The sequence below is a fragment of the Peromyscus maniculatus genome, chromosome 18 (genome assembly GCF_049852395.1).
Source record: "Peromyscus maniculatus bairdii isolate BWxNUB_F1_BW_parent chromosome 18, HU_Pman_BW_mat_3.1, whole genome shotgun sequence".
Taxonomy (NCBI): Eukaryota; Metazoa; Chordata; class Mammalia; order Rodentia; family Cricetidae; genus Peromyscus; species Peromyscus maniculatus.
Window position 1 is genome coordinate 44664485 of NC_134869.1, and position 72089 is coordinate 44736573.

Here is a 72089-nt window from a genome sequence, read left to right on the forward strand (position 1 = left end):
GTCCGCAGTGACTCAGTGACCTTGTACTGGGCCCCACCTTTTACAGACTCGCCACCTCTTATTGTACTCAAGACCAAGCTTGCAACACACAGGCCCTTGGGGACAATACCAGATCCCACCCTTATCACTTTCACTTATTTGCTTTGCTTGAAATCACCTTATTGGCATACAGGTGCTTAGTACTTGTCATGCATCCCAGATGGCTTCAAGGACAGCTACTTCCTGTGGTTCCTCACGGTGGCTCAGGAGCAAGAGGGGAGAAAGGCCTACATGCTTGTGATAAAACCACAGGCTCGGCCCTGGAGAGGCCTGCCAGGTGAGTGAGGAGGAACAACAATTGGGGAGATAATTATTTGTGTCCAACCTAGGAATTCGAGGGAATATTTATTTTAAGAATAAATATTTAGCCGGGCAGCGGTGGTGGCACACACCTTTAATCCCAGCACTCGGGAGGATCTCGAGCCAGGCGGATCTCTGTGAGTTCGAGGCCAGCCCGGTCTACAGAGCGAGATCCAGGACAGGCTCCAAAACTACACAGAGAAACCCTGTCTCAAAACAAAACAAAACAAAAATAAATAAAAAGAATAAGTATTTATTTTAGAATAAATATTACGGGGCTGATGAAATGACTTTGCAGGGAAAGGCGTCAACAGAAAGACAGTGAGTGGACACTGCTGAGGCTGGTAAAAACTACAGCGTCGGAAGACGGAGAGTGCTCTGGGGAGGGGGGGACATGGGTGAAATGATAGCGTCGGGATCACCTAGTTATTCTGTAACTAGGATTTAAAGTTAACCACCCGAGGGTTTTGACAGACACTTATCCATTCAGATCCACTTTAGAAAGCTATTTCTGGTAATAGCGAAGATAAGGGACTGAATAAAGTAAGGAATGAGACCTGCTACGTCACCGCTACCAGAGACAGGTAAGAGCCGGAGCTCCAGGCACCTCCATGGGATCCCAGGAGACCTTGAGAAAACTCAGGTGCAAAATCAACAGGAACGGTGATGACGGACAATGATTAAACGAGGCAGAACCTGAGCTGGGACTGCGCTGGGCAGGTGGATACCCAGATCCAACAGCCTCAGCCACCCCGCTGCTCCAAAGTCATGTGACACTCCAGTTTGTTTGGTGAGAACGCAAACGTTTTAGATACAAATCCAGTGCCAGCCACAGAGGCTCACTGGGCAAGAAAGAGTAGCGTGTGACCATGCCAGTTACATAATTGAGAAACTCCTTCTGTCCACTGATTAACCTGGGAAAAATACAGAACTATGTACATAAAGTTGGGCAAATGAGTGGGCTGCCAAATTTCAGCTCTGATCTGAAGACAGACCAAAAAGGCCATGTGTAGAAAAAAGGTACCGATTACTAATGGGGCCTAGGGATGTAGCTCCCTGGGAAAGCACTCACAGTGCTTTCAGTATTTCAAAACACACACACACACACACACACACACCACACACACACACACACACACACACACACACACACACACACACCCCTAACCAAACAAGCAAATAAATAAAAAATAAACAAACAAAACTACTCTGCAAAAACATGAAAAACAATAAAAAGTAAATAAACCAACTTCATGAAAACCATGGTAATAACCTCATCATGATGTTAGGTGCTGTCTTCAAACCGGACCTAAGACATTAAGCTAAATAAAACAAAGTCAGCCATGAAAGCCCAACAAAGATGCATGAAAAGGAGAAAAGAATCGTAGACAAAAATCTAAGAACTAGCTTGTAACAGTTGTGGATGACTTTCATTCTTAAGAATCTTTAATAAAGTAAACACAATAAAAAGCTGCATGAGTATCAGTTAAACTTTTTCTTCATTCGTGGATAGATGATATGGAATTTAAGATCAAGCATCAGATCCCTGGTATTAAGTGAAGTGAGTAGGAAAAAAAGTGAACCTGAAATTTTTACAGTAAGGATGGATTTGATCAATTATATTAAAAAAACATCAAAATATCAAAATCAATTATCAGAAAATGAAACTTTTTGCCAAAGATACTCTGTCCACTATCAAATTTCTTAAAGAATAAAAGAAAGACAAGTGACTCCAGATATTGGGATGATTCTGTAAATGCATGTGTACACACCCTCTAGTGAATCTATTAAAAGATTGTACCGATGGTTTTTAGGTCACATTTGAAATCTCCCGGAGCACGTTGCCATATCCTTGTGTGACGCAGATTTAATGAATGCCTTGTTAAGAAAGAGAAGTTCTGGTAACTAGATATTTTTGGAGTCATTCATGAAGGAGTGGTCCTCTCTTTGAAGACTGATTTTGTTTGGGAGGAACCGGGCACTGTGTTCTTCAGTGTGTTAAAAATTACAAGTTCCAAATTATCCTATTGCACAAGTCTCATCATTTCGGATCCTGAGATCAGGGGAGACAGAGGGCATATGCTGCCGTGACATTCAGTTCTCAGATTCCAAGACATCACATCACAGCACATCTGTGATACTGGCTTCCAGTCATTTCTCTCCCATTACCGAGCGGGTGTGGAGACCAAGCCGCTTTCCATTTTGTACCAATATTCGAAAGGTACTGACCAGCCCTGCTCTGAGAAATCATTTGTGCCTTTCTTCTGTAGGAAGACAATGAAAACCATACATCTAATTGTGGATGCTGTTGAGAGCTATCCCAAGATCTTACACAGGTCAAGATCACACATAATAAATCTCTTTAGCATCAAGAGTGGGATGGACAAAGAAACCGAAGTTCTGTGAACATCTATGAAGATATGTTTGTATGAGGTGTGATCTTCTACCAGAAAACAAGAAAAAAGCTATGCTGAAAGTTTAAGAATTCTACTTAGAAGTTAACCAAACCTTAGGATGGCGGTTCAGTTCAGTGATAAGGCACTTGATGGAGGCCCTAGGTTCAACCCCAGCATCACAAAAATAAAATGGGCAGACCAAGGGATTTAATATTCACCCTTACCTTTATATTACTTTAGAACTTAATATCTACATATTTGTTCATCCGATGGGAGGTATCAACACAGTGTACACTCTTCTTGCTGATGTCAGAGGAACTGGGTTCTCCTTTTTCTAGACAGGTAAGATTCATATCTGATCCACAAGTTTGGCCAACCAGCATAGTAAAATTACGTTGAGGAACCCAGTTTCATCTTGTGTTAAGAAAGACTTCTTTTTATTTCATGTGTGAATTTGCCTACAAGCACGTCTGTGCACCGTGTATGTCTGGTGTTTGTAACACCAGCAGAGGGCATCAGACACCCCTGGAACTAGAGTTATAGATAGTCGTGAACCGCCATGAGGGTGCTGGGAACTGAACCTGGGCCCTCTGTGAAATCAACAAGGGTTCTATTCTGCTAGTCGTCTGTTTTATCCAATAATCCAGCATTTCAGCTTAAGGTCTTGACTTAAACTTTTCTACCAAATTTTGAAAAAAAAAAAAAAACTCCTTCAAAAGAAGTTCATAATTAAGAAGCCCATGTTCGGAGCATGTCGGGTTAACTATGTGGACAAATTCACAGTAAGGGTTCAAAATTTATCTGAGTTTGATGAAGACAAAGCACAGGAAATCAATTCTTCCACTGGTTGCTGGTTGTCCAGGGAGGGATGCACTTCCTGTCTTTGATTCCCAGGTCTAAATGAAAGGGGAAGCTTTCTGTGATCTAGGTTTGGGCTCCTGACTCTCAATAGAGAAGGACACCCAGCAGGAAGACCTTACCTCCACTGTGTCCTCGCAGAAGATCCTGCTTTCCCAAGTACTATTTTTAGTTTACTTTAAAAAAAAATGCAAATGGCTGAAACCCACACATCTTCAAGTTTTGATTATTTTAAATTCGGTACTGCTACACTAACTCCCATCATGGCATCTTATCTTGGGCCGGAGTGTTTTCTTTAAATGGCACGCACTAACTAGAGTCTCCTAAGAATAAATGTCCAGTTTTATCCCCAGAGACGTCAAGTGTAGTAAGTTTTATCTGTTCTGTTGCTCGCAGTGAGGGTAGTGTTGAAAATCTCCCCTTCCTTCCTTCCTTCCTTCCTTCCTTCCTTCCTTCCTTCCTTCCTTCCTTCCTTCCTTCCTTCCTTCCTTCCTTCCTTCCTTCCTTCCTTCCTTCCTTCCTTCGTGATTGAGCTTGGGATGTAGCGTTCTCCCTTCATACTGCTTGAGACAAACACCTTAAAAGACTATAAGTGTTGAGGTGACAGGTTCAATATCTTAAATTTCAACGAAGTAGAGTTGGCAATGACAAAATCAGTAAAATATGTTCATTAAAAAAAATAAAAATGCTTCAAAATACTTTAGAAGCACTGTGCACAGCCTGACCACGGCACTGTGTATACACCAACCACAATCCCTTAGAGACTAGTAAGGGCAGGAAAGAGTGGGATGACATCCCACAATAACTGTGGGTGAAAGCTCACCTTCCCTGTGGCCCTTTCCACAGCAGAGACAGGAGATAAAGAGCCTTCTGGCTATAACACAAGCCATGGTGGGTGGGAACTCCTGCGATAGACATTAGGTACTGGGCCACAAGGCATTAGAATTATTCAGGAAACATGGATTGTGGAGTCATTTGAGCGACAGTTGTGACCGGACGGCTGCATCCTCTTCTGTTTGTGACGTTAGGAATATGCTCCTGATGGCTGCAACTCCTTCTCCTGGAGCGTGCGTGGCTGCAAATCGCGTGACGTCCATCTCGTAACCATCACGGGGTGGGGTGGGCTGAATGGGTCCTCTGGCTGTACTTTAATACGTTAACTTTTAATTCATTTGACATGTGATAATACAAATGAAATAGGTCCAAAACGCATTGAAAACGGTAAAATCTATTATTGTATAAATGGGGCTTGGCACCAAATGATACATTTTATTAAATGTAATGTGCAAAATAGAATGAAGTGGCCTCTATCCAAAAAAAAAAGGGGGGGTGGGGGTAAGGCAGGATTATTTAAAAGGCTTCAGTACTCATTCTCAATAAAAAGAAATCTGGCTTTATAAAAATACATAAAATAGTCATGGACTTACGCCATTAATTTACATAAGATATTTTTCATATAAAACGAAGTTATAAAATACTTTTTAAAAACGCATTTTTATATGAAAGTTATTCCCAGTATAAAATTTTTATAACTTTTTGTAATTTTGGTTCATCTGTATAAATAAAGCTTTTTTTTTTTCCTTTTTTTAAACTTTGTAAGTCCATTTTAAAAACATAGGATTCGATTCTGTGTCTCTTAAATAGAAGCCCAGATGAGGTAGTGTGTCGACTCCCCTTGTTCCCGTCCAGTCTAGGTGCCCGAGTCACAAGGCTGGCAGTCTGGAGTCCTGTAAGTGTCTGATATCTGTGGATAAGTACACCTGTGAGTCTCCTCCCGAAAATCTGTCCTGTCTTTCTCGTCCTCCTCTGACTCAGAGTCCAGCTCGGGAGAGGAAATTGCTTTCACATGAAAGGGCCTCGGCTGACCGTCCGGTGGCTTCACAAAGCTCGAAAATGCATCCAGGTGAGGTCTCCTCAGAGGTTTTCCAAAGGTACCTGCAAGGGGAGAAATTCCCATGAGCACGTGGGGCCTTTTGCCAGCACAGATATGAACACACCGAAAAAAGAGCGAGCACGCTTCCACAAATGTGAATAAGTTTCTTTTCCCAGAGTCCTATGCAGGTGTAGGTGTTGCTGTAGATACACTATTTACAGAATATTAGACTATCACAGAACACTATGCACAGAACACCTGCACACCTGCTTATTCAAAACCACCACATAAATCAATCCATTTTAATGTTTTCTCATGACCCTTAGTAACATTAGTCACTGAACACTGAAGTTCCTGAAGTCTCTCAATTGAAAAATGGTCCCGGAGCCCTGGCTTGAGGATCTGTGAGCCCATGGATCTCCAGGAAGGGCGATTGCACAATACTCAGCCAGTGTCTTTCCACAGACTCTTGTCTTACCCTTTTTTCAACTGTAGCAAAACATCAACAAATGAACTAAAACTTCTACCCTAGTTCTACAAAACGTGCTTTCATTTTTTCCCCCTCCCCTTCGGGAAGGTATATACGTAATCATACTGGAACAAGGGGTAAAATTTCTTAAACGCTGAAGGAAAATGGTTTGGAATTTTCCTTTTAAAAACAAGCCAAGGACACCAGAGCACACCGGGGCATGTGGAGGCCTGTTTTCTGATTGCTTTGCTCAGTAAAAAGAGCATTCACTCTCGGTTCTTCCCTCCAACTGTTCCCACACACGAGACGGGGAGGGGGGGGGCGGAATCACAGTCTACCTGAGGTGCTAGTTGTTGTTTAATGGCCCTGGCTTTCTCTGTGAGCGTTGCGGGCCTCTCCCCAAGATTATCTCAACTGTGTGAAGCCAGGCGAGGTAGGGTGCCGCGTTCCCGGCTTCCACTGTGAGTTCAGTTAGAAGCCACCAGACGTACGAAACCACAACCATGCAGAGAATACAGCTCCACCCCTCAGGCTGCCGGGACCCAAAACCACTTTTTCCACATGGCTGACAGGCTCAGCTCCTCAGTCATTCCCCCAACTCTTGTCTCCTCCATGCCACACACAGCATAACCCAGAAAGCTCCCGGGGCTTAGGTACAGATTAAATACATAACCACACACAATTCCCAGCCCCGAATGCACTTCAGAAACATCTGCAATCCAGAGGATACCACAGTAACATTAGAAATGAAACCCTTGTCCAAAGCAGGATGGAGTTTTGAGTCAGAGAAGCAAGGCGTTTCCCAGCTTGATAAACTTACCCATGAAAGAGTTACTTGAAGTAACTGATCCCGGTTCCTGACTTGCACTAAAATCCAAGGAGGACTTGTTTAAACACAGGGTCTGAATGGTAGGTCCCTCATTCTGAGAGTACATGGAGTTCATGAGCTTTCTTGAGTGTGGCCACGGGATGCTATTGAGGCTCCGATCACAGGGCTCCTCTGAGGGATGAGCGCACGGGAAGCAGTCCTTCTTCATGTAGCTGGGCTCACAGTGGTCCATCAAGGCTATCCTGGGGTCAGAACTGCAACCTTTTCGAGTTGGGACCCACAACAGAAGGAGATACAGTTAGCATGCCTCCAAGTCTTTTCAGAGAACAGAACTCCAGTCAATCAAGAAAGTCATACCTGGAAGATAAACTTCAAATGGATCTGGGCCATAGACACTCCCCTTCAAGTACACAGGGCCTGTGGAGCCCACAAAGGGGCAGAGGAACGGATCGGGGGCAGCTTCCACATCGGCCTCACTGCTGTTGTCAATATGGCATGTCCCTTTAAGACACAAATCTCAGTCACTAAACTGTATTAAATGCCATTCAACCTTCTCTCTGGTTCTGATTTCCCAGATTTACAGAAGAAAACTTGGCTAGAATGTGATAAGAAAGAAAAAGTACACACATACATAAGATTTTCTTTCTTTCTTTCTTTCTTTCTTTCTTTCTTTCTTTCTTTCTTTCTTTCTTTCTTTCTTTCTTTCTTTCTTTCTTTCTTTCTTCCTTCCTTCCTTCCTTCCTTCCTTCCTTCCTTCCTTCCTTCCTTCCTTCCTTCCTTCCTTTCTTTCCTTTTTTTTTTTTTTGCTAATTTCTTAAGGCCCGTGCAGCTGGGCTCAAAACGGTCCATTTAAGCTATCCTGGGGTCCAGATGGTAAATGTTTCAAATTGGGATCCACCCATCAGGGCTGTGAAAGTAAGTCCTGATAAGCCTTTGAGCTAGGTACGCCAATGCTAGCCCATTTGGATTCTAAGGGAAAAGGATCTATGTGTAGAGCCATAGTTTGAATGCTCAGCACTGCCGCCTTCCTGTAAAATGTTCCAGATGACCAGACTCAGGGACTGACATTTGACTAGTAATCTCTCAGTGTCCCACCTCAAAGCTGAGTCAAAAAAAACCAAGCTGAACCAAAACATCTCCTGGTGGTTCAATTAAACCACACGCCTTTAATCCCAGCACTCAGGAGGCAAAGCCAGGCGGATCTCTGTGAATTTGAGGCCAGCCTGGTCTATAGAGCAAAATCCAGGATAGGCACCAAAACTACAGAGAAACCTTGTCTGGAAAAACCAAACCAAACCAAAAACATCATGGAACCATACAACAGTTAGCAGTGGACATAGCAGTCGGAGGATTACAGACAGGGTCTCCTTCCAGTTGCCGTGGAGGCAGAGGATGGACGCCCTGTGGTCTAGGAGAGAAGTGCCCTGTGGCCCCTGGAGCTGCTCTGGGAGGGTGCCACCTTCCCAGGCCAGCTTGTCACTTTTATACCTCAGCCCTGTCCCTTAAGGAGTTCTCAGTTAGCCTCACTAGACCTGACTGAGGTTGGGTCTCTGTTCTTGGCCAACCCTGACACTCACTCTGTGCTTGGGTCTGCTGCCTCTGCTCTGACTGTCTTTCCTAGAATATCTTCACAGTTGGCTTGTCTTTCTTTCTTTTATGTTCTTTGGGTTGAGTATCCATCTCACCAAGGACTAAATTCTGAAGCTGAAAAACACGTATGCTTCCTTTCCAACTACGCAGTCTGGTACAGAGCAAATATAGACGCTCCATAAAGGACGGTGGTAAAAGATAAAATGCTGAGAAAAGCCCCAGGAGCTTTTGCCATGCAGAATCTGTGGCATGTGCCAAGCACTGTGTATGTAGTTTTTTTCCCTTTAAACCACCTGTCTGGGAAGTGCTGCACCTGCCTGTGAACACAGGGAATGGGTCTGGGCTGGGATGCTCCTGCATCCGGCTTCCTCCATCTTTAGTCTCAAATACATAAGGCACCATGTATGACATCGGCTTCCCCCAGTAGACTTGAAGTCACCTGGCCTCTGACACTATGTAAGAAACTCCCAACACAGGACATTCCAATGTAAAGAAAATATGACATCCTCAGGGAAATTAAATTTGACCTAATTTGCCTACTCTTCTTTTACCATTTAAAAAAAGTGTTTTTCAAGAATTTAACAAAAGGCTATAGAATGGGCGTGTATGTGTGCATGTGCGCGTGCAGAGGAGCTTGCACATAAGAGAGCAGATTTCCCTGGAGCTGAAATTACAGGTAGTTGCGAGCCACTGGGAATCAAAGCTAAGTTCTCTGGAGGAGCAGTAAGTGCTCTCAACAGCTGAGCCATCTCTCCGGGGCCCTGACACTCGGATTTTCTGGGGCTACCATGCATCTGTAGATAGCTTCTCACAGTAGAGCAATTTTCCTCAATATTGATTCTTCCAACCCATGAGCACGGGAGGTATTTCCGTTTCCTACTATTTTCCTCGCTTTCTTTCTTCTGTGTTTTAACGCTTTGCTTGTATTGGTCTCACATTCCCTGAGCAGCTATAAAAGGACTCTGTTCCTACTCAGAGGGGGCGATTCTCTTGCTCTGAGAATTCACTCATGCGTGTCTTTCCACAGTATCTAGTCTTTAATAAAACCTTAATATCCACTCTGGAAAAGCAGAAAGTGGGGAGGAGGAGGGGGAAGAGAAGAAAAAGAGAAGAAGAGAAGGGGGAGGGGGAGAGAGAAGAGAAAAGAAAGAGAGGGAGGGGAGCGGGGGATGGGGAGAGAACTAATAGTTTTGCTAGTAATCTTGATCTAGGCCCTCATCACTGTTATCAGTTTCTTCTGAAATTACTATTACATCTATGACATATCCCCCACCCCCCCCACACCCCCACCCCCCCCACACCTCCACACCCCCACCCCCCCCACCCCCGACTTCAAAACAACTGTCCACGGACATCTCAGACACTCACCAGCACCGTCATGTTGCGGTAGGAAAAATCCACCTCCTGAAGACGTCACGAATTGGTGGTGACTTCCGCTCTCTGAGGAGATGTACCCATCCTGTCTGTCAGCTAATGTTCCCTGAGATGACAGATAACTGGGGATATCGGCCGGCAAATTGGTCTCATCTGTGATCAAACAACAGCACTCGCATCAACAGCCTTGCCCCACAGCTTCCGACGCTGGCAGGATGGAGACTACAGACTGCTCTGGTTTCCATATCATCCATAAAGGAAGATCTACTCCTGGAAAAACCAGGGATGGCCCACGACTGCTTCTCAGCTCTGGGCCATGAGTTAATTTCGACTTTACTTCCCACGAAACACACCCCTGCCCAAATTTGAAAACCACATGTCCAAAAGGTGATGCCTCAAACACACAAACCCAGCTCTTGGATCATCTTCCATTTCATCAGTGGCAGAGTTTGCCGCCAACCCTCATTGCAAAATCCACTGCACGTGCATGTGTACACAGGCCATAAGGAACTTCCACCGAGGGTGAGCCAGCCCCCTGGGGGCTCCTGCCTCCCTGTGACCATCCTGGAGGAGGGCTATTTCACTCTGTGCTTCGGATTTTTCCCTCTCAGCCATCAGGATTTCCTGATGAGGTTTTAATAAAAAGACTGATCTCTGTGCATCAGCGTTATTCCAGGCTGGGTCTAGTTTTTAGCTACCCGTATCCCTGCAGCTTGTAGCCCATGAGTCACCCTTCTGAGACAGGCTCAGACTGGGACACAGCCGGGAAGGGAATGCTTACGAAGCCACAAACACACATGACGGCCGCACCCCGGGCCAAGCTTGTGTTTACACACCTGTGTTGGTAATACTGCAGTCCTCATTCCTGCGCCTTGTGTGGTAGATGATGACCACCCACACGAGGGATGTGCCTACCACACAGCAAACCACGGCTATGATCACGACGCCCACGGTGGCCCATCCGTCATCGTCTAAGGATGGGGCGGTCATGTGAGGGGAGTCGCAGGTCGGAGTAGGAATCACGCTGAGGCGCATGTGGCCTCTCTCGGTGCCCAGGGTATTGGACATTTCACACGTGTACTTTCCCGCATCGCTGACGTCTGAGTCCACGATAATCAGCAGCTGGTTGCCCGCTGCAAAAAAGTGCCTCTCGGTCACCACCAATGGGCTGTCATCTTTTGTCCAGTTCAGCCTCGGGGGTGGGCTCCCACCGGCGATACACTGCAGGACCGCTGTTTCTCCCTTGGTGACAGTTCTGTCTAACAGAGGCCGCAGAAATGATGGTGTCTCTGAAAGGACATGGTTTGGATTTCCTACGTGAAAAACCGGGTTCCACAGAAGACCTAGCAGGTGAATTTATTTAAACTGTGTACTCCTACAGCTCCTCAGACAAGCGTATTCAAGAGCCCCAAACAAGGTAACCTTGGATCACACCACTCATCCCATGACTTAAGGGTAAAATTTATGAGTTTTTAAATCTCAGTCTTCCTCATTCATGCCAAGGTTAGTGAATTGGTAGTAGGAAGATAAAACAGTTTTTAAAGTCTAGAAAATGTATGAAAAAAAATTAATAAGTTCATGCACAAGACTGTGTTGACATGTGGACAAAGGCAAAGAACGCTCTAGAGATTTATTTTTATGACTTTTAATTATGTGCACGATATGCACGTGTCTATGTGTGGGAATGTGAACACAAGAGAGATTCCTGAGGAGGCCAGAGGCGGTGGGTTCCCCGGAGCTGGAGTTAGAGGCAGGTGTGAACTGACAGTGCGGATGCTGGGAACCAAATTCAGGTCGTCTATAAAGCAGCACACACTCTTTAACTACTGAGCCACCTCTCCAGGCCCATGCCGATTTATTATTTTTTTTTAATTAAGTTTCTCATGCCTGATACCTAGGTCTGTACGGAAATCTCGGCAGGTCCTCCTCTACTATCTGGCTCTCGGTAGGTTATTGTAACTCTCTCAAAGACACATGAATTATGAACGTGTTCCAAATCTGACCAACACCTCCTGTTTAGGTAGGTGGTAAGAACCGGGACTTCCAGGAGGTGGAGCCAAGGGAACGGGTCTTCCTTGTCTGTCTATAGACATTTTCTGACATGTTCTTTACAGCACTGAGATGACCAATGGCTGTGAATAATCCCCGTCCACAAAGAGAACACTGAGAATGTACTCAAGAGTAAAGGGGGCAGATTCACCTCCCTGGCCACAGGCCTGAATATGTCCAGTGACCCCTAGATGTCAAAGCTCTCCAGAGGCTCTTTGTTCATTTGAAGACCGAATTCTCTGGGTCTTCATCCGCCCCTTTTCCCCCAACAGCTGCTAACATGGAGGGTCTCTGGGTTAGTTGGGGGCCTTCAGGAGGGACTCGGAGCCTTAAGAAACCCCCGCCCGTCTCACCTAGCACGGTCAGGGTCGCGTTTGCAGAAACGCTCCCCGCACTGTTCTGAGCCGTGCAGCAGTACACCCCGATGTCCTCAATCTTCACGTCCACTATGAAGAAGACGTCGTCCTCCGGCATCACATGCATGCGCCTCTCCCGGGCAGCTGGGAAATCCGTGCCTCCATCCTTCTGCCAGGCTATCTGCGGGGCCGGGTGTCCCCCGGCGGCACACTCCAGGCGGGCCATGGCCCCCGCACGGATGGTGAGGTCCATGGGGGTCTTGGTGAAGGAAGGTAACACTGCAATCACAAAGGGGCATTGCAGGTGTGACCGGGGCGGCAAGGGTCCACCCGCGCTGCTCCTCCTCTTCTAGGTGTCTCGAGGAGACACGTGACTCACGTAAGGCAGGGTTATTGCTCTAAGACAGAGACGCTAAGCTTGAGAAATGAGACAGCTCGCTCCGGGTTAACGCCCGGCGCAGGTGTGATGGAATCAGAGCGGCACACGGGTCACAGGACCCAGCCTCTGGCCGAATCTTAGTTTTCTCAATAATTAAGTGTGAGATCTTGGGCAAATCAATAAATCTCTCTGTGCTACGACCATTCGCTTCCTCTACCCTCCCTGCCCCCCCTTGGTCCTGCAGGACCTAACATTTTGTGACTTTATCCCATTCTGTACTTTAAACTCTTCTATGCGCCAGGCCTTAGCAATTGCCTGCTCAATGAAATTCACTAAATCATATTCCAAATCTTCTCCTACCAGGCAGACCTTAACCGTTAAAGTGGAGAGAGCATCCAAAATGCAGTCTTAGAATTGTAGAATCGAATACCTGCCATGCAAATCTACGGCACTGCCGTTGAACAGTGGCTGCTATGAATGCACTTCCTGATGCACTTCCTGACCACTACCCACGCTCCACGCTGCTGCACCAAGCCACTGACATACGCACATTACCTTATTAATGGATCGTGACATTTCTAGGAAGTGGCACTTAGCATCTCTTTATTTTATTTTTATGTGCACTGGTGTTTTGCCTGCATATGTGTGTCTGTGTGAAGGTGTCAGATCCCCTGGAACCAGAGTTACAGACAGTTCATGTGGGTGCTGGGAATTGAACCCGGGTCCTTTGGAAGAGCAGATGGTGCTCGTAACCGCTGAGCCAGCCATCTCTCTAGCCCCCCACCCCCCATCTCTAAGTGGAAGACAGAGGTATGAAGGTAAGACACTTGTTGAGAGTCATAACTATACATCTGGAGTGACAGTATTCACACCCAGAGCTGAGTTAAAGGCAGTATGCTGTGTGGCCCTACCTATCACAGTGCCCCAGAGGGAGCACAAGTATCTGTCTCATTTTCATTCTGGTTCATCCTGCCACATTCAGAGAGGTGGGTTCAGTAAATCACTGCTTTAGAGACAAATAATAAAGAGTAGTGATTTTGTGTCGCTAGGTGGGAAACTATGAGAAAGAAAAGCAGGGGTTGCTGGGAGAGAGGGGGGTAAGGGGAACAGACAGACACTGCAGCTGTTTCTAAAGGGTATCCCGAGACACTGGAGGAAAGGGGATCGCGTACTGTTTACGGTGAGCTTGGCTTTGACAGAGTACGACGACCCGAAGTGGTTGGAGATGACACACTGGTATCTCCCTTCGCTGGTGAATTCTACACCGTGCAGCCTCAGGATAGTGGTGTACTCCATCACCTCGCCTCCCTGGGCCCGGAGGTGTGCGTAGTTCTCCATTTCAGCATCCTGCAGCAGCTCATTGTCTTTTTTCCACGCAAACGTCATCGGGGAGTCACTGCTGCTGGCAGCGGAGCAGGTGAAACTCACGTTGGAGCCTTTTATGGCGGACTGCGTTTCTGGTTGAACCGTGATCTGGGGCTTGGGGAAATCGTCTGTTTAAAAGGGGGGAGGAGGAGGAGGAGACAAAGTCACTTGAAGGCCCTGGAGAACACCCGCGCTCAAACGCCAACACCAGGCAACACAGTAGAGAGCTAGCTCAGGGCTGACCTCATGCCTGGGTTTTACAGACACCTCCGCTGTCCCAGAGTGGAACGACAAGCTGGGAGAATGCTCGTAGGCAACCGACTGGAGTCCAGTGGAGACGGAAGCTCCGTCATGATCAACCTGAGAGAAGTGTTACCTCGAAACGATCCTAAGAGTTTACGCCACGTGTCTGGCATTTCGCGTAAGCGTAAGAAGAGCAGTTAGGAAGGCACAAGGCACAAGGGAAATTAGACCGCATTTAAACCCGAGTGATGGAGTGGGGTAACGCTGGCTGACGGCAATTAAGTGATTATTTTATAAGAGCCTGTAGAGAGGATCTGCAATCTTGCCAGCACAAAGAAATGACTGAAGTTTGAGGTGATGGACCTACCGGGTAGCCTGATCAGCTCACAGGACATCTTCTTCGTGTACTGGACTGTCACAGCATACCCACACACATGCATAATTACCATAATTATCACATTAATCACCATAAAGAGTTAGAAGAATTTTTTTTTTTTAAGGAAGAGATAAAAAAGCAGTTTAAAAACTTCCAGGCTCACGGATGATCCCTGAATGTTCTCAGCAACTACAATCTTTTGCTTAGGCTCTCCATTAAAAATATCAAGTAAAATACTGTAGTGGGTAGCCATTCCAGCCTTGATCTGGAAGTTCCAACCCCCATAGAGGCTACAGTAACTGTCATGCCTACAAGGCGGGGGCCGGGAGAGGACCCTGAAGACCGGAGATCCGGATGCGCTGGCTCTCTTGGTTCCTGGACCCTGGATGCTGGAGGTAGACCGAGTAGAGTTCTCCAGAGAGCCGGACTGCACGACACCTTTCCCAGACCCTGTTAACTATCCCTTCACTTGTGAGTTACCCCACAAAATAAACCTCCCTTTTAACTATGTGGAGTTGCCTTAATTTCACCAATAAAACATACACAAGCAAACATCAATGGCAAATAATCATAAACCCCTATCATCAAGACAATAACAAGTGGCTGGAGACCTGGTTGCTCTTGCAGAGGACCTGGGATTGGTTCCCAGCATCACACTGCTCAGCTCGTAACTGCCTGTGATTGGAGTTCTGATTCCTCTTCTAGCCCTATGGATACTTGAATACACACGACACACAAGCAGACAGACAGACAGGCATACACACACACACACACACACACACACACACACACACACACACAAATAAATTAAGAAAAGACGGTAATGAGCAAAAAGCAAACCAACAAACAAAAAAAGCCAAAAATAAATCAAGCAGATGAAAAAGCATGTGCGAGCTAGCACACTGGCTGGGGCCTGAAGTGGGACAGTCCATCAATCAGGCCCTGTCGGGCTACATTATAATTAGAGCTGGGCAACTCTCTCATTCCGGGCGGTTATTTTTAGCTCTCTGTTACTTTTTGGAAGTAGTTACCTTTTTTGAACTTCAGTTTCTCCGAGATGGCCTAAATAAACCCTGGAGGAAACTACCAGATCTCCCAACATGGGTTTCTGGATAACGGAGAATCTGAAAACACAAGCTTTCAGAAGGACCCTGAACGGAAGCAGGGTGCTCCTCTGACCACGGCCTGGCTGCCAGCTTCCGACCCTATGCCTGTGGGTTGTTCAACAGGAGTTTCTTCTGTGTGACTCGTTGAAATTTCCATCCCATAAATCAGTGTTCTGATTCACAATGGAGAAGGGGGAAAAAACCAAACAAACAAGCGGTACAGATGAAGCACTTGGGTTTGTCTCACAGTACCAGGGTTCGTATATCTGGGCGAGAGAATCGTGAGATAAAGAGTGTGGAGAAGGAGCAGGGTAGGCCCTGGTGGCTGACTGCCAAACGCTGATTTGGTTCCCAAACCTACACCAGAGGTTTTATTTCCAAAAATTGCTGGCACCATTAAATTCTGCAACCTGATACACATACATACATCAAAAAAAGCAAAGCAGTGTGTAGTCAGGTTTTAAATGCCAGGGTAAAATGCTGGCCTATAGTTTCTTCTCACATGTGCCTTAACTTTCAGCAAATCTTGATTTTTGTGTTTTACACACACATTTATTTTTGTGAAGGCTTCCCTGGCAGCTAAGAGTCAAGAGCTGCCTGGTATTATGACAGAAAACTGTACCGGTGATGGGAACTTTGTTTGTTAACCATGGTCTGTTCCTCACTAGTCAGAGGAATTCTGGGTAAGAGGATTTCAAATACTGAAACTCTTGTTTGCTAAGACAATGGATCTTAAAATGACTAAACGATAAACTCAAACTTGCCTTTCCTCCTAAGGCTTTAACCCACCAACGCTTAATGTCTCAGCAGTCCTAATTCCTTGGCTACTGAATTTCCTTTCTCCATGCCTCTCAGCAAACCCCAGAGTTTAAAGAGCGGAAAGCAAAATGCACCACAAGACCCAGCCATCTTGGATGGGGGAGGAACTTATTGCTGGCCCCACCCCTCCCTAAGAGCCTATAGACAAGAGTTGCCATCTTGGATGGGGGAGGAGCTTACTGAGGACCTTACCCCTCCCTGAGAGCTATAGGTAGCCAGAGTTGCTGAGGGAGGGGGGCAGTCAGGTAGCTACCGTGCCTTGCCCTTTCACCAGTAAATAATGCACCAATAATGCTCACATAGACGATACTTACTAAACACAGTGGGTCACCAAAAAAGACATGAAAGTAGGAGATGGATTCTGGAAGAAGAGCGTTTGGTGGGCAGGGGGAAAAGACTGAGAAAGGATAACGGGGGAAGAGATTTATACCTATATATATGAACGGGTGAAAATAATTTTTTAAAACAGATTACTGATTTTTAAAAAGGGGCAAGCGGCAGTTAAGACGCCTTCAGGTTCCCTGGATTGGTAGCTATGAACCCACCTACTTGGGAAGCTGCACTGTGGAGTGAGTTCCAGGCTACCCTGAACAACTCAGTGAGACCCCCATTTCCAAAATTAAAAACACACAGAATAGTGGGGAGTGGGGGGGCCGGTGATGCCACTCGGTGGAGGAGCCCTTGCTCAGGGCACACAAGGCCCCGGGCATGATCTCCATGAACACGCAGAAGAAATGCAACACCTAGGCTCAGGGACTGTCTTTGAAAGCTGCTACTAGGAACTGCCATTTTTTCCCACGGTCTCTAAAAATAACAGCAGGAAAATCGAGAGAGCGGCGTCAATGCCACACCACCACAGGCGGCTGCTGATATGCCAACTACGGAACCAGCGTCAAAGGCCAGTAACACGCCTCCACAGCAGAGGACGGTTGGCGGAAGCGGAGAAGAGTCGGGTCCAACTCATTCACGATCTGATTTCTCTCTTGCCACCAAACCACGCTGATGCTAAAACAAATACGAAGTTACACGTCGGTGAACTCCACCAGCGTCTGTAAAATGCTGACGGGCAGCCACCTCTAGATCCACTTCGTCAACCTCAGCAGAAAGCAAAGGTCTATTCAGAGAACACGAATCTCTCCAAAACCATTATTTGGACAAATTAAATGGGAGAGAAAAAAAAAAATGAATGAACATCAAGGGTGAACCTTTCACTCACCGCACACAAAGCCATCTGGGCTGACAGTAAAAATACTCCTCCCCTTCAGCAGCTGAGGGTGGGCACAACTGGCGTTAACGAAGCTCTGGAAGCTGTTCTCCACCACCCACTGCGGGAGCCACTTCAGCTGGCAGTCACACAAGAGGCTGGAGGTGTTCAAGTGCCTGAGGAGAGGAATCACATTCAGTTTGCTTCGTATGAAATGCAGATTTCTTCCACAAGTCCGTCAAACCTGAGTAAGTATTCACCAAGTGAGGAATTTGGAAACTCAATGCACAATATTGTAAATATTCCACAGTCTGCCTCAGAATGCAAGACAACGAGCGAGCGGGTCCTTTGGACTCCGTTGCTCTTACTGTCCTATGGAGGCAGAAGTGCTGATACATCAAAATTCCTAACGAATGCTATATTTAGGTACCATACTATATATGGTCCCACAGACGTAAGCTGCAAATTCAAAACAGAGAGCAAAAGAAATTCCAGTCGCAACCAAGGGGACAAATAACCCACGTCCCCTGTTTCCTGGTTTAAACATCAATCACGTCAAGAATGCGCTAGATACTTTTTTTTTTTTTGATGACCTATCACATGACAGCTCCCCTTTGGGGCTTCATGTGAAACCGGAGAAGAAGCAAAAGGGAACGCTTACAGTTGCTGAAGTTTCTTCATTTGGGAGAACGCATTGCTCTGCAGAGACATGATGGCGTTGTCGCTCAGGTCGCTGGAAAACAGCCAAGACAAAACACGTCAGGGTGAACTATGGCCAGGATGTGTTCTTAAGGTCTGGGCCACACCCCACTGCCCACACCCCCGCTTCAGCAAGCAAGTACTCCATGCTGAAACGTGTGACTGGGACCATTGCAGTGGAATCGCCCAGAAAGCTCTGACCAAGGAACCCAGAGATGGGTTCAGTTACGGGGAGAGAGTATCATTTCTGTCACCACACCCAGGGCGTTGACTCCTCCAGGGCTCTGGCTGATCCGCCTGCTGTTTATTTCTCATTATTCAAATTTGCTGTTAATGAAGTGTGCAACCTAATGCTTCATGATTGCGCATTTAAAGAAAAATCTTCCCTAGCCCACGTTCCATGATGTGTGTTTTGATATCCACTACTACAGGCATTCCTAAAGCGACTCAGAGAACGATGGCCAACCTACGTAGCTTGGCACAAGAGGGGATGGAGACGGTTGGGCCCATTATTTTCCCCTCCAGCCTGACTTTGTCACACGCAGCTCATCACTGGCAAAAGCAGTGATGTTCAGGTGAGATGCCTTCATTACAGCAAGTAAGATTCCAGGCAGGTCATCCACCAAATGAGAAGATACTCTATGTTGACTTTCTTTTTAACTAGTACCTTAAAGCAGTCTGAATTAAACTACCAGCCACAATGGTTACTTTTTTTTTTTCTTCACAGTTCACAGCGTAAAGGGGGTGGGTTTAAAACAAGACCTCCGTAGACTAGGAAACAAAGAATGGAGGTGCCGGACTTGGGTAGAGAGAGAGAGTCAAGGAGAACCAGGGGAGGTTAGAGAAAATTGAAGCAGAGGTTAATACTCCGCTGATCCACTAATTCCACTTTCCCAGAAACGGAACGGGCCAGTTGACAAATGCTTTGGCTAGCTTTCCTTTGAAAATAATCTGTTTCAATAACAGCCATCCTGAGTTGGCCTGGCAGCACTCAGTTCTGCAGACTCATTCTGCAATTCCCAACTGTGGCTCTGTCTGTGGGGCTGGGCCATCAGTTTCTCTCTCAGAACAAGTGGTACAGCTGGGAGATGGCCCACGCGGTGGCTGATAGACAATACCCAAATACATAGTCTTCATGAGGCACAAGCCAAGTGTGTATTTAAATGAGAGCATTTGTCCGAGTTAACATATGGGAGGGCTTTTGGCTACAAGCATTCCTCAATGGAGCGAGCATACTCTAAGCTCGACTGTGATTGGACTATCCAAATGTGAACCAATGTGAAGCTAACAGTAACAGTAGGCTGGGTCAGTTGTCGTAATATTTAAGCCATACTTCCCACGTTCAGTGTTTCCTTTTATAACTGAAAGCCCTCTACCCTGAAATCTCATTTCAGAAATGTGTGCCAAAGGTGCCTGAAGACGGGGCATGGATTGAGTAGTCATGAGCTAAAAGGGTCTTTCTGAAGCCAGAGAAAGCCTAATCTTGTGTTTTCCTAGCAATCCCCAACTTCTGTGTGGGGAGTGAGAGAGAGAGCTGGTTTGTCCGTTCTGCAGCAATGGACAGCAGCAACAAAGTTTCTCAGGACAAATCTCCATCACGGCGGCCCTCTCAAGGACAGTTTTTTGATCTTTTTGAAAATTCAAGTCGTCCTAATTGTTAAAAAGAACCCATGAATCTTCAGGAACTCTATTTAACGTTTTAAAAAGACGGCAATGGTTGTTGAACAGTATTCCTGCACATACTAAATGGAACAATAGATACTTATATATTCAGGACCTGGCAAGATGACCAGACTATGAGAAGTGCCCAATATATGGTACATTGTTTTAAAGTTGCCACCGCTTATAAAGACGAATAAACATGGTAAATAGAGCGATGTTCTCAATGGTATCAGAAAACACAGAGGTGAACTCCAGAAGATAAATAGGAAGCAAGACTGACCGATGATAGGTAGATGTGCAAACGTGTTTTGTAGCATAGGGGAGATGTCGGCAGAGGCTGTTTGTTTCATATTTCAGGAGTCATAAACAGAAACCGTCTGGGACCACCCTTGGGGAAACTCAATTCCAGGTACTCACAGGTGTTCCAGGGCGTCCAAACCAGTGAAGGCCTTTTTGGTAATAGATCGAATGCGGTTTCCCTGGAGTATTCTGGAGGGTAGGAGGGGGAGAAGGTAACCATCACATTGTAATAAATTTTTAAAAAGCCATTTAAGGAGCAGAACTCTTATAAACGGGACCATTCTCCTTTGTGAACAACACTGTTTTCTTCAAGGAGACAATGTGACTTGAAATACCAGACCCCTGATATCATGTTCAGTCACATGATTTAACGCGGGTTTCAAAGCATTCAACAGACACCTCCACGTAGGAGCTTGAGTGAGAAATGCCTCCACAGGCTCATAGACTTGACCACACAGTCCCCAGTTGGCAGTTCTGTTTGTGAAGGTTATAGGACTTTGAGGATTTGAAGCCTTGCTGGAGGAAGGACATCACTGGGGGCGGGCCTGGTGAGTTGACAGCGTCCCCCATTTCCAGCTCACTACCGCAGAGACATGGTCTCCAGGCTTCCTGCTGCCGCTGCCGTGCCTGCCCTCCCATCACGGACATAGAGCTGTCCAGAACGATGAGCCAAAACGAAACTCTTAAGTTGCTTTCGGTCATGGCCTTTGACCGCAGCAACAGAGGTAAATGGCTGACACACTCGGCAGACACAGGTGCTAAGCCGGTGCTTCTGGGAAATCACACTGGGCCACAGGGCAGCTTGCTCCCCTCTTCTCTGTGGCTACCCCTTCATGACCAACTGAAAACAGAACGATCTACAAGACCCTTTCGGGGCTGACTGTCAAGTGTTTGCATCCTTTGTGGACCCTGATGCAGGGTGATTGATGGACGGTGGACTGCTTCCCTTGAGAGCTCATGACCATAGCACACTGTTGGCGTTTTCTAAAGGTTGGCATAGGCACACACACTCCCTTCAACACGGTGGTCATTCCTAATGGGTAGCAGTCAAAACAAATCTCAAGTTCTGATCTAGGTATCAAAATGAATTAGACCAATCCCAGGACTGAAGTTTCTTCCTTTCCCTCAAGGAAGAAAGGCTAATTAATACGCACACATCATGGGCAATAGCACGCACCTGGAGGAACGACCTAGGGTGCAACCAGATGACATATCTACTTCTAATGTCTCTATGATGTCAGCTTGTGGATCTGACTTCAATTAAGACAATAATCTTAAGTCACAGAGGAGGCAAACTAAGAGGCAAATTATACTCACAGTCGCCTCAATTTGTCCAGCCCAGAGAAGGCTCCATTCATGTCTTCAATCGTCCATGAAATTTCATTGTTTTTCAGATCCCTAATGAAAACACAGTGTTCTCCTTAGACATACTTCTCAGAAACCTCACACCACCCACCACCCAGGTGGTGTGCCCAAAGTCCTCCTAATTGCCCCACCAGCTCCACCCAATTCAGAAGAAGGATCACAGTTCTCTAAGGTGCCTCTTATATCCTGAACTCTGCAGTCAACATTGGCAACACTTTCCCCGAACCAAGACAGGCAACCCAGCCCTGTCAAATCTCCTATCAAGATGGCTAAACCCTACAGTCTCAAGCAACTTGAAAAATACATTAAATTCTAAGACCAAGTTCCCATCACACAAACAGACATGCGCCAAAGCATGCAGCTAACATTGGAGAGATTTTTTCAAGCAACCAGTTAATTCCACACTTAGGAAAGAAATCAGGTTGTGGTTAACCAGAAGAGCCAACATTCACCTTCCTATAACTTTTTTTTAATTTTGCTCTGGGTTATTTTTAATCTATGTTTTATAAAGAAAAATAATAGCGGACTTAAAATTGTTTCTCTCTTTAACAGTTTTGAACTTCCTAGTGATCCTGCGAAGGAAGGCAGCAATCACCGGGCAGTCTGATCAGTGTACTTTTTAATCCCTTTAAGAAAAACACACATGGATGAAATGGATCTATTCTAATCAAACTGCTCTGGGAAAGATTAAGACCCCCACTTTAGAGGCTGCACGCATTTCCTCAACAACAAAGGAAATCTGCTGGGAGAAAAGTGGGCGCATTTAGGAACCAATTAGGTTCATGTACCGAGAGCAAAATGTGGAACTTACAAAGTCTTTAAACTGGAAAGGCCCCGGAAGGCACAATCCGCAATGTAGCTGACTTGGTTGTGCCCAATGTGGAGGGTATTTAGCAGACTTAGGCCAAGGAAACTGGAATCGTCGAGCCTCGATAAGTGGTTGAAAGTTAGGTCCCTGCAAAGAACAACAACAACAACAAAAAGAGCTTTTCTCTTTCCATCCAATACAATAATCTGTTTTCTAAAAGAGAGGTGGTTAAAAAAAAAATGTTAACTACCATAATCCTGTTTTAACATTCTGCCCTCACAGTCTCCAGGTAAGCATTCCTAATCATCTCAGCAATTAAAATTAAACAAATAGCCCATGAAACTGCTTTTACCAATGTGCCACAGAGCTGAAGAGAGCGGAGCTGGCTTCGACTTAATCACAACCAAAAATGCAGGGACAACAGAGGGCACTTCGGAAAGTGGCTGTCACCTGGGAAACTTTGTTATGAAAATTTCACGGATCCGTGGTAAAGGACCTCTTGTTCCAGCACGATCTCTGCTCTCGAACCCGAGGACAATAAAAGGCAACTTACAGCTCGCTGAGTTTCTGGCAGAACTCCCAGGCATCCTCGCTGATCCTGTTGATGGCATTCTGGCTCAGATGAAGCTCCCGCAGCATCAGCAGGCCGTAGAGCCAGCCTTTGGTGATCTCAGTGAGGTTGTTATGGTCTAGCTGCCTACAGGTACAACGAGAACCAGAGGCGGGATCCGGAGTTCATAATCTAGTCTCGACATGCATGGCTGCCTGCAGCCCATGACGTCTCCCTCATGTGCTTAGAATATCCGGCTTGGATATATAAAGACATCAGCAAAAGATTTATGTGCTTCTAAATTCTCAGCTCGTCTGAAACGTCACTGAGTCACAAATTACAGCTGTGATTGTAAAGTATGAGAATTTAATGTGGGTTTTCAATAAGAGCTACCGAGGGCCTTACTCTAGGGTCATGCCATCTGAGTGGGAACCGTGATAACCCACACTTACAGGATTTCCATGTTGCTCAGACCCCAGAAAGCTCCATCCATAAGCTTTGTTACTCCATTTCTTTGCATTTTCAGAGACTTCAGTGCCCCAAGCCCTTGGAATGTGAGTCCGTCCACGTTCTTAATCTTGTTTCGGTTCAGTTCTCTGCATTGGATGTTACGATTAAGCAGTTAGTTCATACGACAATAAAATTCAAGAGGTAGCAATAAAATGTGTCATATACTACTACAATATATTTAACCCAATCAGTGCTAAACTACACAGAATGTTTTTAAATTTCCCAGACTTTTTATTGACAAGAATTTCATTTTTTTCCCTCAATGTATTATGGGGAGGCAGGAGTGATGGATGTCTGTGTAAAACCGCACGATACATTTTTGGAATAATATGGGAAGTACATTAGATTTTCATTTCTACACTGTTGTCCACTAAGGGTAGCAGCAAACCAACTGGGTATTCATCTTCTGTGGATGCAGAATTAGAGCAATAATCGTGCCAGGAGGTCTACGCAAGAGCGGCACGGAAATCCCGCTCCATATGCATGCAAAGTTGGTTACCGTCATTCCAAATTAGTTTTCAGCTTGGTGCTTCCCTGCATGCTGCAGCTCTCGATTTCTGCTCAACACTGGAACCCCCTAGGGAGCTTTAAAAGTCCCCAAAGCCCAAACTGCAACCCCTAGAGGTTTTAGTATAATTGGTGCGGGGTGCAGCCCGGGGCGCTGGGGCTTTGAAAAGCTCCCCAAGTCTCTGTAACGCGCAGCCACGGTTGAAAAGCGGGCGCCACTGCGAGAGGGAACCCGTTCACAAACCAGTCTACCCGTCCTTAACAAGCCGGTTCTCTACCACCACTTAGCTATCAAAGCGTCCTGGAGTTGTTGGCATTATTCTCACAAACCACAGCCATTGAGAGACCCTGTGGTTTCCCCAGGTCCACAATGACACCTTTGTGAGGGGGCCGCTCAGTCATCATGCGGCTTGCTCCCTCAGCAGCCCTCCAACGTGTCTTTTCAGGCAGCGGCTGGCACGAGATAACCGGGAAGGCCTTTTCCCAATCGGGAGATTCCACTGCTCTCGCCATGGGAGGGGAAGGCGGTTACCTGCTTCTCCCCTGAACTTCTCCCGCCATACTGTGGGCATCGGAATAACAGACGCCCAAGGTTTAGAGGTGAGGATGTGATATCCAAGAGGCCACCGCACTTACAGGTGCTGCAGCTGGGGCAGTTTAAACATCTTGGGGGGCACAGCTGAGATTCGATTCCTGTTCAGCTTCAGCACCAGGAGGGTGCTTGCCAAGTTGTCAAAATACCCCGGTTCCATGGACATAACTCGGTTGCTATTGATATACCTGTGGAGAGTTTGAAGGTCAGAGGTTTGCTCGGGTTTCTATGGGAAGTCAGAGTGCATTCAATCTCCCCACTGCAAAAGCTCTCCAGAGAACCTGACCACCAGAGGGTACTTAAAAATCTTCAACACTGAGGTCCCTGTAAACAAATTAAGGTTTATACATATGGGCTGGCATATTGGCTCACTGGCAGGATCCTCACCTGGCATGTACGAAGAAGCCCTGGGTTCTATATCCAGTACCAGAAAAATAATAAATACAAATAAAAAGATCCACGCACTGCAGCTTTAATATAAAATGCGTGGTGCAAGCTCATGCACTCCAACACTTATTTTCCAACACAAGTACTCTTTTAGAAGGCGGTAAAGCCTTTGGGAGGCGGGGGCTAGAAGAAGTAGACTGCAGGGGGCGGGACTCGGGGGTCTTATGATCTGGCTTGACTTCCTGTCCACACTGTGACAGGGCTGCCTGCCACTTCTCCCGCATCATGCCTTCTTCCCTGCAATGATGGACTGTACCTTCAAACTGTCAGTCAAATTAAGTCCCGCCCTCCTTTAAATGGGTTCTGGCCAGGAACTAAGTGACAGCGGCAAGTAAAGTAAGCAACACACACAGCCTGACAGGAAAGACCGACTGACATCTTTCAAGGTGACAAATGGCCATTAAAGATACATAGAGACGGCACTGTTTGGAATTAGTTATTAATAAAAACACAGCAAGGCTCTAGTTTGGGGCATATTTTTTTTAATTGTGATACAAAATTGTAAGAAAGAAGACTGTGCCTATTTATGCCAATTTCAACTCAGTATGAAAGATACATTTTTGGGGCTGCAGAGATGGCTCAGTGGTTAAGAGCACACTGGCTGTTCTTCCAGAGGACCTGGGTTCAATTCCCAGCACCCACGTGGCAGCTCACAACTGTCTGTAACTCCAGTTCCAAGGGATCTGACACCTTCACACTTATGCACATAAAATGAATTGAAATAAGTTTTTCTAAAGTTACATTTTAATCCAACGACAGCAAAATCGAGTTTGCTGTATCTTAAAGCCCACCCCTGTTCTAACGATATTCTCCCTGAGGGTAAAAGGCTTTGGTAATTTATACTTACAGATACTTCAGTTGTAAGGGTGGAAGCGCAGTTCTAAGTTCTGAAATATTGTTGTTGCTCAGGTCCAAGGCCTCAAGGGACTGAAAGGCTTCCAGCTGCTCAGGGACGATTTCATCAATGCTGTTCCCGGCCCTGAAATGAAAACACAGCCCGGGGAACAGGTCAACCGCACAGACCAGCACGAGAAGAGTGCTGCCTCTTCCTGACCTGTTCTTCAGGAGTATGAAGACCTGGTGGAGATAAGCAGTACTTCTCAAAGGTGAACGAACAGGAACCCCATGGCCATGCATGCTCTGAGTTCATACTAGAGCAAGTGAAGAGCCGTCCCACGCAAATCTGACGGCCATGCATGTAAACACAACTGACTACCTTTCTTCTTTCAGATTATTTTCCCAATTCCTCCAGTTTTATTAGATAGTAAAGGAAATGTCTAGGGCCCAGTGGGCACACCAGACCACACTGCCCTCATTCCCCATTCCATATATATATATATATATATATATATATATATATATATATATATATTATCTTCCTTCCCAATTCTTAATATATATAATATATATACATATATATTTAAACTTACTGCATTTATCACTACTAGTGGGAGAGGGCTACACATGTTGAGGTCAGAAGAGACTTTATGGAGTCAAAATTTCTCCTTCCACTTTGATGCGTTTCCATGGGATCTGGTGACAGCAGTCAGCTGCGTGAGTGAGCATGGCAGGTACGTCTACCCTCAGGACCATCTAGCCAGCCCTATTTCTTCTTGATTCCCAGTCTGATTCTGTCCTTAGAAAGTGTCCTCACACCACGGTGCCATTCAGCTTCCAAAAGGCATCACCCTGTGGCTGCCTCAGTGCCCGGCTGGAAAGATCACCTACCTGTTTTTACAGCAAGTTACTAAGCCGCGAGAGACTTCCATACCAGAGAAGAGCTCCTCGGCTTTCTGCCTTACAACTGTATTCCGGAAGAGCAACCAGCCTGAACAATCTCTAGACACAGGTATATAAAGACATGCTTGACATTATCAGTCCTCAACACCAGACCAAAGCAGACCACACTGGTAGTCACTGGCTACAAATAACTCTTTACATATAACGTAAATGTACACACACACACACACACACACACACACACACACACACTCATACACACCCTGCAACACTCACACATAAGTAAATGTTACTGAGCACGGGGCACACTCTCCTAGTTCCAGCACTCAGGAAGCAGAGGCAGAAGAACGGGGTCAGCCTTGGCTATATAAAAAAAAAGACCACGTCTCAAACCAAAAGTGTTCCTTCATTACAGCACCTATATTTCAAGAGCGCAATAGTCAGCGTTCCTGGTTGCATCGGAAGACACAGAACGTTCCCACCATTTTTCTATTGCGTTTCAAATGGGGAGAGAGGGTGGGGTGCCCAGTCAAGCCCTCACAAACGGACACAGGTACTAGAGCTTCCAAGGGGAAATTTAGCCCTAAGTGACACAGTGCTTGAACGTGGGTGACTGTTGAGCTGGCCTGTATATTCAGTTCCCTCCTGTTTTCTAACAAAACTGTCACTTACAACACGTTAAAGTAAAAAAAAGCCGGAAACAATCATAATAAGGGTTTCTCCTTACAACCCCAGGAGCAGTGTGATAATCTGAGCATTGCACACAGGACTCTGCATTTGATAAAACCCTCACCCCAGTACTTCTGTGTATGATTGGTAGTAACTCTTCCCAAGGAAATTAGAAAATATATCTCGTGTGTGTGTGTGTGTGTGTGTGTGTGTGTGTGTGTGTGTGTGTGTTCTCCTGAGTGGGAAAACATCTCTCTTGGATGTTACGTCACTTACCAAAAGCTGGATTTTTGCAGTGCTTTGGGTTTCTTAAGCTTTTATTAATACCTCAGAGACATCTCTCCATCTCAGAGGTTAGGGGGAATCTCTTACATGGGCTCCCAAATCCTACGCTGCACCACATCATCCCATGCACACCCCTGGTCTCTGCCATACTGCAGACTCCTCTGAGGCAGGAATTCGTGTTCACGACACTGCATTGAAATGTGATGAAACCAGAAATAATGGGGAGCACACTTTGGGTGCCCCACGTTAAACGCATTCTGTATGTTAAGCCGTTGAATGATAAAATAATTTCTCTTTTACAAATAATCTAATAATGGTTGGGAAACTAGAGGCTCTTTGTATAACCAGTCCGATCACTTCTGGGCCACCTCACACAGCAAGTCTCAGTTGGTCCCTAGACAATCCCAGGGTTCTGTGTTCACAGAACACAGAGCACCAGAGACATTTTGGAAATTCAATTCTCACTGCACACGTCCCTTCAGAAAGAGTTGCTACTTCTTATCTTGACAAAATTTAAAAAAAAATTAAAAATTAAAAAAACAAACAAACAAACCCAACTTCTAGTTTCAAGCTGATGTGGAAATCCAACTGGCCCCAGAGCCCTCATCAGAGGCACAGCCAGGGTCCCTTTTTTTAAATTTTATTTTATTTTACAATGCAATTCAGTTCTACATATCAGCCACGGGTTCCCTTGTTCTCCTCCCTCCCCTTCTCCCCAGCCCACCCTCCATTCCCACCTCCTCCAGGGCAAAGCCTCCCCCGAGGACTGAGATCAACCTGGTAGACTCAGTCCAGGCAGGTCCAGTCCCCTCCTCCCAGGCCGAGCCTAGCAACCCTGCATAAACCCCAGGTTTCAATGGTGGAGAGACAGCCCGAGCTGACCTACTCTGGTGATGGGATGGCCAAACACCCTAATTGTCGTGCTAGAAACCCCATCCAACGACTGAGGGAACTGGATGTAGAGATCCACGGCTAGGCCCCAGGTGGAGCGCTGGGAGTCTAATTAGCGAGAAAGAAGAGGGTTTATATGAGCGAGAATTGTTGAAACCAAGGTTGGATAAAGCACAGGGACAAATAGCCAAACGAATGGAAACACATGAACTATGAACCAATGGCTGAGGGGCCCCCAACTGGATCAGGCCCTCTGAATAGGTGAGACAGTTGATTGGCTTGATCTGTCTGGGAGGCATCCAGGCAGTGGGATCGGGTCCTGTGCTCAGTGCAGGGTCCTTTTCAATCACCTCTCCCAGACAGGCCGGGCCTCCAGGGATTTGAGTGACCAGAGCCCCCCAGGTGGAAGGCTGACTTCCTGATGCTGCAAATGCCAGATGTTGCTTTCTCTACAACAAGCAAGGAGGAGGGATCCCCACAGACACGGACGGACAGGCTCAAAACAACACATTCAGTAACTTCCCAAACGACAGTTAACAACCCTTAGTCTATTCCTTTTCAAGACTTTAGGGTATTGTCTGTTTGATCTTCAAGACCCAAATCATCAGAGAGTGTAACTCCACCAAAAGCAATCCCACATGGGGTAACCAGCTCACAATGTGTAGTACACCTTAAAAGCCTAGATGATAGTCAAGTTCAAAGAGAAAAAGAAAGAAATCACCAGTCCTACACACAAGTCACAAATTACAAAGCCCCTTGGATCCCCATAAAGCCTCACAGACTTTGTTTAGAGTCAAGTCAGCCGTGACCTCTGGTTTTGACCGTTTCCCACATCTGGATTTCCCACATCTGGATCTGCCGGGGGTACAAACTCCTTGATCTAGCTGTGAGGTACAGTCAGTCAATTTCTAGGTCCCGGAGATGGAGGCAGTCCAAGCCAAGCCAAGAGGCCTTCGGGTCAGGGGATGGATAGGGGCAAAACAAAACCACAGTTTGGGGGAGAGAAATTTTCTCCCAAATACATAGCCTGATGTTTCTATCACCAGGATGTCCTTTCTGAAGCTGCCCAGCAGCCGGGAAGTGCCCAGACCCAGCCTATCTGTCTCACAGATCCCTTCAAGTCTGTCCCTGGTTTGGGCCTATACTGTCTGGGGCCAGCCTACCGAGACTTAAATAATATTATGCAACAACAGAAAGAATACAATAGCTGTAGTGTTTGGTTTTGTTATTATTAGATTTTTTTTGTGTGTGTAATAAATGGAGCAAATTAGTTTTTTGAGGTAGGGAGAGGGAGGCCCACAGGTGTCTATCATGTTAGTTACATAAAGGCTGCAAGTCAGATAACAAGCTATACAATCTTTGGTTTATATATATATTCGTTTGTTTATAAGGTAATTATGAACAAGGTCTTAAAACTGCCAATTACTTGAGTGACGAATAAAATTTTCCTTGCAGTAAAAAGTACGGTCCAGCCAAAGCCGGCAATTTCCTGAACTGCACAGCTCCTAAATTGCAGTGTGAAAGTGCTCCCTTCTAGATGGAGCATGCACAGTGTGGTCTTTGTCAGCCTCGACGCCCAGCACAAAAATCCCTTACAACCACCAGGATAATAGCCCCTGTTTCACAAAAATGTAAATCTGCCCTAATGGAACTGACTCCAATCCAAATTTGAGTTTCTTATTACCTTAGACTAACTGGCAAATTACCACCTGATAGGTACCAGTTTAAAACAAAAACAAACAAATAAAAAAGAAACTTGCTTTGTATCATGAAAGAGGGTTTTAAAAAGAAAGAGAGGAGTAAAGAAAAGAAGAATCACCCAAAACACTCAAAATAAATGTATTTCGGTGATTGGGTCCTAAACAGCCACTTGCAGAAGACAAAGGTTCAATTCAGTTTCAGCTCTAGCTTTTCTCCAAAGATGGACAAATGCCAAAGTTTATCAACACATTCAAAAGCACCACAGCCAATTCCTGCTGGGGCAAAATGTGTGCAGTTCTTGATTAAAAACAAAGTCCTTATCCACTGCTGAAGTTACACGAACATGGCATCTGTCCATCGCCCCAAATAACAGGGCCTGGAGGGCGTTTGGGCCCTGCACAAACCCACTGGAGAGGAGGAATATTTGGTCTTGTGTTTGTTGATGGTACAGAGAGTCCCCTGGTCAAAAATCGCTGCCGCGGTGACTTGTAATTAGTCCCTTCAAGACAAACAGACCTTTGGGGCATGGCTGGTGGGGAGCGTAAGACAGTTGCTTCCTTCTTAGCTTCTGAAGCAGCCACAGGAGAAACAGTAGCCCCAGGTACGCCAACCTTGGCTTCCAAGGTCCAAAAACAATGGCTTCATTTTGTTACCAATGCCATCTTCCAGGCAACTTCGCCAAATACCATAAAAAAACATAGAGGCAAATATGGCCTTACCATTTTTTTTCTTCTCTGATGATATTTACTCTAAGGGTGCTGGAGGGAGACCTAACCATGAGCAAGATCAAGATACCTCAAGCCTCAGGTCTAGTCGGGGAAACGACAGACAGACAGACAGAGGTCACTAGCAGGGTTGGTGCTGAGAAGGAAGGAAGGGACATCAGTGAAAGCACGAGGGCCAGACTCCTCAAGGGCGTTGGGAAGGGCATAGAAAGGTGAGCAGGATTCGCCAAGGAAGTCACTGCTGAGACCCCAGGGGCGCTGAGTTCTCCCAGTGGCAAGAAGGAGAACAGGCCAGTGTTGCTCCAAGAAGAAGCAGGGGCCAAGAGTTCGAACAAGAGAGAAGGAAGCCCAACATCTTCTCAAGGAAATGGAAGTGGGCTTGGCTGGCCGGGACGTAGCGTTCACAGCTCTAGATAGAAAGGCTGATGTTCAAGAGTGAGGAAGCTGGGGCCCAAAGAGATGATTCCCAGGTGAAGAGCATTTGCTGTTCTTCCGGAGGACCTGAGTTCAGAGCCAAGCACCCACATCAGGTGGTTCACAATCACCTGTAACTGGAGGTCCATGGATCCAGCATCCTATCCTGGCCTCCGAGGGCACCTGCACACACGTTAACAAATATCTGCACATCCACACAAATAAAAATAATATATCTTTAGACAAATAACGAGTAAGGTCACTGAGGTGGCAGTAGGCGAAGTCGGACCCTGGGAACCAAGTTAGGCCATGGCTTTCCTATCAGGATGGCTGGTGGGGAGAGGCCAGGGGTTCTTAGTGAAGGGACGGATGCTCCGGCAGGCGTGGGTAACGACTAGCTAAAAGGCAGCCAAGAACAGACGCAGGGCATCCTGTGTGAGGCTTCTAAATCAACCATGAGGACCGAAGGTGGTATTCTGGTGTCATGGCAATGACCAGTGTAGACGTTACGTTTGGGGGTCATGCACCACGGTTCTTCTCGCTTCCAGAGCACCTCCAAGGCTTTGTCCTCCCCTGCACACAGGCCCAGGTCCCCTGCTCTATAGCTCTGACTTGGGACCAAGTTCAACTTGAGGAGTTTAGTTTCCCTTCACTCTGTTACTTCCGTGTTTTGCGTTGGATGTGAGTGACTTTCTAAGATGCGGGACTCCCTCTTGCTTGGCAGGTAGGAAGTGTGACAGATGCAAACAACCAATACCAGCACTCTTCATGTGTCTGGAGCTTCTGAGAACATGGCTGACTACACTCTCTCCACATATTAGGAATGGGCTCCTTTGATCTGACACCGGGAACACCTGCTGTGCATGTAAACATGGTGGAATCACTCAGAGCAGGAGACAGCCCGTGAGGCTAGAAAGGCCACTTGACATGGTGAGCGCGCCTGCTTTCGACTCCCTGTGATCTCCAGAAAGTACAAGCTTCTCAAAAGCTCTCCTGCACTGTTAAGTGGATTTAAATGGTGATAATTTACTTCCTAGGTGAGGAAAGGGGCTTTCAGAGTGGGAGAGTCTCTGTTGGCCAGGAGCAGGAATAGCTGGTTTTTTTCACACTGGAATTCCTGAACCAATCAAGCTCCGGCTCCTTAATGAGTAAGAAACATCTGCCAATAGTTTCAACTGTGTCCCACCTACTGCGCCAGATAAAAGGGACCTCAAGGCCTTGCGGGCGTGATGTGTAAGGGCATGCAACTCTGGCTACTTAAGGATGCTATGTGGAGGAGGCGCTCTCCTTTTGAGAGGCTGGGAGACCATGGTTTAGGTCCTGTGGTTCCCTCTCTATTTGGAATGTTTCACCGCACTTCCAGTTCTATTCTTCTGTAGCACTAACAGCTGACTCGGTGGCCATCCCATGCAAACCCTACTCTGCAAGTGTATTATTGACTGTTCAGGTTCAGGATGGCCTGGCCATAGGGAAATACTGATCTCGATATAAACTTACAAGCAACCAGCGTAACGCCGTGTATAAAGAAATCACAGACTCTTAATGAAAACACAGCATGGTACAAACACACAAAAGGGCGTTTATTTCCAACATTTGGCACACACACACACACACACACACACACACACACAAAAAAAAAAAAAAGTTTCCTTGAGCCATCTTGAAAACTACTTTGGCTGAAACAACTAACTCCCTTTAATATCAGACTTCATTTGAAAGAAAGATCTGGCAGGCAAAAGGCCTCTCCCATACAGATAAAAATAAACAGCCTTGGCTCACCTCTGTGAACAAGATAATGAGGAAGTTTCATTAAGAGAACTCACGTGTTTGGACTGGCCCACTAGCAATGTGCCATCCAGTGAGAGAGCCAACTGTGGAAACGTCTGAACGGAGACAAGGGGGCCAGGTGAGGAGGAGAGTGTCAGTGCTTTTCAGCTAAAAGCCAGGTCAACACGAAGTATGATTATCTTTCGGATCACAAGCAGGATAAAGATGGCTACATCACAGTATTTTAACAGTGGTCAGACAATAATCAGGGCTCTGTATGTCTGCCAGTTATGACCCATGTTAAAATGAAGAACGGAACCAGGGTCAAAAGCCCATTCATACCACATACAACACACCCTTCTTCCTTGGTCCCGGGTATGTAAGTTACGGTTGGTCCTCTGTGTAAACAGGAACTGACAAGTTCTCAAAGAGGGCCATAAAGCAGGAAGTTACTGAAAATTGATTTTAACGTGAAATTATTACGTACAATAAAAGCTAACTCTGCTTTGGCAATAAAATTTTAAAACTCTGGGGTTGGAGAGGTGACTCGGCAGGTAAAGAAACACTTGCTGCCTGGTCTAAGGACCTGACTTTGAACCCTAGGACCCACATGGCAGATCTATGACTAGTCTTCTGACCTCCACACGTGTGCGGTAGGCATTCATGGGAATGGTGATCCCAGACGCTTGGATATACCAGAAAATGGTACACCTCCCTGTTGGCAACAGCTGCCCAGGAGGGCAGGAAAGCAGCCACAGAGATGACTCCTTACAGGGTTCAACTTGCTCCAAGTGGAGGTTCTTTCATACAATAATTCAAACCGCCGTGCCCAAGAGGGCTTCACTCTCTTCCTGGTTCAGTGTCTTGGCTTTGCTCCACTTGGTGAATCCAGCCAGCCAGAAATGGAACAGAAAGGTCTCGCCTGGCCATCATGAGCCGGAAGTCAAGAGTCGGATGATGGGGTACCACCAATAACGGGCTTTGCTACGGAGGCTTCAGGGAAGAATTGCAGAACCCCTAGCATTGTGCCTCCCTCCGAGACTTCTTGACAGTTTGTCCCTGTGCCCTTGATCCTTATTGCTTTCAGTTTACACTCCCCTGTTCCTGGACCTCATCTCCCTTTAGCTTCTCTACGTTTGGGAATGTTTTTTTGGGAGTCTGACAGGCAGGTTAGCTGTGCACCGTGTTCAGGCAAGAAGCAGTTGTCTTCTCAGGCCGGGGAGGCTTGGTGCTCACAGACGAAGTTTGAGAAGCTAGGTTCTGCTGCACTCCGGCACCCCAGCGTTGCTCAATCTTGAGCCAACAAGGAGAGCATTCTGGAGGCAGGCTTGGAGAGCACCGCACCACTGGGTGGGGGTTCTTCTGTTCAGTGTGTGTGCAGAGGAAGGGAGACCTGCCTGAGCGTCTGTGTTCCCACCAAGCTCTCAGGAATGCCCTGCTGTCAGGAGGACGGTGGCAAGATCACTGGCTGCATTCAAGTTTCCCTCTGCCCGGAGCTTCTTGCAGTCCCAACATCCTGAAATTTCACAGTAGTGTACTGACTGGAAGCCTTCCGCTGGCACACAGTCGGCCTTTTCAGGCGAGAAAATGTGGCTTCTCGGTTCTCAGATTGTTTTTCTTCCCCCTCATGTCTTTGGTAATCTCTTCCCTCCAACGTCTACCCGTGTCTTTTGGTGGAATTCAACTCACAGGAGCCGGTTCCTCGGCAACATCCCCATTCTTCCTCTCTCCTCTCTGGAGTCTCCATCCCTTGGCCCTCTGGTTCTTTCTGGTAGAATTTTTCAACTTTTCTCCCAGCACTTCTTATTTCTGTGGTAAAAGGACGGTTTCTTCATTCTTAGCTTCAATTTTACAATCTGGTGAATATTTGCATTTTCAACTTCCAGTCTGTCCCTGCTTGTACGTCCCCCACCCCCCCAGGGCTCTTCTGTTTTTCTGGCTTTCGCTGTTCCTCTTTCCACCCCAAAGACCAGATTTGTGTCTCCATCAAATGCCTCCAAATCCTTTTTTCCCCCCATTGGTTCAGACTCTGACTTTCGAAAGTATTAGATATCCATTCATATTTTCTAAGTAAGTTCTTTAAAAAAAAAAACTTACTAAAATTAGGCAGGGCAGCAAATACATGTAATTCTAGCATTCAGGAGGCTGAGGCAGGAAGATATTGAGTTCAAAAACCATTCTGAGCTATGAGGCAAGACCTGATATCAAAAACAAACAAAACAAACAACAACAAAACAATCAGAAGGAGGTAGGATGTAGCTGTCGCTAAGGGGGCAGATTTGTGTCCCGCAAACACGCGGCTCTGGATTTGGTCTCATCACATACATCAAGCACAGTGGTGCAGGACTTAAATCCCAGTTCTTAGAAGATGAAAACAGGAGGGTCAGAAGTTCAAGGTCATCCTCTGATTCACAGTGAGAGCATCCAGGAGCACACGGAAGAAGAAGGAAACTTAAAGAAACCAAGGGAAGCCGGGCGGTGGTGGCGCACGCCTTTAATCCCAGCACTCGGGAGGCAGAGGCAGGCGGATCTCTGTGAGTTCGAGGCCAGCCTGGTCTCCAAAGTGAGTTCCAGGAAAGGCGCAAAGCTACACAGAGAAACCCTGTCTCGAAAAACCAAAAAAAAAAAAAAAAAAAAAAAAAGAAACCAAGGGAACAGGAGCTTCCTAAGGACTTCAGGTGGCGGGGCTGTTGACCCGTAAGCAACCACCCACACAGGTGACAGAGGGGCGCTGTTTTCTGAAGGGATGCTGCTTTTTTTTTTTTCTTGAAAACCTTCAGCCTCTAGTCTACAGGTGTAAGCATGGCTGTTATCACCTGAGAAACTTAACGGAAATAAGATGAGAGGATGTAACCTCAGCATCCACACGTTTGACTCGGTTTCCCTGACTCAGAGACAATGCCCTCTATCCCACCCAAACTCCAAAAACGTTCTGCTCAAGTTATCCTAGAAATAAACTTCCAGTCTCCTGAGTCAGATGCAAGGCAGTCACTGGGCTGTGAGTCTGGAATGAGAACATGGAGGTAACACTACTTCTTATAAACAAGTTTTAGCTAAGTCTTTATTATTTTTTCTTTCCAGTCCTATAGGGTACCTCCACCTTTACAGGTTTTGAATTCCTGAACTCTCCTGAGGATCAGCAGCACATGCACATATGTATACACACACATGCACACACTCTCTCACACACACTCATATACACGCACACACACACATTCTCACACACATACACACATAAGCACACAGTAACACATGCACACATAGGAACATACACACATGTACTCATACACACATACACACACACACACACACACACACACACACACACACACGAGTTTTCACTTTCAGGGATGTCCTCTACTTTCCCCCTACTTAAGTTTATAATTTATCCATCAGCCTGCAAACTTTTTAATGACATTTTCATTTGGCCTGTGATCTTGTCTTGGTTCTTGTTGCTATTTACTTTGGGTGTTTCCTTTTCCTTTGTTTCAGCCCTTTTACTTGAAGGTGGTTAGGAGAGAACAGAGCAGGAATGAATGTGCCCAGTGTAACACGCTCAACACAGGTCTTCTGCAGTAATTCAATCAGTGACACCACGTTTTCCTTAAAAAGCAAGCAAAGTATTTACCGTTAACTCACTCCTTCCATATGAATGAACTGTTTTATTGGCCCAAACAAGAAACTGTCACTTAATAATAAAAACAAGGGAGTACGGCTGTTCGAGACCACAAGCAAATAACCAGATAGCGTAGAAGGATTAACTGGCATGTATACACCAGGCTAAATTAATTCTGTTTGATTTGGCTCGCAGAGCAACAGGCAGGGGACACGGCAGGGAACCTTGGCCTCTCTGGTCCCTCTGAGGTGGAACAGAGTATGTGGTGGTTGTGATCCCACAGGGAGGGGTGCCACACCCCTGTTCCGTGTGCACACTGGCACGGAGCTTAGGATTCTTATCACAGAGGAGTCACTGAGCAGGACTGGTCAGGCCTGCAAGAAAGGAGGCAAGAGAATCTAAGCCTAGAGATGGAAGGGGCTGTGGATGCTGGGGCGTGTCTGGAGTCCAGCGCAGAGAAGCTGAGGCGGCGGAACTGAGAGAGCACTAGGTCTGCAGAGTGAGACCCACCCTGTCCCACCAAACAAACAATAGCAAAACGACAAATGGCGGACAGCAGCTGTATTTAAAAAACTGTATGTTTTAAAGCCTGTAATGTCCAAACTGGAAGTTTCTTCCCCACCACAGAGAGGTAAGTTCTAGCAAGTACATCCACAGAGCAGGTCTCTCTGGGAAGGGCGCTCACCAGAATGACCTCCTGCACTGGATGTGCTTCGTGGAGAGAGGTCCAAGGATCTCTCTTTCAAGGATTCTTCCCTTCCACAGAGGGAAATGCCTCTCCTAATCCCAAAATTGTGCACAGGCACTAAATAAAAAATGGGCCCCAACAGTTACATAACGTATCAAACTGTTTCTTATTCTTTGCAAATAATTCTCTTTGATAATTACATGGTGTGGTGGGTAAGAACAAAGACACCCATTCAATGAGCTGAATGTGTGCCCAAATCTGAAGCATTTTTTTCATTGGAAGAATTCTGCCATCTAGTCTAGACCAATGTCATGTGTGGGATTACAAAGAAAACTGACCAAATTCAAAAGTGCCTCTCTCTCTCTCTCTCTCTCTCTCTCTCTCTCTCTCTCTCTCTCTCTCTCTTTCTCTCTCTCTAGACAGACATACATGTTTGTTTATATGTATACATGTGTATTCACTTTGACTTGTGCATGTTACAGTTCTTTTCTATGAAAAATTTAAATTGCCCACGCATAATAAAATGGACAGTTCCCAAATAAATACCAAATTTATTCTATGCTCTAAAGTACCTGAAGTGTGACTATTCCCTTCAATTTCCTTTTGTCTTCAACCTCACTCTACAGACTGCCAGGCTGCTCTAGCTTCTAGCTGAAGCGACAGAACAAGGGCATGAGACAGCCAGGCAGGTGGTATGAAGCGACAGAAATGAGGCATTTGTGTTTATGACTGCCTTCCCTTTCATGTGTTGAATCTACTGCTTAAGCAACTTTCATCCAAAGAGAGAAGAGGTTTGTTGGCTCCAACCCTCTTTCACTGTTTTGGTCTTCAACAAACCAGAGTCCTCAACCTCTGGCCTTAGGAAACCATCAGAGAAACTTAAGGAAGGAAAGGAAGAGGCAGAAAGCAACTAGACCAGAAAAGAGGTGCATGTTCAATCTTGCCACCCCAACCACGGAAAGCTAACTGGCTGGAACTCTTGTCTTGTCTGTCTTGGCAGAACGAGCCTCACTTGGCACAGAGATGCTTCCTGGTAGAAGCTGTCCCCAGTGCCACAAAGCTGCACTTGAAATGGGGAGGAACCGCCCCCCCCCCCCCCCGTGGGGAGGAACAGCAGCGAGGCTCTGACAGCACAGATGCTCTGCCGCGGCAAGCATTCTGGTCAGACAAGCTCAAGGGAGGGAGGTCAATTTTAGGAGCTTCGAGGAGGACCACTGCGGAAAGATTGCCCAACAGGTCCCTTCTGTCAAATCTACAACGTTGTTTTTTTTGTTTTTTTTGGGGGGTAGGGTGGGGTGGGATCGAGTTTAATAAGTAAAAACAAGTTGTAGCAGATGGAGGAACAGAAAAGCTAACTGTATGATTAACTAGGAGCAAGCCATCCATTCATGCCTCTATCCATCCAACAAATGTGAACTGAGTACTTTCCATGTACCAAACACCATCATTGCAAGCCATGTCCTCGTGGGGGATAAAAATCGAAATGATATCAGTTTGGGGAGGTTCCATTTGGAAGAGAGAAACAGAAACTTTAAAATCATGGATACAACTGGAAGATGTAGGTTTACAGACACGCTTAAAAAATGTAAAAGTGGCTGGGCACGGTGGCACAGGCCTTTGTCCCACCACTCACTCAGAAAGCAGAAGCACATAGATATCTATGAGTTCTCAGCTAGCCTGGTCTACATATCCAATTCCAGGCCAGCCAAGACTGTAAGGAGACCCTACCTAAAAAACAAACAACAACAACAACAACAAAAACCCAAAACCAACCAGCTGATCAAACAAACAAGATCCCAGAAAGGTGGAGCCGAAGCCAAGGCACAGGAAGAGTGGACAGCGAGGTGACCTGACCGTGCTGTGTACGGGCAAAGCAAATGTCCAGACACCTGGGACGGGAACAGCAGGGCCCATCCCTGCACCCAAGGAATGACTCCAGTTTGAAGAGGAGTTCCAGAGCACTGTACACCGAGACCAAGATTCCACTTTTGACCTAACGAGCCACGTAAGGACAACCGAGAGCTCTCAAAGGCCACGCAACGATGACAAATATGTATTTCAAATCATCTAGTCATTCTAGGCAGAGAATGGAAAACCCCAAGTCTGTATTCTGGGGTACCAGCTAGTATAATGAGCAAATGAGATGGAAAACTCACAATGGGGCACAGATACAGCTCTGTGCACAGCAAATTCTTTTTTGTATGAGCTATATATATAAACACTGTAAGGCCCAATAAAAGAATACCACGTAAACGGGATTAAGACGCTCATGTGTTTACTTTGTGGGACTTTCGCTCCATGAATGCAACAGTATCTGGTTTGTATACATGGAGAAGGGTAGGGGCTTCTAAAGCACGGCTCTTGGCATTAAGGAAGACACTAGTCCATCCATCCATCCATCCATCCATCCATCCATCCATCCATCCATCCATCCATCCATCCTCAGGACAGCATTCCTTCATTCGAACATGCGTTCGCTCAGGGAAGAATTTCGCAGTTAAGCTGGTCAAATTCCATCAGCTCCTCTACAACCAGATGTGGGCAAGCGCTGGGTATGGTCTATGCCCACTTAATCAAAGCAAAGCTTGTTGATTCCCCTTAGAAACCTATGTTTTACTTTTGGCTGAAGTCTGATCCTCAGCTTTCTTAATTAATATGACAAACTGGTGACCTCTTTCCAAACACTGACTTAGGGGGGGTTTGCTTCAAACAACTATTTGTGCTTTTACCTCCTAGTTATAAAATTATGCGGACAAGTCACGACTTGAAATGTTTGTAATGCTTGTCTTCTCATATGCAGCTTGATTTCTGAGCTACGAACCTACTAAAATCACTAGTGCTAGATTTAAAAGCTATGAATTAAGCTTGGTGAATTCTTCAGATAAACTCAGTATTACACTGGGTAGTATGATAATACACTCAGTATTACAACCAAGCAACAGTACCTTAAAGTGAAGCCCAAACTAATCCAAAAGTCTGATTTTTGGAAAGCATGAGAACTGTATAATTAATATGGGTTGTATTCACTATGTAAGTAACAGAATATGTATATGTATTTCTCTAGATTTATGATAGGATGACACCCCAGAAAACACATCATATGTGGAAATATTATAAGTTAAAAATGTGTTTAATAGCAAACCTAACCTGCTGGTCATCCAAGCTTAGGCTCAACCTATCTTAAACATGCTCAGACATATATTTACCTATAGACAGGCAAAACCATCTAATGGAAGCCTATTTTACAAGTAGGTGCTGTCCCATGTAACTTGCTAGATACCCTGAAAGCAGGAAGCAGGACCACTGTATGGGCACACTCTTAAACCATCAACCAGCCTAAACACTGAGTTGAAAGACCACGGTTAAGTTTTCAGGGTAATGCGCTACACTCTCCTTTCTCTTCAGCTGTTCTGCTCCGTCTTGTGCATGAAGCAGAAAACATGCTTGTGTCACTGCCGGGGATGAACAACCTCCTTGTGTGGCTCTAACACACTCCAGGGCTCTGAATACAGAACAACCATCCGACCTGTGGGTGACAGGCATGTCACAACTGTTGATTCTCAAAGCCACCAAGGACCCTTGATTTTGAAAAGGAACAACAGTATGTTGACTATCTAAAAGGAGGAGGGAGGGAGAGAGAGAGAGAGAGAGAGAGAGAGAGAGGGAGAGAGAGAGAGAGAGACAGAGACAGACGACAGACAGAGAGAGAAAGGCAGATTCTGCTGCTCAGAAAAATAAAAAGTTAAGAGCTCGTCCATGACTCCTTCTAAACCAGCCAGTAAGGAAGAACCTCCATGAGCTCATCCTTCCAACCTGTCAACATTTTCTCCCTGACATCAATGTTCTACCCAGGTAGCAACGGCTGCACCTCAAAGCCCGGGGTACCCACACCCCCCTGGGCATCACCTCTCTTTAGAAGTCATACCAGCTCCCCTTCCCACTGCTGGAACCACTACAGAGCACGACACACGCCGCGTCCTCTTCTTTGCTCTCTGTCACTTAGCAAATGATCAGCCTTGTTATTAGGCTCCAGATTCGCCCATAAACACAACATTTAGGCTATAAATTACGGTGATATCTTATTTGTGCTGAAATGTAATTTTATTTGTAGGTTACTAAATAAAGTTGCCTGGAGGTCAGAGGTAAAAGCGAGCCATTTAACAGAAGTCAGGCGGTGGTAGCCCACGCCCTTAATCCGATCACATGGCAGGCAGAGTCTCTGTGTGGTCAAGGACACAGCCAAGCGTGGGGATCCAAATCTTTAATCCCAGTACCAACCATAGAGACTTGGAGGTCTGGTATAGACAGGCAGTGACGAGGAAGTCCTGTGGTTAGGTTTAGAGCCAATGAGAAGGCAGAACAGGAAGGCAATAAAAAGACAGGTCACACAGGAAGAAGGTCTCTTTCTCAGGGGAAGGACGGCAGCGATTGGTGAGCTAAAGGTGGTTGTGGCTCTTTGCTTTGATCTCTTGGGCTTTTAACGCCGCATCTGGCTCTGTGTTTCTTATTTAATAAGACCGCTTAGAAATTCGTCTACAATAAATGTTGAGTTATTTACTATTATCATGTTGTGCTGCCCCCCTCCCACTTTTTTTTGACCACTGAAAGGAAGTTCAGGTTTTACTGTTAATTTACTCTAAATATAAAGTGACCACTACTCTCCCCCCCCATCCATTGCTGCCAAGATAATTTTAAAATATGTTCACCTATCTCCTGTGACCCTCATGTTCAAGCAATCACATCGGCACCCTCGGCCTCTGCCCCTGAGGCTAAACCCACAGCAGGCTGTGACCGCTGCAGCTGTGGCTGCTGGAGCCCCTCGGGGCCCTTTCTAGTATGGAACGCCCCTTGATCCTCGGCCGGAACAGAGGAGGTAGATGGGCAGACATCTCTGACTGTTTGTACAGATAAACAAAGACGAATTCATTACGTCTGCCTCAGGTCAGGCAGGCCATGACACTGAGCCAGACACAAACCTGTGCCCCAACTCCAGCCCCAGGCTCCCCTATTTTAGAGGGTTCTATGTGTCTCTCACCCACTCATGATTCTTCATGCACGCTTTCCACATGAATGGAACTGCCCTGGGCTGCTGCTGCTGGAAGGACTGAGACCTCAGGAAGACATGAGTCCTACCTTTGGTGTGAGATGTGACAAATGCCCTCTAGAGGCCACACGCCCTATAACCTGTAAGAGTTTCAAAAACGGAAATCAAAGAAAAATCTCTGGGCTGGATGGCTAGTCTCATCAGTCAACTTGACTGGGCTGAGAAACATCCAGGAGGTTAATGAGGAGCACTTCCGGCTGCCTCCGAGAGGATATCTCCAGACAGGGCTAACTATGGAGGAAAACCTGGGCATCAACGCAGGCAGTGCCATCCCATAGGCTGGGGCCCACACTGAATAAAATGGAAACAGAGAACCCTCTAGCGCGGAGGCCTTGTTCTTTTGTTTCCTGGCTTCTAAAATACCCCTGCTCTGCTCCACCAGGCCCTCCTGACAGGATGGACTCACACCTTAGAATCTGAATTAAAGGTGACCTTTCCTTCTTTGTCTTCCCAGGCATTCTGCCACAGGACAAGACAGACTGGCTGGCCACCACCACCCTTCCAAGCATTCTACAGAACCTGAAGATCCTGTGCCCACCCCCGGGATACACACACATCCAGCGCTAACACTCCCCGCCCCACAGTGCTATTTTTTGTTGTCGTGTCTTGGCAACTCAAGACCCCACCCCAAGGGAAGGGTGTGATTCACACACTTTTCTGTGCCTCCAACACGTCTCGGGTACAACGGGACAAGAGATGGGACAGGACCACGTGTCATCCACAGTAGTTCGCAGGTCACCAGTGGGGACAGACACCTGCTATCAGCAGTCCTCATACACAGTCGAGGACTTTGTACGGTGTCTCCCTCCCTCACCCCAGGACTCCAATAGGGCTAGTTTTCTTCTGAGGGAGGCAGCTCTGTCTTGTGGGACGTGTATGTGTGTGCATGGTGTTGTTATAGGTGTATGGATATGTATGTGTGTACATTGTGTGGCTATAGGTGTATGGACATGTATGTGTGTGCATTGTGTTGTTGTAGGTATATGGACGTGTATGTGTGTATATTGTGTGGCTGTAGGTGTATGGATGTGTATGTGTGTGCATGGTGTTGCTGTAGGTGTATGGACATGTATGTGTGTGCATTGTGTTGCTATAGGTATATGGATATGTATGTGTGTATATTGTGTGGCTATAGGTGTATGGACATGTATGTGTGTGCATTGTGTGGTTGTAGGTATATGGACGTGTATGTGTGTGCATTGTGTGGTTGTAGGTGTATGGACGTGTATGTGTGTATATTGTGTGGGTGTAGTTGTATGGACATGTATGTGTGTGTGTTGTGTCTCTGCTGTAGATTCCCACTCAGGACTTGACAACACAGCTCACAAAGTAAAAGGGATGGTCACCATGAAAACCTGGGTGACCTATAGAGACATAAGAAAAGGGGGCCATGGAGTCCCACTTGCTACTCACTCTGGGACAGGCTGTCACTGCAGAGTCATCTAATGAATTCGGAGCTCCTTAAATTGCCTCTCTTATTCTTTTTAATTTGGTCTTTTTAATTAGCGCTACTGCGGTTGGTATAATTTAATATTATTATTATTATTATTACTCTACCAAGTATGCATAGTTGAACACTGTAAATATTTAGCCACAGGTTTGGACTCTGTGTATACAAGATCTGTCTGCATTATGCTAAGTACACATGGGCTTTCTATAAATACTCTCTAATACGCATGTTAATTAAGCACCAACTATACATTATTATATGCCTGCAACAGGGCACTGAGCCACAGGGGTCTCCAAACACAGAGGAGAATGGTGGAAATAAGGTCATTTGATAACCGGGCATCAGCTGGACACACAGGGTGAGGTAGGTAACGCAGGGCAGACTTAGAGCTGAGCCCCCGCCTCCAACATACACTGTGAGGCGATTGCTGAAATCTCACCTTCTCAGGGAATCTTTTCTCTCTGCATGCCCTTTTCTTTTATTACATTTTTTTTTTGTTTTTACATTTTTACTTATTTATTGTAGTCGGGGATGCATGAGCCACAGTGCACTGGTGGGAACTCATGGGACCATTGGTGGGAGTTGGTTCTCTCCTACCATATGGGTTGTGGGAAATGAACTCAAGTCCTCAGGCTTGGCAGAAAGTGCCACTGAGCCATCTCGAAGGCCTTCCCTTCTAAACTGTCCGGTCTTCTTCGGCCATGCCCGCTGCATAGACTTTCTTCCCTGCTTTTTTCTTTCTCTCCAAGATCTACCCCACTCGGTAGGCAACTCTTATTTGACTTTTATCTTCCCGCTTCCATGAGAAGGTGAGACATTCCTGCTCCGAAGGCAGGGATTTTCATCTGTATTGTTCAATCGCTGACCTCTGTCCTTAGAACCTGACACATAGTAGGGCTCTGTCAATATTGGCCTTTCCTGAGCACCTCAAAGGACAGCCGCCAGGGCTCACCAACCACACCTTTATCGGGAGCCCAAGCCACTTTTTCCTTTGAAGTTGGCGGACCCATCCGTTTCTCCTCTCCCTTCCCGTTAGAATGAAGTTCCACCGTAAGAGGCAGATTGTGAGCTCTCTGCTTGAAACAGATCCTGGCACATAACAAACATTCACTGCTGGGCTCTAGGCGAATGAATCATCTCCCTCCCCATCACTCGTCACTTGCGCGTACCAGATGGCTTTTCCTGCCTGCTCTCCACAAATCCTCACAATGACTCTGGGAAGACAGGTACTGTTATTATTCTCGTTTTAAAGGAGAGAGAGAGAGAGCACACACGCAGAAAGACCCACCGTGGACGGGGCTGGTCATGAATCCCAGGCCCCTAGATAGATAGAGGCTTTGCTTCTTCCCCTCAGTGAGGCTGGAGGTGCAGGGTCATGCAACTCGACTGCTGCCCCACACGCCCACCCTTGAACTTCACTTTCAATGACTGTTCTATTGGCACGACCCCTCCCTCCGTAGACGAGGGCAGTCACCACGCTTCTTCCGTCCTGCTGAAGGGACAGTAGCTGTCGGACACCTCCAAGCTGCGCTCGACACTGCAGCCTGACTGCTGTTCCCGGGCCTTACATTTGATCCTCACACTGTCGCAAATCTCGGGCTTTTTACTGGAGACCGTGCTTTGACTTTAACCAGTACTTAGAAGAACATGGCTGGAGGGGATGGCCCAGTCCATACAGTGCTGGAGAGGAGGATCTTGAGGCTTGTTGGTCAGCCAGTCTAGCGGAATCAGTGAACTCTAGGCTCGCTGACAGACCCCATCTCAGATGATGATGATGATGATGGTGATGATGATGGTGATGGTGATGATGATGGTAATGATGATGGTGATGATGATGATGGTGATGATGATGGTGATGGTAATGATGATGATGATGATGGTGATGATGATGGTGGTGGTGATGATGATGGTGATGATGATGATGATGAAGGTGGAGTTTGAGGAAGACACCCAACATTGCCCCTCTGGCTTCCACATGGGCACACATACACCTGCACACTTGTAAAAAGATGACCGTGGCATCTTGACGGTGATACTGACCTAACTGATATTTCCAGAAATGTTTACGTCAGAGCTGATCAGAACTCCAGAGGACGGATGTGTCCCAACAGATGTCCCTGGCCCTGCCCAAACCCTCCAACTGGGACACTCTAGGAGTGGGGTCAGAGAATGTCCATTTTTAACGCCACAAGCACTGCTGACAGCCGCTGATTTAACGCTTCTCATCTCTAGGACACTTGGCAAATGTCCACAGGTCAGGCAGTACTGTTTAAACCATCATCGTCAAGATAAAGACTTGACCAGTCTCTTTTCACAATTAAACCACCATGTCTCACAAATGAAACCCCTGCCCCAACTCATGCTACATGTTTCAAAAGTGCTTGGACCAAGCAGTGGTGGTACACGCCTGTAGTCCCAGCACTGGGGAGGCAGATCCAGGTGGATCTCTGTGAGTTCGAGGCCAGCCTGATCTACAGAGTGAGTTCCAGGACAGGCACCAAAACTACACAGAGAAACCCTGTCTCCAAAAACAAAACAAAACAAAACAAACAAATAAACATAAAAGTGCTTGGAACCTGGGTAAGTCACGCCATACTACATAAAGTCAACAGTTTTACTTTGAGATATACTCATCTCAGGATTTTTCCATTTCTAAAAAACAAAGCAAAAACCAAACAAACAAACACTATCTTACCACAGCTTTGCAATGATTTGAGAGAAAGAAAAAAAAATCAATCAACACACACACACACACACACTCACACACACACACTCACACACACACACACTCACACACACACACAGCCCATGCCTTACCCCAGCACATCAGTGAGTTCTGAACCTTCTATTCAGGTCTTTTGCATCGTAAAAGATCCGTTATCATGTCAGAGATAAGCTTTGTTAGAGGCTGGCCACTGACTTTCCAGCCAGCATCCCAAGTCCCTCATATTTTACCAGGCTTCAGAACTGTCTGTCTTGTCTTTGGACATGGGATGCCATCTGACCCCACATTAGCTCCTGTCTCCTACAATTATAGGCAGAGACAAATATTTTACCAGCTAGTCATCTCTGAAGCCAGCTACTCCAACTGGGAGGGTCCCGTGGCACAGAGAAACAACAGCATGAAGCTGGAGTATTAAACTTTTGTCCTTAAGATGTATAATATATTTTATATAAAGATTATGAGATATATATGTATATAAAATGTTTAAAACTCCAACTAATTTTTCCTTATTATAACATATAAATAGCCCAGAAAAATATTTTCTTCCAAAAAAAAAAAATATAAAAAACAAGCTAAAAAAAACCCCTGATAACAAAGGTCAAATGTTTTTAGAAACTACTTTGAAAAATGAAATTTGAATATAGTGCTAAGGCAAGTATGGAATCTGAGTCATGTCATGAAGTTTAATAACTTTTTTTTTTTTGCAATTTCAGGAATGTATTTAAAAGTAATGATATTTAGTTGAGATTACTTCCCAGGGTCTCTCTATGAAGGAAAATAAATATTCCATCTACACAACAGGATACAGAAGATACTGATGTTTTAGAAATAATAACTATATATGACAATATCCAGGAGAGCCTTCAGGAGAAAATAAAATATTTGTAGTAAGAAACCACCAAAGAGGTAAGGTTTTCGAGACCTTTCACGGGCATAAAAAACAACAACAACTATTTTTTACTCTCCATACTGCATGAGCAGACTCCTCACATAAATCACCCCCCACCGGGGCTTCCTAAGCTAAGCAATAATTGGGCCGAGCATTATGTGAGAGGAACAAAATAAGACTGCCCAGATGTGCTCTGACCGATGAAAGGGAAAGGAAGTGAAATTTCGGAGGCTAATTTGACACACAGCCTCACTAAAGCTAAGCACACGCAGGAACAGCATGTGGACCATTCCTAACTCCCCAGCCCCCACCCCAACCCCGCGCACCCCCCCCCCCACCATTCCAGCCTCTGGCTTTCTAGCTGTAAGTAATGGCATTCAAAGGGAGGGTGGTAGCTATTCAGTTCCAAGAGAAATTCATAACTTCCTTGCGTGTTCTCAGACTTTCGACTCAACGACACGAACTAGAGGCTGTCACACCACCCTACCCAAAGCAAAAGCCACCGCAGACCCTCAGCCACCACAGTGCCAGGAGGCTCTTAAGCATGTTCACAGAGTCTGCTGAAACACGGGACGAAGACGACAGGGTAAAGAGAAACATTAACAGCCCCCCTTGGCCGGACAAAAATAACTCCCGAGGCTGTAAGATGCCTTCCGCTCGGACACCAATAGGACACGAAGAAAATGGGTATTAATACTAATATGAAAACTCTTTCTAAAAAAAAAATTCAGTGTTTATTTGACAAATACCAAGTGTCTTTTCTTTCGTGCCTCTCTGGTTCTGATCTTTGGGGAAAGCCACGTGAGTATCAAATACCACTCAGTTCTTATTCAAACAGGAGACAAGCAGACTCAGACGGAGGCTGCGGGGTGACTTGGCTGACCAGGGCCCTCAGGAAAAACAAACCACTATAAATCACCAGATGTAAGCAATTGGAGAGTGATCACTTTAATTAATTGACCAGCTCGCCTGAATTTACTATATAACAACTTCAACCTTCCCAACACCTTTACTAGAAAAAAAAAAAAAAAAAAAAAAAAAAAAGAAGGAACAATGGTGGCATTTAATCAAGCTGTTTGAAGAACACGTTTTAACTTTGGAGACAAGTAAAATTTTAATTACTTAAGATCAGGACAGGAAATTGCTTAATTTTCAAAATTAAACCGGGAACATACAAAATGCCACTTTTAAATGCTGCCAAGACAAGATGGTCCCCGAAACTGACCTGAGTACATGAGTATACACATATTATCTGTACTTAAAATACAGAAAATCTGACACGATTTTAATTGTACCTGAAAAACTACAAACTCACGTTTTGACTTCACTTACTGATTTAACTACCCTATGTTGACATTTTCAGTTGGAATTTCTAATCCTGATTCCCATGCCAGGCGCCATACTTAAAAGGTGATGCCAGATGACTCACTGATTAAGAGCAGACTCTGCCCCGGAGAGAACCCTAGTTCAGTTCCCAGCACACACATCCAACAGCTGATAACTGATCCAGGAGATCTAGCGCCCCCTTTTGGACTCCAAGGATACCTGCACTCACATGTGCACAAACCCACATACACATATAACGAAAAATAAAAAACGAGACCTCAATGGCATATTACCAGTTCCTATTATCCTCACAGGAAGTCTGAGCATTATCGACAAATATTACATAACTCAGCATCCACAGTTCTCAGGCCTGCCTGCCAACCGCTGAGCACTGTCAGAATTTAATTTCTAGTCCACAGAACATAACCAAAGCTCTAAGTAACTTCTTTTGAATCCCGGCAGTCAGGTGTGCAAAGGCAGCAGAGAGTAATGTGTGTTGTAAGGACGCTTGAGGGCTTGGTAGTTTTTAATGGGTTGCCTAGCAAGCAAGAAGCTCTGGGTTCCACCCCAGCTCCAAAACAAACAAACAAACAAACACACACTTGCGATTTAGAAGTGGAAACAAATTAATTTAAAGGTGCCTTCTTTCTTATGCCCTGGAAAGGGTATTCAAAGTTTGCTTCTAAGAGGTACGTGCTAGTTCATATAAATCAGTGATTCTCAACCTTCCTAACGCCGCAATACAGTTCCTCATGTTGTGGTGACCCCCAGCCATGAAATTATTTCATTGCTCATTCACAGCTGTAATTTTGTTACTGTTATGAATCTTAATGTAAACATCTGATAGGCATGATATCTGATATGCAACACCCGAAGGGGTCCAATGATTGAGAATCACTGACACGGATGGTACCTGCCGCTCTTACACACATACATGGGAACCATGGGAATGACGCCGACATTCACTTACAAGGAGAGCTGTCTAATATTTGCTGAGACTGGTCCCAGGTTTGGAATGGTCTCCAGTTCATTGTTATTCAGCTTCCTAAGAATGCCAAAAAGAACAGAAAAGGCTAATTAGGTCATCTGAAATCCAAAAATGTGGAAACACTATACATTATTTAAAGCCCGCCCACTTAAAAGTTTGAAGGAAAGTTTCTATAAACCAAAGGTTCATCCCGTGAAATGGTCTGAGAGGGGGAAACATTTCATGCAACCCTCAAATAGGAAGTGACTGGGACTCACACTTCTCGAAGGTTTTGGAGGTGGCTCAGGGAACTTGTCTGGATAGAAGATAACCTGTTGTGACTGAGGTCCCTGGAAGAAAACAAAAAGTGGTATTACAAGCAGTTTCGTAAAAGTTACTAATATCACTTAATGAAGTGCCAGGCAGAGCGGGGTTCTGAATTATCTCTCTCAACACCAGTGGCAAGAAGAGAAATAATCGGACCACTTTGTCCACAAAGTAAATGGCAACCAAATGTCAAACTCGAAATGACAAACTCTAAGGGCAAATTTAGTTTAAGAGGCTGGCAGATTCAAATACTTGAAGCCCACAAGCATTTTAAGAGCTGTTTTTTTGGCACATGGTGAACAGACCTTTTATGAACTGTAGCTTGCTTCACCCTCTCATCTCTCTCCCCACCCTCAATTTGATACAATGACATCATAGACTATGAAAAGTAGCTAATTAGACAGGTTACTGAAACAAGGACTCTGAAGAAACATTTTGATTATCACAAAATTAAGTAGCAATGTCTTTAAGGCAGTCAAAGAGAGCAGAGGTTGGCATCCATGGGGAGTTATTTCAGCTATTTGTTTCTCTGTGTGAGTTAAGGGACTAGATTACTAATACAGGGTGTGTTCGTGTGTGTGTGTGTGTGTGTGTGTGTGTGTGTGTGTGTGTGCAATTGCACACGCCCCCGAATGTACATGTTCAAAGGGATACACCACAGCCTGAATTCCTCTCCTCTAAGAACTTTGAATTTCAATATCCAATAATGCAGCACACCATTTATGAACCACACCAACCATCTGATAATGCAGGGCAAGCGGTACAAGCATCTTGGTCACTAAAAAGAAAGGTGCTTCTTACTCAAAGGCCCAGTACAACTTAACAATTCCCACAGGCGTCCAAGTACTAAAAGTAACCAACTCCTAGCTACACAGTGCTCTGGGTTAGGAAGTCCACCCAGCATCACGATTTGAAAAAAAAGGAGAACACAATCCAACAAATGTTTCAACATCCCATCTACATGCCTCCAAAGTAGTACCAGGAGGACAAAATGGTTGGAACAGTCACCAGGTACAAGGTTCAAGCCCAGTGTGGCTGGAAGCTCCCCTTCTGGAAGAGGCAAGCCGATCCTCGGCTAATTCCCCGGTGTTGAAAATGAAGGCTTTTAAATCACCCCAGTTTTAGATAACTAAAGTTAGCTGCTGACAAGCATGAACCATGCTACCTCCATCAGAATGTCCTCCCACAAACAAGAGAAAAACAGCAATCGCACACACAGAGAAACACTGTTGCTGCTTGCTCAATCCACAACTGGCAATGAAGGACCCTGTCCTTCTCCTTGCTTTTTGTTTTGAGAGTAAGCCCTGATTCCTGTGTTTCACCCCAAAAGAAAATTTAAAAAAAAAAAAAAAGGAACTTGCAAAGATTTTTATTCAAGCTCTGCTTGCCTAGAGACCTACCAGACAGTAACAGACATGAGCAGATTTGTTCTGGTGGAGTTATAACATGAAGGGGTGGGGGTTGGGGGGGGGAATCTGGCTCCCATTTCAACTATAAAAATCCTGCAATTACAACCACTGCTGTGCACGCTCACCACGCTGGCTGGAGCCAGACACTTTCCCCTCACCGTCCAGCCCAAGTCCATCTGGAGTTCATCAAGGAAGCAGAGAGCCTAACAACTCACGTTAGCAGTCAGACAAAAACCTGCTTGCCTTTAGCACCCCAGACAGTCACAGATTGCCCACATGGTTGAAAACACAACCCAGAAAGGAGTCTTCCACCTGGGGCTTTAGCCTCCCCCCACAGACAGTCATTTGGACCTACTTAACTCAAGAATGCTGCGCCTGCCCCCACCCACCATTGTTTCCTGTGTTTGAAAAGCATGGGGAGGGGGGCAATCTGGTATTTACATTTCATCCAGTCGATTTTCTTTTAATTTAAAGAAAAGAAAAGCTCGATGTAAGGATTATTATTTCACAGGGAATCCTGGGAGAAATGAGATGTGGGGGCTCAAAGTTTCCCACCAGTCATGGGATGAGGTTCCCCCTCCCTAGCCCCTCCCCCCCAACAAAAGGTCTTTAAACTGGGAACAGCCTGCAGCCCAGTGTACGTTCTGGGGACACTGGTTTCATGTCTTCCAGCAGGAGCTGGCAGCCATACGTATTTCAGTTATGGCCAATGCTTCCATCCTGAGATCTGTATACTATTAAAACCATATTATATGTGGGAGACGAAAAGAAAAAAAAATTCTTAAGTGACTTTTACTGCTAAATACTTAAAGCCATGGAACTTTTAATTTACCTAAATTTAGATTTTTTTTTTACAGTAATATACATTTCAGAAGTAATTACCTTCTTTTCAGAGGATGTCACATTTTCCTACATCTTCCCTCTATTATTTTTATGGATGGAACACTGAGAGATTCAGGACATAAAACGCCAGTGTTTCCTTGAACCCAGGACAGAAACTATTCCATGGGAGGGCAGATTGATTGTTATGTGAAGTTCCATAAAAGAACATCTTTCCCCGGGAAACTTTTTTTTTTTTTTAACAAGATTTGCTGTGATGAGGCCAATACTTGGGTTGGGCAAGGCGTTAGCTATTTACCCAGAAAGCCACTGGGCAAAGGCTTGGGGAAAAAAAAAAAAAATCAAACCCTGTGTATGGTAGAGTCGCTTTATCAAGTGAATGAGCATATGTGAGAACTATTGATTTTACAGCACTTGGTGCTAGCTAGTGTTTTCTTCTTTTTAAACATTTGGAAATCTGGCTTCCGGCTCAAATTTGGAAACGCAAAGACAGCAGCGGTGTGTCTTAACCCCACAGGGGCCTGCCAAGCTGCTAACTCAGCAGAAACACGGAAAGCCGAAAAACAACAAGGCAGGCTTGTAGCTGTTTTAAAACACGGATCCAAAGCGACTCATAAATCAGCCTGCTGGGCTCCAGCTTGGGTCTGGAAAATATAGACGAACAGCTGTGGAAACCATAAGGACTATTACTCCCTCCCTACCCCCAGCTTCAGTCAGCTCCAGAAGATTCCTAACAGGCCAACACCGAAGAAGAAGTCACACACCAGCACAAACTACCTTTCGGACTTTCGCCTCAGCCCTGTTAAGAGCTCAAACATGCCCACGTGGTAAGATGCATCATCTGAAATCCCAGCTAGAATCTAATAACACCAGAGGTTCCAGTTGGCAATCAAACCATATCCCCCCTCTGGCTAAGTCACGTATTGTAACAAGCCCCCCTCTTTGGGTTTCGAGCCCCGAAAGCACAAAGGTTTTCAAGCGAGGCTCCAAGCAGTGAGTTTTTTTTAATAGCCACTTTCATTAAAGGACTGCAGCTTCGCTCTCAAAGCAGGAGCAAGCACAGTGTTATTATTGTTCAGCTCCAACTATTCAGCTTTCCACTCAAGGCGCTCCTGTGGCAATAAATGACAACTGGGTAAAGTGGACACACACACACACACACACACACACACACACACACACACACACGCAGCACAGACGTTCATAACTTGCACGTTCCACAAAGAGAACAAAAGGCCCACAGCATGCTTTCCTGAACTTTCTCATCAACAACTGTTCCAAAGACAAACTTTTGCTCTTTTCATGACCCAGGGAAAGGAGAGCCGTGCCGCACAAGACACATTTTTCTACTCACTCCCTGGTCGTGGAAGTGAGGTCTACTTAAGAGCTTTTGTTATTATGTAAGGTTTAAGGAGCAGCAACTTACATCTCCTATTGCAATCCACCAAATAACAGGGGGAGGAACAAACAAAAGAAACCCTGACAATAAAGAACTTAAGACCACATGGTCTGGTGACACCTAGGAAGATGGTCAGAAGTCACAGGAGAACAAGGACCAAGGACTGGAGGGAAGGCTGTCCAGATGAGAGGTCACAGCAGGACCTCTGAAAGGAGGCTAAGTGCTTATTTATACAAGTGGGATGTATTTTCACATACATTTGAGGAATGTGGACTTGTATTGAGACAATTTACTACTGGTGGAAATGTAATTAAAGACTGCGCAAACCAAATAAACTGTAATTTGTTAGGGTGCCACCAAATTATCTGCAAAACAAAATCCTAATTAGGTCAGCTCTCTTTAAGAACGTTTAAATAGGTATTGAGTCCCCCTTTCGACTCAGCCCTACTTCCAATCCAGCTCCTCACAGTTCTCCGAAATGCCTCTAGATTCCAAAACACAATACCGTGTACTGACAGCATTTAATGGGCCACCTGTCACTGAGGAACTGAAGTTAGATGGAGTAAGCATTTCTAAAGGCACTCCAGGGAAGCACCGTCTGAGTTTTCTCTCTCATCCCTCTGCTAGCCATAGGTGTCCACCTCCAGGCATTCACAGGTTCCATATGTTCTCAATGGAGCCATTCTGCTTCCCGTGAATGCGGCAGCGAGACCCCCCACCCCCAAGAGGCAATTGAATGGAATTAGCCACAACTAATTGAAAGTCTTCCTGCTTTAGGCTCAAGGCTTTATCTTCCCTTTCACGAGTAATAAAAGCTGCTACATCAGACATTCCATAATCAGCCATTAAATATCAATCCAATTCTCGTTAATTCTATTTCCTTATTAAACTCCTTCTTAAAACAAGGCGTTTTGTTTGATGGTCAACAGTTTATAGCTGATGAAAGTATTTAGGTTGGCACACTGGTTTAAAAAAAAAAAAACACGACTTCTTAAGCCGCCTGACCACCAACTATTGTCAAGAGCTTCGACAATTGTTTAAGAGCTGAGAATTTCCACTAGGCCTAAATTTAGGAATCTTAAGTATGAAGTGCAATTTGATTTTTCTTTTAAGCAGGACAACTGTTTTTTTTAATACAACTTTTGAATTTTTTTAAAAATTTTCAGTTATCTATTTATTTATTTTGCGTATGGCTTAAACACCCCCTCCAATTTTAACAAAATTAGAGGTTGGGAGAGAATAAGGAGGGCTGACATTTGTAAGAACTCGCATTTCCAATTAAATTACATTTTCTTCTGTGTTCTTCCACACCGTTGGCAGTGACTTCAGGCTTTCAGACCTCGCATCTTAAAATTCGCCAAACAGCACTCAGCGCGGGCCCTCAACCTTCACAGCGCTGCTGGAGGAGGTGTCGGTTCTGAAAACCCACTTCCTCCCCCTGCTTATCCACAGATCAGACTTCGCACCCAACTTCTCACCGGAACCGAGACGCATTACAAAGTGGCCCGGGAGGGAGGCTGATGGTCTGCTAATGTGAAATTAAGCACAGGAAGAAGAAAGGTCGGTACACCACAGCCTGAGGAGGGGGTTCTACGTGAAAGGCGCGCAAGCAGTGACTGGGGACAGGCAGGGACTCTAAACCACTGGGAAGCCAAAGTTGGGCCGGTTTCCCAAATAATAAACTCAGAAGAAAACATGCAAAAATCCGGTGGTCTCCCAGACTGGCTCCTGCGGTCGCGGGCGTCTGGTCCTCTGGCCCGGGAGTGGCGAGCCAAGCGCCCACCTGCGCGGACGCAGAGGGAGACTTGAGTTCCCCCAAGGGACTCCACTCGCGGCCTAGGCGCAGTGCACACTGCACCCTGCGCCCAGGCCTTGGGCAGACTGCGCTCGTCACCGCACCCCTCGGTGGGGCCGTCCCCTCCACCCCACGGTAATGATATTGATACTCACAGCCGGGCGACCCAGGCCGGGAGAAGATCAGGAAGGTGAACGAGCCGGCGGCGGCTGCAGTCTAGCAGGTCCCCGAGGCAGTGGCAGGCGGCTGGGCATGGGCGCCGTGCAGCATCCTCCGAGGGCTGCCCCGGCGCCCCGTGGCCTCCGCGCTCCGCCGGGCCCGTGCGCCCCAGCCCCGCGCACAGCAGCAGCCCCAGCGCCGCCGCCGCGGCCGCTCGGAGCCTGGGAGCACCCATCGCCGCGCTCCCCGCCGCCTCCGATCGTCCCGGAGCTCCGCAGCCTCGTGCCAACTCTCTCCCTCCTCCCCTCCCCCGACGAGCACCGAACTCCCGGGACCGGGCTGGACACGCCGATCGCGGCCGCGTGCTCCTCGCCCGCTCAGGGTCGGCACCGAAGGCCTCGCATGCCCGCGCGCAGCGGGAGAGCCAGCAGCGAAGGACGGCCAGGCGCGGCGCGGGCAGCCCGAGCGGCGTCCGAGAGCTCGATCGCCTGCACAGAAACTTTTCCGCCTGCGGCGGGGCGGCGGGGGCGCGAAGTCCCGGCGCGGCGGAGCGGCGAGGCGGGGCGCGGAGGCCGGCGCTCGCCCATTGGCTCGCCGGGGCACCCGCGGCCACGTGACAATAACAAGGCTCCAACCCTCCCGGGCCGGCGCCGAGGAGAAAGTGGAGCTGAGATTGTAGGAAATTCCGAGTTACATTTTCCAGCGTCTGCAGCCAGAAGTCTCCGCTATGTCCTGGGAACCATAGATCAGATGGAATGGAAGGGGGGGGAAAGCGAGCCAGCGGAGGACTGAGCTCGCTTGCTGCTCAGATGTGGAGTGACTTAGAGAAACTTTAGGGAGTACAGTTGAAGTGGGTTTGGTGTGAGGGAGCGTTTCAATTGCAAGCGAAAAGAACTGTGTCGATTATTTTACTATTCGCGGATGAAACAGCCGCTTTGATGGGGGAAAAAACACTTTTAATATTGATACCAGTAGGGTCTTTTTATGCCCACAAATCGGATACATACATACGTACATAGCCTGGCAGCCCAACCCTGGAAGACAGAGGCAGGCGTATCTGTGAGTTCCAGGCCAGCAGGACAACACAGTGAGACCCTTTCTCAAATGTCCGTCCATCCATCCATCCTTCTGTCTGTCTGTCTGTCTGTCTGTCTGTATAGGCAGACAGACAAGACACCACATGATTTTGAATCCGGTAGCTTGGTTTACAATGGCTGGAGCTGGAGGAAATAATCTTTTAATAAACCCGAGTTAGCAATCCGATTTCCTCCAATAGCTAAGAGCAGTGATATTATACTACGACCTTGGAAGGAAAAAAAAATACATGTACCTTGGTCTACCTGGCTTTGGGGTGCTGACAGATCTTGAATGAAAAGGTTATCAGAATTAAACATGCGTGCCTGTTTGTGGGGGTTTATCGGGGCAGTGGAATCAAACGACAAGACTTCCCAGTGAAGTCTTGTCTGGACACTCCTGCAGGTAACCTGGGCAGCAGAAGTGATGGAGTCCTCGGAGATGCTCGGCCATCCCCTCCTCGGGGAAAAGTAAGAGGCCCTAAAGAGATATCTAATACTGTGTGGGGTGGCCTGAACTAATTTGAAGACTCCATTTCTCCCAGCTGTGTGCTGCATGGTTTCTGCCCACGCATGTCTGTGGCTAGTGCTTGCTGCTTAACATGTCAGTTGATGCGCAATCGAAAAAGCTGGTGGCGAGGAGACTCGAACCCCATACCCGTTGGTTCCCACTGTAGCAAATCACCTGTGTGAGCACTGCCGTTCTTGGGGGAAATGGAAGACTCTAATGCTGACACACCCTAGTTTAGGTGAGATCTTTCCATCTGCCTGTAGCCCTGTCCGGCTTTAGAACCACAGACAAGAAATAGTTACAATTACAGGGCCTCTGTGTAGAATTGTGTTCGCTACAGTGAGGCTATGGATTTTCCCAGGCTACTGTTGCTTGAGTAATTTACATAAGGGAAACCAGGTTTGCTACACTAAAGTTTCTAAACACTAGGGAGATCTCAGTACACTCATGCTGGTGCTGTTATATGACTTGAGTGCCTCGGCACGCTTCTGAGATGTCAGGGACAATCAGAAGTCTTGTCATCATTTTGGCAATATAGGGTTCACTTTTCCTGTGTACACTCAATTTTACTTTCTTTGTGAATTAAATTTGTACTTCTGTATGTATATTTACATCTCACCCCGGTTTCCAGTCCAGAACTTTCTCCTAAATAGCACACACACACACACACACACACACACACACACACACACACACACACACACACACACTTTTACCACCCACCCACCCACAGGTCACCTCATGTTGGGTATTCAAATGTGACGTGTCTAGAATCGTGTTTCAGCATCCCCGAAAGTTCCCTCATTTTCCTCCTGCGTCCACTGTCGCAAACAAGGTTGCTTCACTCCATCCAGGTGACTACTCTAGACCCTGAAGAGCCACCCTTCATCCTTAGCTCCACCTCCATAACCAACAGCATGTTCTGTTGAAGCCAACCAGGACAGGACCTTGTCTCCATCTCCTCAGACATCACGCAAACTCAGACTCCACCGGCTCCTGCTTAGATCCCTTCTGATCTGGCACTCCAGTTCTTTCCTCACAAGGCAAAGACCTCTCAAATCAGGGCCTCTCTTGGGTTCCATTGTCTTGGAAGTAGAGTTTGAAATTCCGAGAGTGACCTATACAGTCTGTCTTTGTGCGTGGCCTCTGATGCCCCCTTTGTTGACTATAATCCCCTAGTCCGCAAGCTCTCCCGATTCACTGCAAAGCTGTGTGGTTTGCTCTTTTGTCCTGACACTTCTTCGATGTCCAGATCACTCTGTCCCTCCTCAGCCTGGTCCGTTTGCCTGTCTGCTTTGGAATCCCTCCTAAACAGGCTTCCCTAAGCTCTGCTTAACTCCCCCACCCTCCATGCGCTCCCTCTGCATTCTTAATCAGCTAGTTGGGAATACAATCAAAGCTTAATCAGCCTCCCCTCTATCAGTTCCTTGGAAAAGTCCCTGTTGTGCTCTGTCCTCTCTGTAACATCTACTGACTGTGGCCTAGGCCTCCTCTGAAGGCCACCAGTTCCTCCCTATTATACTCTTTTGCCTGTGTGCTCCTGACAGTTAGTAGCTAGCTGATCCTCAGTCGTCCAGACTGGTTTGTATTTATAATTACACAATTAAAAGGCTTTGACTTAACCAAAGAAATATGAGCACAACAAGAAGAACACACACTCACCTGGCAGTAGTGGTGCACGCCTTTAATCCCAGCACTCGGGAGGCAGAGCCAGGAGGATCTCTGTGAATTTGAGGCCATCCTGGGCTACAGAGTGAGTTCCAGGACAGGCTCCAAAGCTATGCAAGAAACCCTGTCTTGAAAAACCAAAAGAAGAAGAAGGAGAAGGAAGAGGAGGAGGAGGAGGAGGAGGAGGAGGAGGAGGAGGAGGAGGAGGAGGAGGAGGAGGAGGAGAAGAAGAAGAAGAAGAAGAAGAAGAAGAAGAAGAAGAAGAAGAAGAAGAAGAAGAAGAAGAAGAAGAAGAAGAAGAAGAAACACACTCATTTTTATGATAATGACTTGAGGGCATAGGAAATATCCTTTACAGGTAACCACTTAAGCAATGTTATCAAATTAGATTAGAAAAAAACAGTTGTCCAAATGGGAAGGAGGCTTCTACTTCATTTTATGCTCCTGTAACAGAACACCTGATGCTAGGAAACCTTTAACAAGTAAGGTTGGCAATTCCAAGATTAGGGGTCCATATCTAGTGAAGACCTTCCTATTGTACCACCCCATGGCAGAAGACATGCAAGAGAGGAAGAGAAGGAAGGAGAGAGGAAGAGAGGATGAGGGAAAAGGAAGGCAGTATTTATCCTTTTATTGGGAACCTACTGCGGCCAGAATAGCATTAATCCGGTCAGGAAGCCAGAGCCTTCAAGATGCTGTCAATGTCAACAACATTGCGCTGGGGTTGTGTCTGCAGGACACCAACATGGAGGGACACATTCTACCAATGGAGAGGGGCATTCTGAATCTCTAGGAAAAGTCATCCCACAGATGTCTCCCCAGGCCGGTGTAAGATCCTGTTGTGTGTGGTTTAGAGTAGTGGCTGGGAACCCAGAGTCAGTCAGCAGCAGCGAAGGAGGCTTTATGGGCATGGTCTACTCCTGCACTGAAAGGCACGTCACGACTGAGGGTAGACGACCTGGCATGGAAAGGATCTGGAGTGTTGTCCATCTCAGCACATCCTTTAGTCACACCGTCACTAGAAGGAGTGGCCTCTCCTGCACAGAAATGTAACGCAGGGCATTGCTTTTCACAAACTCACCAGGGCCTTCTTCAAGCAAAGGCCGGAGAAAAGTTTTACTGGGTACGCATCTATCTAGGATGACGGGGCCCAGCTATGATGTGAGGTTTCCCCACAACAGCTCTGTGTGGATTCCTTTGTATTCTGTAGGAAATAAAACTGAAAGCGAAGTCCCTGGGAAATTGATAAAGAAAAGCACCATGCCTTTTTTTTTTTTTTTTTTTTTTGACATGGAGAGCAGATTACATCACAGAGGTTTGGCTCTGCTTTTCTGGGTGGCGGTGGCCAGTGCCACCACCCCAGTGGGAGCGCATTTTCCATGCTGTCAGTGGGTTGTTGCAAAGTTGTTTGGCTCCCCCCCCCCACTTTCTCTCCCACACCTTCCCTCTTTCTGTTCTGCCTTTTACTATGGGATGATTACAACAGGAAGTCCTCCCCAGGTGTGGGTGCCTTGGGCTTGGACTTTGCAGCCTCAACGATGGTTAAGAAATACATCTTTGTCCTTGGTAAATTACCAAGCCTCGAGGACTCTGTTACAGTGGCACAGAGATGAACAAAGAATTCTGTGGGTTTCCCAAAATGAATAACAGAGACCCCTGAGGCTCCTTGCCCAATGGTTGATCCTCTCCCGTGAGGGTCCTTTCCTATCTGCATGCCTCACCTATGGCCGATTGAGTTGTTGTGGCTCATGTCTAATCAATACAGCTTTAGGAATGAGGTACTGACATCCATTCTGACTGGGAGTCACTTAGCATTTCTGCTAAAATGAGAGGAAGCGTTGGATTTCTTCTTCCTTCTGAGAATCACACCGTCACCAGGCAGTTAAAAATGAAAATTGACTTTCCTGTGGAAAATGCCGAAATCATGCTGGTTTTTCATTTACACCTCCCCCTCCCCTGGGGAACTAGAAGTGTGACTATTTCCCAAAGTGCCTACTACTGCCCATTTTGTGACTAGTACGTCCCATGCCCGGTGGGTTGGGGTTTTTGTTGTTTTTATTTATTTATTTATTTTTTCCTTTTGCCTCTGACAAGCCTTTGACTTGGTTGGCTCATTACACACTCATGCATGCACCCTCCTCTCTCTTTCCACCCCCCACCCCACCCCACCCCACCCCCCCAACAAGTGAGAGACTTTCTTATCTTGAGTGCTGGCAAGGCCAATGACTCAGAGATAAGAGGTAATAGAGGTGCTAGGTTGTCAGTTTTAACATCCAGGGACAAGCGTGAAGCTGAAGTGCACAGTCCCTTGGCTTATCGGTACAGTGAAGGACATGGTTTGTGTACCTGTGAACTGTGGAAAGGGGGGTAAGATAAGCCCACGGAGGAAGGAAAAAAAATGCAAAAGTCCCTGCTAGTGTTGCCAAAAGGAAATGCCCCTTCGTTCAGTCACCTGCCTGGGCTTCCCCCTCACTCCCTTTCCCCACACTCAGGCGCACACAAAATGCAGTTGCAAATAGAAAGCTCCGTCTTGCTCTACAAAGATCTGCGTCTGGAAAGAGGGAGCTGGCGACCCATCTGTTTTTCTCAAGTCCGTCGATTGTGATATTATTTGAATTAAAAGCAAACACGGTTATCTGAACGTTGACTTAGCTACAAATTAAATACATGCTGCTTTATCTTGTATTTATTTCTCAAATCGCCCTCTAGGAAGAATGTGTGCTCTGCAACGCATACTGTGGATAAAAGTGGATTCCCAGGATACCACCTGTCCTGCGCTCCTGGGTGTCCGAAGATAGAACTGGGGAGATGGGCGAAGGCAGGCCCATTTCGCTCACCGGGTTCTCCTCAATGCAGCATCCTTTGCCAGCAAGGGCCCCTTAGGGGTTTAGTCCTTCTGGTCCCTTCACTCTGCTCCTAACCTCCAGCAAGCCTCAGTCCTCAAAGTTCACTGGGACCTCCCTAGAGCAGCCCTTCTTTCTGGCATACAGAACACAGATTCATGACAAAGTCACTGCGGCGGAAGTGGAGAGGTCAGAGGTAAGGTGCCACAGCTCTCCACACCCTGACGACTGCTCACTCCCCTTTCCTCTTCTAGAAAAGGGCTCAAAAACAAGACTGTGCTTCACAGTAAAACTTCAGAACTTCTAAGTCCCACATAAAGTCAGATTCTTAATATTAATATATAATGTGTTTTAATAAATATGTAATAGTAATTATTAATAATATAGGATGTATAATGTAATACATACTATAATATGAATAACTTAATAAAAGCATAAAACACATTATATAACATATAATTAGATAGATAGATAGATAGATAGATAGATAGATAGATAGATAGATAGATAGATAGATGGATAGATAGATGGATGGATGGATAGAGTGTCTGTTTGTATATGTGCACCATGAGCATGTAGTACCTGCAGAAGTCAAAACAGGCATCAAATTCTCTGGAACTAGACTTGTAGACAGCTGTGAGCTACAGGGGTAGGGAGGGCGCTGGGAACCTGGGTCCTCTGCAGGAGCAGCCAGTGCTCTTAACCACTGAGCCACCTCTCCAGCTGCAGCCATTCCAAGTTGTCACCCTCTTTTCATTGTTTGGAGAGGTCAGGTGGGTGAGCCACAGAAACCATTTGCTGCTGGAAGAATTTACTAATGTGGGTGCTGGAATTCACTGATGTTCCAGCTGTTAAAAGATAATGAAATAGAGAATAGAAAAGAAAAAAGGTATTTTTGTGACCTCACATAAGGTCCTAAATCTATGTGTTATGGTAGCATACTGTATGCATTTTATTGGGAATTGTATTATACCATCTGAAGAAGTTTCACATTAGCTCAGTTTGCTATGATATATGCCATGAGGTCAAAAAGAATCACTAAGCGTATTTATTGAAAAAGATTCCTGTGTGCCTCTTGGGACCTTCCTATAAAATGTTTTTCTCCTACATCTTGGATGAACAGTTAGTCTACACAATTCTAAGAATTAATTTGCATTCCCGAATCATGGGCGTGTTCATAAATGGTTTATTTATTGCTTTTCCATACAGCTGCATCCTCTTCATCATTTCACATTTACTCAGGCCTCTCCAGTTACTAAGGTGACTTTATGTTGCACATTCTCAGGATCAAGTGCCCTGTATTACACTCAGCTTCAACTCCTAAACCCGAGGACACATACTATCACACTGTCCCTGTGAGTGACCAGTCCCAGGGATCCACACAGTAGAAGGAGCAAACCTACCCCGACACGTTGTCCTCTGACCTCCACACTGGCTTACACACACACACACACACACACACACACACACACACACGCACGCACGCACGCACGCACGCACGCACGCGCCGGCTAAATATAATAAAATCATAAACTAGTTTAGCAAAAGGTCTTACATACTTCTGTGGTGTTCAGACATGAATACAAAAGATTCCCATTGAAGTGTTGGCGTAGAGTGCGAAGATGCCGGGGGAAGCTTGCGATCTGGCAGTCTCATCCAGGCACACCTGTCCGCTGCAGGCAAGGTCCGCTGTTCCAGGACAGTTCACTCAGACCTGGGTGGCTTTGTGGGGGTAGGGAGACACAGACTCTTTCAGTTCCTGGAAACGAATCCTGCCTGCTGTCTGCTGCCATTTGAACTTTCGGTGCCCACACCCCACCCCCAACTCCCAGAGGGAAACTGAGGTGTTGGTTAACCAGCAACGTTCTTGCACCTTTTCTATTCGATTTAAAGAACTGCAATTATTTTGAACAGCGTCTCACAAACACCACTCCTCTGACGCGCCCATCAACGGATGGGACCCTCGGTTTCAGCGTCCATGTTTTACGGAGATAAGCGTGCAGACGTGGGGGTCGGAGTCCCCTGCAACTCCTGGTGTTAGCATTGTTTGCAAGCACCTACAGCTGGTTACTACCGTCACCATGATTATTTCTACAGTGCTGGGGAACGGACCTAGGGCCCCACGCATGCTAAACGGGTGTTCTGCCAGTGAACTCTCTTCCTAGAGTTCTCTATTGACTTGTGAGCGGAAGTCTTACTAAGTTTCCCCAACAGGCCTCAAAGTTTTGATCCCCCTGCCGCAGCACTCCAGTGCTGGGAATACGATGGATATTTACCAGCACATTTGGCTTCTAAATGTCTCTAAGTGTCTAGTGTGTAGTAAACCATTTATTTCCTACAGCTCCCCATAGAGTATCCATGTAGTTGTCAGGTAGAGAAACCATGGTATGAGATGCTGAGAAATTTACCTGTGTTGGAGTTGGGATGCCAGCCTACTCCATCTGACTCCACAAGTTACCCCTTACCCACTGCACTACATACTTTCACTGTAGAGTTGGAAGAGGCGGGTTTCCAAAGTCTCCCTTCCTGCTCCAAAGAACTTCCTAGTGGGCAGCCTGGGAGCAACAGGTGAATCATGGCGTTGCAACCACTGTTGCTCACCCCCTCCTTTTGACATTGATTAATGTTTGGGAAGATGGCTTGGGCCTATGCACGGCTCAGTCGCTTGAGAGTCTGGTCTGTAAAAGTTGAAGGTTGCTACCCTTGCCTTGGTATCGGAAGGAGGCTTGAGATTCTGAGGACAGTAGAGTCTGCAGAAAGATTTCTTCTACTGTATAAACCCACCACAACTCTTGAAGGGCTACTGACATGTCAGGGATATTTTAACCATCTCTTCTCCCTACGTGAAGCTTGGCTAGGAACCTAGGCAGTTGGTTATTAGAGCTAGGAAAAACGTGCTAAAAGAGAAGGATGCTTCTTTTTCTTTACAAGTTTGTCATGGGCTATGCTTAGTTTGGGAAACTGTGAATGATGCCCATGTGCTCCCAGCAGCCCAGACAGAAGATATGTTAGTGCTATAGTTGTATTCCAACTGTTGACAGTCTATACATGTGGTAACAGTGTTTCTTTTCCTTTGGTGTAGGGGCTAATGATCATCTTTTTGCTTGTCTGACTCCTGTATGGTATAAAGAGAACGTTTAAAACAGATAAGATTCTCAAACTGGCTCAGTTTCCCAATCAGCTTTTGTTTGAGGTTGCCCTTGAAGCTATTTCCCCAGAAGCATTGACGAGGCTTCCCCGAATTGGGAGATGTTCCCTAAGTTGCTCAATGATGTTATGAGTTAATGGTTGCTCAAATTCAAAGACCAGGGCGGAGAGTATAGCACAGTGGTACAGAACTTGCTCAGCATGCATGAGACTCTAGGTTTGATCCCAGTACTGTTAAAAACATCCTACCCTGGGATCCAGCACTATTAAAAAAGGAATCGTTGACCTAATTGAAATCATAACTTTTTTTGTTTTTACTCTGTACTTCAGTTATTCAGCACAGTGATAATGATTTCTACAAGGAAAAATGTAGGCATATGAAATTGAGCCTTCTAAAATTCTAATACAAATAGATAGACATGTCCTACTATTATTAAGAGAAAGTGCTAGAGACACATCCACCCCGGGTTAAAAGTTGTTAAATTCATTTTCATCATCTAATATTATGTGTCCTCATAATTTGATTTGAACCTATGCAACAAAGGACTTCATACGAAAGTACATTGAATTTTCCAGATATTTAAAATATACATTATTAAAAGTGAAGTTTATTTGACCATTTGGTCTTGGCACATTAAATTATGTAATATAGTAGTGCCTTGTTTGGTTAGATTTAGGTGTAGAATTAAATCCAGGACTTGACTTTGCTGAAAATGTGTTCTGCTGTTGTGCCACCCCTCAAGCCCTGGTGGCCATATTAAAAAAAAAAAAAAAAACAATGGGCCCCTTCAAAATTTGAATTAGGAAGAGATATTTATTTGTAGTGATGAAAGTGTACCATGGGAAATTAGAGGAGATGTGAATTTTTAAGTACATCAAATGCCCGGGGACCTGTCCCCAAAGAATTCAAGAGCATTGGCAGCATCGGAGTGTTTCCCTGAAGTCTGTGCTTGGTCATTGAGACTGAGACCTAGGAAGGAAACACTGAGGTATCCTGCTTTGGGTCATTTTCTGTTATGCCGGTGAGAGCACATGAGAACTGCCTCAAGGTGAGGGATGGCTTCTCCATCTTGTTAGTAATTACGCTCGCCTTCCTTTGATCCAAGGATGGTGAAGACCAAATTATGCAGAATTTGGATACCCTGATTGTGGCTACAAAGGCATTTAGGAAAACAGCTTTTTAATAAAAACCATTCAAATATAGCCTATCTGTAGACAAAAGTTTTCCTGTGTCCCACAACACTTCAGTCCCAAATAAACACACAGAGGTTTACATTAAGCTGTTTGGTCTATGGCTGCGGCTTATTGCTAACTAGCTCTTTTATCTTAAATTAACCCATTTCTATTATCTATGTATCGCCACTGTGTCTTGAGTCTCTTCTGACTCCACCTTTCTTCTCCCTGTATCTCTCTTGGAGTTCCCATCTGGCTAGATATCCTATGTTGCCATAGGCCAAAACAGCTTCTTTATTAACCAATGGGAACAACACATATTCAGAGTACAGAAAGACAACCCACATCATCTATCTGCTTAGAAATATCTTAATATCCTTTTTTTTTTTTTTTTTTTTTTTTGGTTTTTCGAGACAGGGTTTTTCTGTGTAGTTTTGCGCCTTTCCTGGGACTCACTTGGTAGCCCAGGGTGGCCTCGAACTCGCAGAGATCCGCCTGGCTCTGCCTCCCGAGTGCTGGGATTAAAGGCGTGCGCCACCACCGCCCGGCCAATATCCTTAAGCAGTCTATATTTGGCAACTACAGCTGTATCTTTAAGACTCATGTTGGATGTCTAAATCTGAGAGCAAGAGTCGTCAGCTCCCAGAAACTCCGATATTTAAGAGAGTGAATGGTTTAGGGCAGCGACTCTTTGAAATGCCTTTCATCTTTCATCATAGCTAGTTACACAGCTGGTACCAAATCGCTTTTCCAACATCTACAGTCCACAGGGCACAGAGAACACAGGATAAAACTGAAGGACTTGGTAGGTGACAGTCTTTCCACTGGGCATCAGGGTACTTCAGGCATCAGACAGAGAAAGTGTCTTTTTATTTTATTTTATTTATTTCTTTAAGAAAATTTTTTTCCTTCATTTTACATACCAATCAAAGATCCCCTTCTTCCCTCCTCCTGGCCCCCCCAGCCTCCCCTCCCAACCCACTCCCCACTCCCCCGCCCCACAAGAAGGCAAGGCCTCCCATGGGGAGGCACATCCAGTAGAGACAAGTCCAAGCCCTTCCTCCTGCCTCAAGGCTGCCCGAGGTAGTGGGCTCCACAAAGCCTGCTCATGCACCAGGGATGGATTCTGATCCTACCACCAGTCACCCCCCCCCCAAGCAGATCAAGCTACACAACTATCTCGCCATGCAAAGGGCCTAGTCCAGTCCCATGCAGGCTCCACAGCCATTGATCCAACTTTCATGAGTTCACTCTAGTTTGGTTTGGTCATCTCTGCAGGTTTCCCCATCATGATCCTGATGCACCTACTCATAGAATCTCTCTTCTCTCTCTTTGACTGGACTCCTTGAGCAGTAGTGGAGTGGGTACTGAACTGAACAGGCTTGCCCCGGAGATCAGACCGGTGTATACCCTAACTGTCATCACAGAACTTTTCTCCAATGACTGATGGAAGCAGATGCAAACATCCACAGCCAGTCACTAGACAATAGAAGGTGACACTCTTTAACTGTGAGCTCATGAAGCTCCTCTTTCTTCCCACCCAGCTCTGTCAAAGAATGTAGATGGAAGCTAAGGAGTAAAGAAAAAACAAACAATGGTTTCATCTTAACTGTGGTAACCTTGGACCAATGTGAGAATTTGGGATAGGGGGGACATATGGAGGGTTACTTTCCAATATGTTTACTTAGCAAGGAGAAGCATCTACCATATATTCACATGATAAACAACTATAAGGAAATTGCTGTGGTACAAACTAACTTGTACAATCAGCCAGCATCAAAGTATTAGATATCCCAACAGTCCACTCCATTCAATTGTCTATTATGTGAATGGCAAACAGAAATGCTTATTTTAAAAGTGTGGTAAATATATGGGTCAGGGAATCTCCATGTGTTTCTATGACACCGTGTGTGTGTGTGTGTGTGTGTGTGTGTGTGTGTGTGTGTGTGTGTGCCAACTTCTGTTTTTGAGAGGCTCTTGTTCCACTTCTTTACCTGTATATTTTTAATCATAGACACTTTTATACATTTATATACTGAATTTCAGTCATTTTCCCCCACAACTCATTATCCTTTTCCATCCCCCGCCCTTTCATGGAAACCCTTCTTTTTAACAGGTCTTCCTCCTACTCTCCGATCTTTTTACTTATGTATGTGCGGAGGGACTGAGTTTAAGTAGAATTGCTCCCATGAGCATGTATGGGAGGTTATTTAAGGGGCAACTTGTCAGAGGCTACTCTAGTGAAGGAATCACGGACTCCCCCTGCCATAGCGACCAGTAACAGCCAATAGTCACCAGGAAGGGAGTGTGTGGTTCACGAGCCCTTCCCCTGTCCATGATGAAAAGTTGACCTGCCTAATCGTGTTCAGGGCTGTACAGGTAACCACAGCTGTTGTGACCCATGTTCTGCACACAGTGTGCTTCCTCATCCTTTAGCACTTACATTTTTTTCTACCACCCCCTGCCCCCTTAGCCTTTGAAGGAGTGTTAGGAGTCTTAGGGTTTCTATTGCAGTGAAGAGACACCATGACCATGGCAACTCTGACAAAGAAGACATCTTAATTGGGGTAGCTTACAGTTTCAGAGGTTCAATCCATTACCATCATGGCAGGGAGCTTGGCAGCAGGCAGGCAGACATGGTGCTGGCTATATCTTCATCAGAAGGCAACAGGAAGTGGACCGAGACACTGGGCAGCATCTTGAGCATATAGGAGACCTCAAGCCCGCTTCCACAGTGACACACTTCCCCCAACAAGACCACACTTACTCCAACAAGGCCACACCTCCTAAAAGTGCCACTCCCTGTGAGGCTATGGGGGCCAATTACATTCAAACCACCACAGGCTTCTTACTACAGATGTGATGTGTGAGTTCCCTGTGCCCTGGAAGTCAGGCCCTGTCAGTATCTGAATATTCAGCCTCAGAGGATGTAGAAGCTCTCGCCCTCCTTTGCTATAACTCTTACCCACGTGCCTCTCACTCCATCCCTGTTTGCCACTCACCTCTCACAGAGTCAAGTCCTGTTAGTGCTGCTTTCAATATCCATGCCTATTCTAACCAGCCTCTGCTCTCACTGCCCGCCTCCAGCCACCATCTTCTTTATGTGAGCTGATGAGACCCCTCTTCACGCACTGCTGGGGCTGCTGTGAGATCCCCGTAACCCTCCACAGAGCAGCCCGAATCCTCTTCCCAACGTAGATCCCTCCACATCCCTGCTCAAAATCCTCCTGTAGTGATTCTCTCACACTTGGAACAAACACCACAGGCTTCGTGGTGATCTGTCGGGTTCTCCTGGGACCCGCCTTCCTCTCCAGCCTTATGGTGGCCAAAAACCTTGCTTGCTTTTCTTTCCTTTCATGTTTAGAATATTTGTACCCAAGAAAAGTTTCTATTGCCGTTAATCCTGCACAGTTTCCTAATAGCCTCCTGCCTCATTCTTTTTCTTGTTAGAGTCCATGATCAAATTCATCTCCTGGAAGCTCTCACCTCCACTCCCTCTACTCTTTCCAAGGCAACCTCTCGTTCTTACCCTACTCAATTTTCCTTTGCTCTACTATAATTAACTGTAACCACGACACACACGTATGCATGTAGGAATGTACTTTTTTTATTTCCTATGTCCTCACTGGAATGTCATAAATGGAGTAGGCGTTTGGTCCTGAAACTTCATATCCAGAATGAGACCTGTTCCTCTAAGTGGTGGAACTTTACATCGTACCCGCATCCCAACAGCTGACACCCAGATCTCTGTACGTCTCTTGTGAATGTCTGGGCGAGCTCAGGAACTTTGCCGCTTCGGGTGGGAATCACGGTGGACCGGTGTTTGCTCATGCAGATGTGGGCGCACTAAAGGTTAGCTGCTCCTGCCCAGACCCCGTCTTTTCTTTAACTGTATTCTCACACCCCAACAAAGCTCCGCTTCTCTGTTTGCAGATGGACACCCAAAGCAATCTCGTTCTGATTAATTGAAAAGTGGTTTATTTTAACCTGAAAATAAACAGGAAGCTAATGCTGTTTTACAGAAGGATGTATAGTAACTTTCAGCTTATCACGGGGACCCATCAATACCAGAGATAAACCAACAGCAGAGTCCATGGCGGCAGGCTTTCTGCACTTGCTCCCAACTCTGCCATCCACTTTACTGAGAGAGTCTCCGGATCTGCGGCCACCCGCCCTCTCTGCTCTGTCTTTACAGCTCCATCAGATGCTCCGAGGACAGCAGCTTAGGCTTTAGGGACCAGATGGTTCTTAGTTTCATATTTTCAAGCAGAATAATGTTTTCTTCCTTGCTTTGTGTGAGACATGGTCTCAGGACACAGCCCAGTAACCCCAAGGTCACACTCCCCCACCTGAGCCTCCTGACAGCAGGAACTAAGGGGGTGCCCACCACACCCAGTGAAAATGTCCTCATGGGACGAGAACTCTTGTCCCAGAAAAGCTAAGGAGTCTCAACTGGTATTCGGAGCCAGGGAAAGCTTCTTCCTATAAATACCTCATGCCTAGCACATCCTGCTCGCTTAAGAGCTGTGGACTTACCTGTGTATGGGCACATGTTCTGAAATAAACAGAAAGACAGGGAGAAAAAGAGTGAGCAGATGAACACGAATCTGAGTGCTCATATGGTGATAGCACAGCACTGAGGGCTCCTCACACACAGAGTGTCTTAGAGAGTGACGTCAAGGATGCACACAAGCGAAATCACAGAACTGCCAGTTTCCTTCCCCGCCTTAAAGATCAGAGGAGGACTTTAATTTGGAGACAACTGCTTCCCACGTGTGAATTAGATGTAAATGACAGTGATGATGTCACCAAGGTGGAGTGTAAAGGGTTGAGATCTTAGCGATGGCTGCTTCACCACAGCTGTGGGCAATGTGTTTCATAAAGACGACACAAGGTCTCCCAGCCACGCCATAACCTCCCCTGTAACTCTTCTCCTCCATAACTGCTTAAAAATGGGTGCAAATTGACCCACCATGCCAGGACTTCATGTGTTTTCTAGTTAACAAATAGATACTGGGTTCTTGTGTGTTTCCATCACATCTGGTAGAAGTCCAATGTATGATATATGATAAGTCAACCTGCAAATTTTAAACTAAGGGTGTGTGTGTGTGTGTGTGTGTGTGTGTGTGTGTGTGTGTGTGTGTGTGTGTGTGATCAAATACAGTGAGGGTGGTTTTCTGGTTTGAAATGAAAGCATAAGCTCACTGTGTGTTTGAACTTTAAATATTTGAAGAAAAATAGTAGCCCGGGTCAAAGGTAGGAATACATTCTTCATTAAAAGTTTTAAAACATTGCCGACTCCTATTTGGGTTGGATTAAAGCAAATCTTTAGCTTTACAGTAACCTGGGTCAGGGCTGGCCTCCTCGTGGAGGGTATGGCTGTGTGCCCAGCAAACCCACTCTGCAGGAGAACTGCCCTGGTGGCCTCCTTCACAGGTGTTCTCCGCCATGCAGCTCAAGCCTCTCCTTGTGGGGTCTTCATGATTCACTGATGAATTTCACTGAAGAGAGAAATTTTCCCAGGGAAAAAAAGGCAACCACGGTGGGCACCAGAAAACAGCCAGCCGGGTTCGGTGTTGTGGGAAATCATTTCTTCTGTTCTGAATCCTTCGGCTGTGTGTGTCTTATAGCTGCGTCAGGTCGTGTCCAGGACATCTTTCGGGGTCCTGCTTGGCCCCACTCTGCCCAGTGTTTACTGGACTCCTCCTTGCAGAGTAGACATG

At 46.1% G+C, this 72089-nt stretch overlaps 1 protein-coding gene across 1 annotated transcript; it reads right to left on the minus strand.

Annotated features, from left to right (window-relative positions):
- Positions 1 to 4842: 4842 nt before the first annotated feature.
- On the minus strand, positions 4843 to 56461 carry Lrig3 (leucine rich repeats and immunoglobulin like domains 3). Its single transcript, XM_006973323.3, has 19 exons — positions 55948 to 56461; positions 50301 to 50372; positions 50026 to 50100; positions 25913 to 26044; positions 24663 to 24806; positions 23462 to 23605; positions 23013 to 23156; positions 22463 to 22606; positions 21604 to 21684; positions 20404 to 20475; positions 18287 to 18358; positions 17638 to 17801; positions 13685 to 14005; positions 12131 to 12412; positions 10565 to 11017; positions 9723 to 9881; positions 7122 to 7265; positions 6756 to 7025; positions 4843 to 5528 (listed from the first exon to the last, which is right to left on the minus strand). Exons 1-19 carry the CDS (start codon positions 56184 to 56186, stop codon positions 5284 to 5286), a joined length of 3357 nt encoding a protein of 1118 aa, XP_006973385.2. The 5' UTR covers positions 56187 to 56461; the 3' UTR covers positions 4843 to 5283.
- Between the last annotated feature and the right edge of the window lie 15628 nt (positions 56462 to 72089).

Excerpts from the sequence above, each read along its gene's own strand:
- Lrig3 (XM_006973323.3), bottom strand. The coding sequence starts at position 56,186 with ATGGGTGCTCCCAGGCTCCGAGCGGCCGCGGCGGCGGCGCTGGGGCTG. Across the intron at positions 22,607-23,012 it reads TGCCAGAAACTCAGCGAGCT|GGACCTAACTTTCAACCACT; the intron begins GTAAGTTGCCTT and ends TGTTCTTTGCAG. Across the intron at positions 11,018-12,130 it reads CGCGACCCTGACCGTGCTAG|AGACACCATCATTTCTGCGG; the intron begins GTGAGACGGGCG and ends ATGTCCTTTCAG.